Consider the following 51,081-nt stretch of genomic DNA (forward strand, 5'->3'; position numbering starts at 1 on the left):
TATACTATATACTGTAATTTTTAATTAAAAAAAAGAAAAAATAAAAGAGTACAACTTTTATACTCCATACGTACAAATCAATTCTCTTTCTAAAGATGGTTGAAAACTTGAAACAAATCACTCGTGCATAATAAAATTATTGCTTTGTTCTACTTTTCAATGATCAATATAGTAAATAAAAGAAATTACTTAGTGAAATGGCGCACTGACTCTACTAGCTCTCACTTACAAAGTTAAAAGAAGCATAATATATAGGTAATAAATTGTTTTTACCAATAGGAAGAATTACCCTATGCAGAAATTCTTGATGATGATCAGCATTCAGCACTCAACAACATAGTTGTTCAACCTTCATTATAATATAAGGTTTCTTTTATACTAGCACAAAGTATAATGTTTTTTTTTTTTAGTAATAAATTTAATTTTCTTTGATGCTGATATATCTTGTCTTGTTAAATGTACATTGTTCAAATATTTCAACATCAATTATCATACATCCAATACCACTTCATTATTATTTTTAATTAAGACTATCACACTCCATTACTTCTTTTTTTAAATATAATATAAGGTTTCTTTACCTTTTTGTGACCCAATCCAAACTTAGAAGATTTTTTACCCTTTAGTTCATTTTAACAGATTTAAATTTTTTTTTATTTTTTTTAAAAAAATTGAAATTAGATAACTATTTTATATTAAAAAAAAAAATGTATAGTCCCTATAATTCATCTATGGACAACATAATGATGAATTTCTTGCCGTCCTCCACAATTGTGTGGAAAAACATTTATCAATTCTCATTTATATGGATTTTATAAGCCAATAATTCAATACCCTATCCAAAAAAATTTAATATAAAAAAATACAAGCTTTTAGCAAAATAAAAAAAAAAAGAAAAAAAAAGGTTAAAAAAAAAATGGAAATCAATGCTGTAAATCAATGAATAGAATGAGTAAGCCCACTAGCATCCTGGCCCTATCCAGCTCAAAGGAGGAGCCTTTGGCCCTTAGGTAGTTAGGTCCTTAGCTATGATGTGGGCCGTTCAATTATCTCTTTTTTTGACAAATTAAATCACAAGGATTATCATACAAGTGTAAGCTTGATTTTTTATTTTTACTATTTTTTTAAAGTTTAAGTTTGATCTAATCTACTGTAATTTGAATATATTGTTGTATTAATCTCATTTTCATTTACTTGAACTTATTAAACGTTTTTAAAAGGCTAGCTTTTTTTTTTTAACAACCCTTAGAAAAACTTACTTATTTCTTAAGCTTATTTTACTTTGAACTTATTAAAAGGGTACTTTCCAACCCTGAGTTTGGAGTATTTTGGGGTTCAATCATAACTTTCCTTAGGACCTCTTCTTCTTCTTCTTCTTCTTCTTCTTCTTCTTTTTTTTTTTTTTTTTTTTTTTTTTTTTTTTTTTTTTTTTTTTTTTTTTTTTGTGCGTTTAGCCTACTAATCTGAGATGGGTTAAATTGTATGGTATTCTAGCCTGGTTAGGCAATTTCCATTATCTTACAAAAATCGAATATGTTGTAATTCATTTCATAAATATACAAATATAAGCTCATACTCAATTCATTTACAAAGTATGGAGTATTAACTTTGATATGTGCGCGAAACAAATACGAAGTACTCATTAATTTACATTTATTGAGTTAGTTAATATTGGCATGTTTTTGCTAAATACTTTTATTTCAGCCATATAACTAACATACCAAATCAAAATCATTTTCGTATATCATCCAAAGGGAAGTTTAGTGACAATGTAACAAACATATTAATCAAGATTTTTTTTTTTTTTTTTAAATTCTTGACAACATCTAAGTTGATCAACAATAACACCATACATTTTTGGCATAAGATCAGAGATCGATGCATAACACATAATTATATAGGAACTAAATATTCCTACAATACACTCTTATTTACTCTTTTCTTTTGTTTTTTTTTAAGAGATCAATAATAGGAGGCATAAAGACTAGTAATACATAATAAAATACATACAAGTAGCTAGTACATATACATGATTCCTAGCTAAATGAGATAATAAATAAAGTTGTTACAACATTATAACTACATGACGGTGCAAGCATTGACATTGTCGTCATTAAACATGTTACTAACTCTATCATCTCCACGGGAAGAAATTGGAAGAGATCCATGCTTATCACCAACATTGTAACCATGTCGATAATAATTGTAGGTCTCTTTGTAATCATGGGTCATGTCCTTAAAGTAGTTGGTGGCAGATGTGAAATAGAGAGGAGGGTTAGGGTAGGGCCAAAACTCGGCCCTCTTTCCCGCCCTTCTTATAGCTTTTAACACCTTGTTACGATCCACATATCCTATAACTGTCACCTTTTCCATTGGAAGCTCAACATCTATCGAATCCACTCCTGTTAATTGAACAATATACGAGTAAGTTTATAGTCATCATTTGTTACCTAATCACTATTTAAAAAAAAGTAGTTAAGTATACAAGCGAAAGGTATATAAAAAGTTAGGATAGTCTTATCTCACGACATACCCTAACTTATCAGAATAAATAAATAAAAATTTGCATAGTATATAAAAAAAACAGCTACTTGCTCCCTTATGTTTTATATGAGCCCACTAGCCGAAATGTGGAAGATTTAATTAGGAAGAAGTGGATATGATCATCATTCTTCAATCCACTTAGTTACTTTACACTTATATTAATTAGGAGCTTTTAGTCCTGACCCTATAATAAGGAGCTTTTAGTCTAGCCATTTAGTTAATTATAATAAACTATTAGGCTAACACTATTATCTAGGCATATAGTAGTCTAGCACTTATAATTATCTGCAAGTAATAGTCGTGATTTTACTTTGTCAAATCTATTATAAAGGAGAACTTTAATTAAAAAAGGAATAGTAATTTGAATACTATGGCACAATTGTTCTTTTTGGGTTCTTATATTTCTACTCCCTCTAAGTTTCTTTCCAAAAGTGAATAATCAATCACTTATTATTTTTTAATTGTCCATAATTTTGTAATGATGCCTTATATTCACTTGAATTTTATAAATCTAATTTATGTGACCTTATTATTGTAGTCGTATACTTGTATTAAAAAGAAGATAGTTCTTTTATGAGAATATATGTTTTATATTTTTATAATCATCCATTAAAATTAAAAAAATGGTTTATAACCAAACATAAGAATAATTTAAATGGTTTTAATCGAGATAAGAAGGAAGTCATATTGCACGCCTATTTCTTAATTTCTTCCTTTATCAAATATCTTATATTATCACAAAGAATAGCCCTCTATATTAAACTCTTTATGTGCAAAATTTAATATTAAAGGAATCTTTAAAATGGACTTTACACTAAAACACCTACACTAAGCAATTTCAAATTCAAAAAGACTAATTTTTGAAATATATAACAATGTTCCTAATCCAAAACAAAGTATATGCAGGAGAAAAATATGTGAAAGTTGCATGGAATCTATGCAAACTTTTTTTTTTTTTCAAAAAAATTAGAACACAAAACAAATGTTTTTCAGCTAAGAATATTTTTAAAAAGGACAGTTGTCTTGTTGTCGATCAACTTGAATGGTAGAAGATTCTAATTATATATACTAAAAGTGTAATTATAACATAGTCCATTGATATGTACTTTATATATATGTGAGATTATTTGTGGGGCTTGTCTTCTGTTACTTTCGGTAGATAATAATTATAATATAATTATTTAATTTAGTTTGTGCTTAATAATAATATTTTGTACTTGTATTGGTCTATTGGATATTTAATTTCTAAGGAGAACCTATACTTTGCTTTGCGACGGGTATATGGATTTGTATTCATGTTACGTGCTGGCTTATGAGTTACACATGCACGGGTGTATTATACATAGTGTAAGCAAACAATAATTTCAATAAGCATAAAAGACGTTATATGGTGCAAAGTAGAAATAAGGAGTACTAAACATTAACGTATTTGATGTTTATTACCTCTAAGTTTCAAAACGGCATCCTTGACAACCCTTTCACATCCCGTGCAGCACATACGGACCTTTAGTTCCACGGTCTGAGAAACAAAAAGTAGGATAACAAGTGTGAGTGTCATGTGACATACTCTAAAATGCTTTCACAAATCAAAGTTAAAATTCTTTTTATGGATTCTAATAGTAACTTTGTGCTATGTTAGCTCAAGTCCCTTTTGAGTTTGCATTTGGCAACTATTATTAACCCTTTACTTCTATGATTCTAGAACAATTCGGATAATATTTGATTCTTGTTTAACTTTATAAGCAATATGGTACATGACTAAAGGAATGAAGAATTTGAATATGATACTTCTACTACTTAATATGCTCTAAATCTAATTTTATTCATTAGGTTCATAATTAAATATTCTTTTTCTAATACTCTGTTGCACATGGACATTAATTCACATTAAGAAAATGATTAATTATTCTCTTTGTTACCATAAAAGGAAAAAAAACAATGCAACATACATAAAACTAGGTATTGTTCAATATTAAGTACCAAGCAATTGTCCACAAAAATACAAACTTAATGCTAAGATTTTGAATATGCAAATACTGTAACATTTATTCTATGAAGTATAAACTACTCCCTATCATATAGTGGAGGGTAGGAGGTATGTAGGAGCATATGACTAGTAGGCGCGCCTCTTGTACTTGTACATGTCTATTCGTCTTACTCAAACTTTTTGCAAATTTTTGTTAGTTAAGCGAAGATTTAAGTTTGCAAAATGCTAAAGGTTTTCACGGGAAATTAATTGTTCAATTGGTCACACCTACACTTTTGACGAACATTCTATATATACTATTGCGGTGATTTATCTTTTATGAGAATATGTTATTTTTATTTCGGGTAAAGTGACATTTTATTTATTGAGTGATAGGTGAATTCAATATAAAGGTAAAAAAAAAAATTATTGTCATCATGATTATAAATAAACAATACACATACTAGTTTAATTAGCTTTACTTTTAACTTGTAATTTAATTAAGTTATGCTGATGTTAGAAAAAAAAAATAATAATAATAATTTTATTTATTTTTATTTTTTTATTTTTGGTACAAACCTTTTTTTTTGGGTACAAACCTATTGTACTTCACTACTTCTCAAGCTCTATCTAATACTTTTATTAAATGGGATAAAAAAAAAAATTAAAGTACGCTAGGCACGGAGTACTAATTAGAATTATTATGGAATACTTTTTTGTAAGTTAACAAAATCCAAAATCAAAGTCACTAATAAATAATTGCATGAGAGCAAGAATTATAGCTTAGTATTTTGAGGAGATTAAGTACAAACCATAAAAATGAACAAATAAACAAGACAGATATAAATAACTCCGTACAACATAGTACAAATACGACCAACATGCACAATAGAGTAAAAACAGCTTAAAATTTTTTAGGATGTTTATGAAGAGGAAGGAGGATGAATGAAGGAGGCAAACCTGCAAAGACAACGGGCGCGACGACTTAGGCATGTCGTAGGAGAAGTACCTAAAGTTGCTTGTAACACGAACGCGACTATGAAGACTATGTGCACGATGATGAGTATGTTTATAACCAAAGAAACAACAAGTAATGGAAGAGAAGAACAAAGAAAGGGCTCTTTTATAGGTTTTTCCCATTTGTAAACGTGTAGGAGGTGTATGTATTTATACGTACGAATCGTATAAATCTAAGTTAAGTAAGCTTAACTTATATTATAAACAAAACATAAAATTATGGGCTCACGATATATTTGATGGTACAAGATAAAAGCTGTGTGATTAAGGAAAGATAGATAAAGGTTAGACGACAACGACGATGACGACGACGATAGATAAAGGTTAGGCTGAGGATGAAGATATTCGATCTTTTCTCCTGAACTTGCAGAGTATCGCTTCTTCTTCCACCCTCTTTAAATTTTTACCTGTAATTTATATTCCAAAATGCTCTTGTCAATTTGAATTTTGTAGCTATAATAAGTTTGAAGAATAATGCAGAGAATTGAAGGTGTTACTTGTGTTTAAATTTAGTGGTTTTTGGGCTATTTTAAAGTTGTATGAAATGGGGCTCCCACGTGGGCCGTGTTAGACAATTTTATTCATTGTGTTTGTGACATTGTCATGGCCTACCTCCATGGTATGGCATGATTCCTCCATTATTTATTATGTACTCTTTTGGCTATTCTGTTGGGGATTCGATTGTTGCTCTTGTTTAATACATTTTTGTTAACAGAGTCAATCGATAATTTGAAGGTGTATCTTTGTAGTCGAGGAATAGTGTTTAATTCTCATTTGTAAAAAGTTACAAACATATTCAAATATCGTTATTCATCTCTCGAAAATTTTAAGATTTATTTTTGTGAGTCAAACATTCCTCTCACAAAATAAATGGTTAAAGTTGATGTAGTTGGTCAACAAATACTATATTGACCTATTTTCAAGGGATGGAGAATTTATTTTTCCAAGGTACCAATTTTGTAACCTAAATTTCATTCCATGGACCATGGGTCATGCAAGTATGCAACCAAAATAGTGATCTAGCTTACACAATCCAAACTCGTGTTTAGTCATGTTGTGTTTCAGGTTGGACCAACCTCGTGCTAAATCTTCCTGATTAACAATAACTAATCGATCCGAATTGTACAATACGTGCACAACACTTGATAAATTGACCAACATGAAAATTTATCTATTTTCAAAATAACATAAAGTAAGGTCAACTAGAGCTAAATATGAACATTTTTTACTCAAATTAATTAACTAGATTAGAATGGTTCGTTAAAATATGACTTGATCCAAAAGACCTGCTTACCACCAATGCTCAAGAATCAAATACATAATGTATCATCTCTTATGATAACAAAAATTGAATATCAGCTCCCAAAAGTTTGATTATAGGCTAAGTAAACCAATGATAATATTGTTCCATCCAAATCATTATATAAAAAATATTGAAGAAGTTGATCAAAAAGTCCTAAAGAGACGGCAGAAAAGAGGGAACCAAAACCCCTTTAGGCAGGGAATAGTATCCCACAGTAACGTTATATGTATAAATTATACTTCGTATTTTTTTATAATTTAATTAAGAAATAAAACAAATTATAGTGGTGTGACAATGGAGATGGGAACAAAAGGGGTCGCAGAATATGAGGGTCATGAAAATATTTAAGATATGAATGAATAAAAATTAATTAGTAAATAAAAAGAATTTATGAAAGAATAATAAATATGAGATTCGGAAGTGTAACATATATTCTTTAATATCTCTTTTAGGCGACACCTATCAATAATATTTCAATCCATGAAACTCACTACTCTTAACAAGCACCATCTATATTTTATCTACTCACTCTTAAAAGGTAAATTCCAATTCTTTTTTAAAAATAATTTCACCTGTAAAAAAGGCTTTATTTTGTACTATTATCGTTTGTATTTCTACTAGAATTGATCACTCATGTTAGATTCTTATTCTTTTTCTTCTATATGACTATAACTTTGGTTTTCTTATATAAATATCCAACACGTTTGGTAGAAGTGTACTTTAACTATGAATCAAAGCATGTTAGAATGTACTAATTGGATGGTGGATAAGTTTATAACAACTCAATTAACGCTCTTTATTATCTATGTGATACTGTTATTGTAATAGAGTAAAATGTTTTTGAATTGATTTAAGAGAGAAATAGTGTGTGGTCTGGGCGATATCCCGAGTTATTACTTTAAATTAAACATTATATTTCAAATTTGTAATACTTAATGTTTCTTGATAAGTACATAATAAGTATTGTAAACAATGAAGGAACTAGTGAAAAAATATATAAAATAAGCACTCCCAATCAAAATTAGATATATTTAATCTGAGTTAAATATAAAGCATAACTAAAAGTTTGCTAAGATGGTAAAAATTATATTTTAATTATTTTTGATCATGAGTTCAAACCCTCATTTGAAACAAGAGTTAAGTGTTTTTGATCATGAGTTCAAACACTCATTATTTCACTGATAAAGATAGAGGAGAGAGAGTGGACAAAGGGCTTGATTTTATGAGAGGATATATGGTCATTTTAACTTATTTTGAGGGCATATTGGTCCACATAAATTTTCATTTAATGGACTAAACTCCTCCCCGAGAAACTGAACCAAGAAGCTACAAATTGTAGCTTCTACTTCTATAGTGTAAGCTTCTCAAGAAGCTGAAATTACTTTAATAAATCACACTGTTTGGCCAAGTTTCTCCTTTTACCACTTAGAAGCACTTTGAGAAGCCCGGCCAAACAGGCACTTAATAGTCTAGCTCTCAACCTTACTTCACTGATAATTAGTAAGTCGTCACTCATGAGCAGGATCGTAGGGGTGGATCGTGCATGGCCCTAGCTTAGAGTGTAAACTAGCATTTAAATAAAATAAAAATCTTTATTTTCATGTATTTTTAACAATAGAAATAAAAAAATTTGTGTTTTTAACAGTTTTTTTTTATTTTTATTATTTCACTTGGTCATGTCTCACTAGGTTTAAAGACAAATACTTTCATGAAAGCATATACTTTAAAAATTGTACAAATATAACACTGAGCAAATATTATCAACATCATCGACCACAAAAAATCATATGAAAACTTGAGGCATTATTGTTTTTCTATAACATTGACCGATGAGTGATAATTTTCATTGCTATATATGTCTATAATAATGTCCCACGCAAATGAAAAATTGATGTATGTTACATAGTCACTTGTAAGGAACATAGTACTCCTTTGTCCATATTACAATGTATAGGGTCCAAGTGCAATAATTTTCTTTAACCCAAAAAAAAAAAAAAAAAAAAAAAAAAAAAAAAAAAAATGGTGCAATAATTTGAGCTGAGAAGGTTATATAGATGGAAAAATTTCGAAAAGAATCACTTAAATTTTTAGAATGCAAGTATGGAAGAACCTAGGTTTGGTGCAACAATATGGGCTATTGAGAATTTTTAGGCGCGTAATTATAGTATTGAACTGGTCGTCATATATAGTTGTCAGAAATTTAGGATTACCATTTTTTTTTAATTTAATTATTATTTTTGACAAAAATTATACAATTTTAATTGCTTTTTAGATTAATTTTCCTTCCTAAAAATGGAAAATTGGATAAAAAGGAAGGAAAAAAAACTAGAGAAGGAGCGTTTTTTGTTGCGTACTTATAACTTGATTATATTACTGCCCTCTTATTCTTCTTCCTTTCTATTTTCCCATTATTATTTTTTCCACATTAATCCTCTCAATTTTATTGTATTTCTCTGGTAATTAATATCTTTTTATATTTTTCTTAAATTTTTAGAGAAATTTTTATTTTTTATGGAAAATTTATATATTGGGTATAAAATTATCAATTTCATTTTTTGTTCTAGCATGATCGGTCCTTGTACCAAAATCAATTTCAATGTACTAAATTGAAACAAAGTACTCATATATGTTATAGCAAAGGGAGGTGATTTCTTCGGACTTTTAAGGTATGTAAATATGTTGGTGTTTCAATTATTCATATTTCTCTGAATAATTAATCAAAAAAGTATTGTATAAGCTTAAGAAAAAAAATAATGAATATTTTGTTTAAGTTTTGTTTTGAATTTCTAAAATTTATGTCAGTTTGATGATAAGCTCATTAAGAATAAACCTTATGTATGACATTTACATGAAAATGTGTTGTACAAAAATACAAAATTTATATACTTGCTAGAACAATCTATATTATCTTTAAATTAAAAGCTATTGTAAGTAAAAACAAATTATGTATGTTTTTGTTCACAACGATGTTGGATAGTTTTGCAATGGCTACACTAAAATTGTGGCTATTATAATGAGTGAATCTCAACCCTTCAATTTATAAGACTCATCTTATCCATTCATTTAGTTGACTTTTAAGATATAAAATTAGTTTGTTTTTTTTTTTTAAATGAATGCAGTAAATTCTTTGTTTTAGTTCGAAAAAATATGTTTAAGGAATGAATCCCATTGGAAAATTCTGATAAAATATCACTAATCTGATTTGACGAGTTTTTAATTCACTTCTTCAATTTCTTCTATTCTTTTCTGTAGTTTAGTTTTTGCCGAGAAACCTAAACATATGGTGTTTAATTGTTTATTGCTATCCATACGTTAATATTTCGATTACACAAAAATAAATTGTCGATATTAAAGATCACATACTAATGCATGTTTGATGGAGATTTCATTGGTTTGATCTTATGAATTGCAGGTATATCATTTGTTCTCCAGATCAACAAGAATACGTGAAAAACCGTTTTGAATCAAATCATGAAAAATACAAACTTATATATATATATATATATATATATATATATATATATATATATATATATATATATATATATATATATATATATATATATATATATATATATATATATATATGTGTTTTCTTTAAAAAAAAAAAAAAACTAAGTCAATTAGATAATTAAATGGACAGGATTGATTCTTTAAAATAAATGGTCTAGATTAAAACTTATTACAATGACCACAATTTTATTGTAGCCGTTGAAAAGTCATCCCAACGATGTTAGCCACATTAAAAAGCGATCAATCTATTTTGGAGCAAGATCCTCCCAATTTTCTAGTTAAATAATTTTTTTACTTCCGTGTTTGGTTATTATAATTTAATACTCCGTAGTTTTAACTTAAAGATAAGAAGTAAGTGTAATAAAAAGATTGGACATAATCCTAACATATATCTTTTTATGTATACTTTGTATCAAACATTATTTTAATTCCATGCGAGCGTACAAAAAGAATAACTTCTTGCATAGTAATTTTGATATCTTTTTCAAATATTTATTGAATGATCCAAATCATTCGCATACAACTTAAAAATAAATTACCTAGACAAAGTTTATAGATAATAAATATAACAAGAAGATTGATATTTACAATACGTAAGGAGATGTTTTATAACAACAATTTAATGATTGTGAATGTATCTATAATTTTGTATGAAAAATCTCATGTTAATTATCCATAAGACTGTAAATAATATGATCAATTGATCATGCTACTCGATCTCATGTTGTGGCTTTATTATTTTGTCTGACATGGTCTCAAGCTAAAATGTATGACAATGAACAATAACTTGTGGCTTTCTTACCAAAAATTTTCATGTGATTTATAATAGCAACATTTTTCATTAACATTGTTTCAGGATTACCAATGCACAAGACTTGAAGATTTTGAACAATGTTTTGATCATTTCTTGTAAACAAACCAAAGTCAATAATATCTCTTCAAGCAAATCATAATATTTGGTATAGAAAATGGCAAGGGAGCATGGAGGAGGTTCTCCAAAACCCCACCATTACATAGAGGCTAAAAGAAAACGCCTTACCTACATTTTTATGGTCAGTAGCCTTTGTGTCCTGTTCTACATCCTCGGCGTTTGGCAAGGCAAAACTCCTTCTGTTGCTAACAAGTTTCAACGACTAAACAACAACAACGACAACGACAACAACAACAATAACAACAACGATGGGAAGATAAAATGCACAAACAACGCGTCCCCTGAAGTTTCAAAACTAGGAACCAATTCTCCTTCAACAGGAGTAGCAAATCTAGACTTCGAAAGCCATCATCAATTAGCAATGAATGATACTGATGATGCAGCAGTGAAAGAGTTTCCGCCGTGTGACATGTCTTTAAGTGAGTACACACCTTGCCAAGATCCTAGGAGGGGCAGGAAATTTGACCGTTACATGTTGAAGTATAGAGAGCGACATTGTCCTGGTAAAGACGAGTTGATACAATGTCTAATACCGCCTCCTCCAAAGTATAAGACTCCTTTTAAGTGGCCTCAAAGCAGAGATTATGCTTGGTATGATAATATTCCTCACAAAGAGCTTAGTATTGAGAAGGCTATCCAAAATTGGATCCAAGTTGAAGGTGACCGTTTTCGGTTTCCTGGAGGAGGCACTATGTTTCCTCGTGGTGCTGATGCTTACATTGATGATATTAATAATCTCATTCCCCTTACTACCGGAAAGATTCGAACTGCCATTGACACTGGCTGTGGGGTATGTTACACAACTTTTGTTTGTTGAGTAAATCATATAATTTTTTTTTTTTTTTTTTTTTTTTTTTTTCTCCTCATGATGCACCTGTGTTTTAGAAATTCTCTATTGTAATATGAAAGGATTAAGTACCACACCGCCTTTTTGTTACAATAAGTGAGACCGAGCTTAATTCTATAATTCAGCAAGAACTTAGAAACACTTGGAACTAATCAACAAATAACTGAAAATTATTGTGTAGTTTATCTAGCTTCTGTTAGTGATTGATTCTTCTGTTTTAATTGTCAGACATCAATTAGTGCCATAAACATTAAATAGAGCATATTCTATGATAGTGTTTAATTCATTTTTACTTCATTAAACAATTTTATAAATGCTACAGAAGAACATCCTGAATCATTTATTTATTGGATGATGAAGGTTGCAAGTTGGGGTGCTTACTTATTAAAGAGAGACATCATTTCAATGTCTTTTGCACCGCGAGACACACATGAAGCTCAGGTGCAGTTTGCCTTAGAGCGAGGAGTTCCTGCTATGATTGGCATCATGGCTTCCCAGAGGCTTCCTTACCCTGCAAGGGCTTTCGACATGGCTCATTGTTCGCGTTGCTTAATACCCTGGAACAAGTATGGTAAGTTTTCTGTTAAACACATCAACATTTGTAATAAAAATATATAAAAAAAAAAAAACTGTAAATCAGGCTACTGAGTATCAATGAACAACTTGAAAACAACCACTAAATCGGATGGTTTATATATTTGATCTGTGTACATGAACCAATGCAGATGGACTGTATTTGATGGAAGTGGATAGAGTGTTAAGGCCAGGAGGGTACTGGATTCTTTCAGGACCTCCGATTCGCTGGAAAAAGTACTGGAGAGGTTGGGAAAGGACTCAGGAAGATCTAAAGCAAGAACAGGATTCAATTGAGAGTGTAGCAAAGAAGTTGTGCTGGAACAAGGTCATTGAACAGGGTGATCTGTCCATTTGGCAAAAGCCAATAAATCACATTGAATGTATTAAGAGCAAGAAAACTTATCCCACCCCACATATTTGCAAATCAGACAATGCAGATGCTGCTTGGTATAAACATAAACATAAATTTTCGCTATCTTTTCCAAGTTTATCTCCCTAGTTAATTTAATCTTTGTTTTTTCACCCCTTGTTTATGAAATAGGTATAAAGATATGGAGTCTTGCATAGCCCCATTACCTGAAGTAAGTAGCTCAGACGAAGTAGCAGGTGGAGCTCTCGAAAAATGGCCTGAACGTGCACACGCTCTTCCTCCTAGAATAAGCAGCAATACTGTTCCAGGGATTTCTGCTGAGAAATACAGAGAAGACAATGATTTGTGGAAGGACAGAGTGGCATATTATAAGAAGATTGTCCCTCCTCTACCACAAGGGAGGTATCGAAATGTGATGGATATGAATGCATACTTGGGTGGTTTTGCTGCAACTATGGTTAAGTATCCTGTTTGGGTTATGAATGTGGTTCCTGCCAATTCAAATCCAGACACTCTAGGTGTAGTTTATGAGCGCGGTTTCATTGGTGTATACCATGACTGGTGTGAAGCATTCTCTTCATATCCAAGAACGTATGACCTTATCCATGCTGCTGGAGTCTTCAGCATCTATCAGGACAGGTAAATTCATTAGTTGCTTGTATTACGTACTAAATTCGTTACACAACTATATATGTATGCATGTAGCACTAAGTTGGCTAAGCAATTTTCTTTTTTCAGGTGTGACATTACCTACATATTGCTCGAGATGGACAGATTACTGAGACCGGAAGGGACAGTGATATTCCGAGACACAGTAGAAGTTCTAGTGAAGATTCAAGCAATCACAAAGAGAATGAAGTGGAAAAGCCATATTGCAGATCATGAAAGTGGTCCATTCAACCCAGAGAAAATTCTTGTTGCTGTTAAAGAATACTGGACAGGCGGAGATGCGCAGCAAAGCAGCTAAATATTTGTTCATAAACAAACTCTTTATGCTGTTGCTATTGATTTTCAATAGTTAAATTGACAGTATCAGATTCTTTTGTATCTCCTAATGGAAAATTTAGATGTTATTTCATATCAGTGATAACAGATTCGAGTAGAGTTAGCCTATTCCAATCTCCGTTAAAACTTAAAAGCACAAGTAAATCCTATTAGGAATTGATGCTTTTTTGTTACACAACCATTGTTTGCTCCATTATTTGTAACATTCGCGATGTCAAGTAAAGAGATTTTTTAGATCAACCCACTTCCTATAGAAATGTGTAACACATAATCCTTATTTCTTCAAAATATGCCGAATTGCCCATTTGCACCTGCTTACACCCTTATATAGTTATAAACTACCTAAAACTAAAAGTATCTCTAGAGAATAAAGATATGTGTATCAGTTCTCGTATAATCGTCTATCTATCACACATTCACACCATCTATAAACAAGTCTAAGCGTCTTAAATTTTTAAGCACTCTACTATAAAAAAAATTTCAACTTGATCGTGACGGTCGCCACGATGCCAAATCCATCAAATTCATTTCACAACTAAACTCAAATAAAAAGAACAAAGCCTAACCTTTTCTTTTGTTTGGCTGCTCCAAAATAAACCAGCAGCAATTCTTTTCTCAGGCAAGTAATGATAAAAACACTGTTCAGAGGAGTCAGGACACTTGACCATAATCACCTCCAAAATCACAACCTCTTTCTTCTTTCTCTATCCTCAATTTCTACAATTCATCTCAATTTGATCCGTAGAAATCATACTCATGATAATATTAGTTCATTTTCTGGGGAACCTGCAACAATTCGATGGGATACCAAACCAGATGGTCATACATTGGTGCAGATGATTCGAGGTTGTATTAATCATGGCTGTGTTTCTTATGGTAAACAGCTTCATTGCTACTGTTTACGATCTGGGTTCACTTCAGATGTCTATGTAAATACTGCTTTGGTAAGTTTTTATGCCAAAGTTGTGTGTTTAGAAGATGCCCACAAACTGTTTGATGAAATGCCTGAGCCAAATGTTGTCTCTTGGAATGCTATGATTTCTGGGTATGTACATTCTGGAAAGTTGTGGAAAGCTCTGACACTGTTTGTTCAGCTCAATCAGTCTGACTCTCGAGCTAATGCATACTCTTTTACTTCTGCATTGGCTGCCTGTGGTCAGTTGACATTGCCGTGGTTAGGCATGTCCATACACTCGAGGATTGTCGTGGATGGACTGGACTCAAGTGTTGTTGTTGCAAATTGTTTGATTGATATGTATGGGAAGTGCAGTTCTGAAGATTGCGCTATCAGTGTGTTTGACGAGTTGAAAGATAAGGATGTGATTTCATGGAATTCAGTTATTGCTGCGTGTGTCAGAAATCGAAGGCTTGAACTAGCTTCTGACTACTTTTATCAGATGCCTTGCCCTAATACTGTCACCTATAATGAAATGATTAATGGAATTTCGCAGTTTGGTGACATAGATGAGGCTATTAAGATATTAAGGAGCATGCCTAAACCAAATTCATCATCATGGAACGCTATTATATCAGGGTATGTGGTTAGGAGTAGAGTAGGGGAAGCTCTTGATTTCTTTGCTCAAATGCATGCAGAATCAGTCGTTACAGATGAATTCACATATTCGAGCATTTTGAGTGGGATTGCGTGTATTTCAGCTCTAAGATGGGGTACCATAATCCATTGTTGTGCTATCAAACATGGTTTGGTTACTTCAATGATCATCGGGAGTGCACTGGTTGACATGTACTCGAAATGTGGACAGGTAGAAGATGCAGAAATGTTATTTCAGTTCATGCCCAGAAAAAAACATTGTTACTTGGAATGCATTAATAGCTGGTCTTACACATAATGGGGAATCACATAGGGTGGTCCAATACTTCGAGGACTTAAAGGATGTGAAGGGATTGAAACCCCGATGATATCACCTTTGTTAATGTTTTGGCAGCATGTTCACATAGCCAAATGCCATTGGAGAAAGCTTATGAGTATTTAACATCTATGTACTATGATTATGGAATCAAACCAAATCCTGAGCATTTAGCTTCTGTTATCAGACTTATGGGATATCATGGGCAGCTATGCAAAGCCGAGAAGTTGATTTATGAGCTAGGGTTTGGGTCATGCCCATCCGTTTGGAGGGCTTTGCTTGGTGCCTGTGGAGCTAACGGGGATTTGGATGTTGCCAAGGTTGCAGCTGCAAAGTTGAAGAGATTAGAAGGCAATGAGGTAGGCTATGTAATTCTATCTAATATAAACAAAGACCGAGGCAATTGGGTGGATGCAACTGCAGTTTGGGATCAGATGAGAGGTCAAGGGGCGATGAAAGAAGCTGGGTTTAGTTGGGTTGAAGATTCACATGACGCAAAATGATATGAGAACTGGAACGATTGTCATGTGCACTTTAACAGATGAAGGCTGAGAAAGGTGGGATTCATCTGATTAAGTACCAATCTTAGATTCATCTGATTAAGTACCAATCTTAGATACATTCGGAGCATGTTTTGCTGTGACCGCATTCTAGTGTTCTACAGAAGTGAATCCTTGATACAATGGTGAAGCCATGAAGGCTTATAGGTCAAGCAAAGCGACTATTGAGTAAGAATCTAGAGGTTGATATGCATATAGTCAAACACAAATAGGGATTGAGTGAACCCTGAGCTTAAAGTACTAGCCAAAGTCGGTCAGAGGAGAATCCTGGGCTTGAAGTACCAGCCGAAGCCGGTCAGAGGAGAATCCTGGGCTTGAAGTACCAGCCGAAGACTGTCAGAGGAGAATGAGTCGAAGTTTGCAACTTGAAAGATAATTAATTAGAGTTACTTTTGAAAAAACAAGAAATTGCAATGTAAGGAACAACGAAAGTGACTGCATCAATGTTCTTACATTTTTTACTCTCTCAAAAGCTAACACTAACTTGGTATAAAGAGACTGAATTGATGAATTTTTGTGGTGATGTTGCCTACCATGTTCGACAAATAAAAAAATTTGTAGGACTGGAAAGTCAAAACAAACAAAGCATGTAATCGAGATTATTAGTACAGCATTTGCTGCAAATAGTGAGTGTAAGACAGTGTTACTACAGTTAAGCTCAGGGTAACAATACAAAAACCACATTATTCCATCAGTTAAACTTTCAAAAATAAATACCTTCACATCCAATATTTGACCAGCAAAGAAATTCAGTTGCTGAAAAGAGGATTTGTACAGTTTACAATTAAAAATTTTGGCAACAAAAAGTTGTGTTTCCAATCACATGAAGACGGCATCTTGAATTAGTGATGAACTGCTAAGTCACCTGGGTACGGACAGACCAAGCTCTAGAGCAAACAGAAAATAAATTTTGATCAGAAACTGCTAAGAGAAGTAGCACTTCAATATGCTAATTATGCTTGAATATATTGTTCGACTTAGATCCAGTATGCTGTAGTCACAAAGAAAACAAAAAGGGTTTCATCTGCATTGATACAGATTTGCTCCAAAAAATGTACATATATGACTTTGCATCAGACATACTATATCCGTGTTGTAAAATCATTATAGCTAAGGAACATGGAAGCACTGGTGAATTGAGCAACCTTCAAATCTCTCACGTACCATCAGTTTCATCTGGGGAAAATAAGCAGGTATGTCACTACAACATCCTCATGGACCTAAGATATGTTATTTTACAGTGAAAACAATATTTCAACTACAATTATTCTCTCTTAAAGTTGATACATTTGAATCAAGGTAAGAAGTGCAATAGTACTAGAGGATTGAAGAACGGATTGACTGCAAATAGGATGCAAACTTGCAAAGGTATGTGAAGTTGAAAGAAATTGTCAACCATTGCATCAATATTTTTACTGGGAATCATCCTCTGCTCCTTTTAAAGATAATGATAAATCATCAAATTATCTTCCTAAATGCCTTATCATTTGAATGACCTACCCTAGATTGCTAAAGAACCCAAAGCATATCTGTCACCATAGTAACAAGCTAGTGTGGCAACAACCTTTAAATTGTTCATACCTTCAACACATGTAAAATTCATTTAGTTCTCAGCCATTTATTACATTTCGAGCAAAATGATTAAATCATCAATCAATGAGACGAGTATAAAATGAAAAATGATTTAAGTTCACTAACCAGCAAAAGGACTATACTACCAATACTTTCAACTGCTCTAAAAATGAGCCATTCAATTACAAAATAGAAAGGGTGTATTCTTGTTTGACATATTTTGTCTCTATAAAAAAAGCATTTATAGTTTCATACTTGAGAACGATGCAGGGATTCATGATTGGCAAGCCCCAGGACCCATACTATTTCTTTCAAGCATATTGACATTATGTGCCTGCAGGAACCAAACACTCTAGTCAGCTTGACATTTGACACTTGACATATGACTTTTTGCCCTCCCATCACAATCAAATTTAATCCCTCTTCGCACAGAAGTAAACAATCACAGGCTAGCAGCCCTAAGCTCACGCTAAACCCAAAATGACCTCACTAAGGAGTATGGAATGTCAATCTTTACTTCACCAAAAAATCACAAGGCACAGCATTGCTTAAGTCAGAAACGATAAGTTACCAACACATTATGCTCTCAAGTTGCCATTTCCTCTCCCCAATAAACTTCACAAATCCGAAAATAAAATGCTATGCAAAGTTAGATTATACTCCATATTAAGTACCATCAATGAACAAAATTGCACACATCAAATACACTCATTCATTGGATAACCTATCAGATATTACACTTAACAGTGCATACTCCCAATAATGCAACTTCACATGATGCAATCAACTAAGCTAAGACCAGCTGAAAAAATTATCAAAAGGTAGTTTCTTTCGATGAATCGGGGGTTATAAGACAGTTGCAATGCTAATGTGATTCGGCTGATTAACGAGCAATGTCCCGGTACACATCACTACCTTATCTCAAACATCAACCATCATAAGGTAAACTAAGCTAAAGTCACCAAAACAATCCCAATGCTGATCTAGTTCATCCATAACTAAAATTAGCAATTATGATAATTTTTATTAGGGGAAGCAAGGAAAACCTAACAAAAATTGAATTTAATTATGTGAATTTACCATATAATCAATCAAATGCAAAATGCACAAACCTAAAAATAAGAATACTAGAGGTCGGGAGAGGTACGGCAGAGTGTACCCTGAGAGAGAGCTCTGGAACTCCTCGAAGTTGTGCTTAAGCATGACGTCAGCCTCGCAACTGCAACGGCGCTGTGCAGCGGCAACAGCGACTGCGCTCCTCCCAATTCCTTCGGCAATCTATCGATCGGAAAAGATAAATCGAAGATTAATACAATCATATGAGAGAAAATTATGATAAATTTGAAATTAGGAGAGAGAAATTGACCTTGAAAAATTGATTCGAGGAAGATTTGAGGAAGTGGATCTAGGAAGAGCAGATGCAGCAGACCTTGGAGCAGATTTAGTAGCAGAATTAATGGAGGATTTGAGAGAAGATAGAGATGCTCTGTTCAAGAATCTACCGCATTTCGACGCCATTGATGAATTTTTTATTGAGTTTGAGGGGAGAATTGAAGGATTTAATAATGGAGATTGAATTGATTTTGGAAGATGAGAGAGAAAAGAGGGGTTTAGGGTTTAGTGGTAGTTGATTTTGTGAATTTTGTTATGTGGGCTTAGTTTAGAAGAAGAGCCCATTCACTTGATGAATTTCTTATAATCTTATGTAACCATGGGGTTGAAGACTTGAAGAGATGATTTTCGGTCTAGTTTGGTGATTAGCATTTCTATAAGAGGTCGTTTAAACTGGTTTGGTTAAGTGATTATATTACTACTTTCATATCGTATTATATGCAAATTTGGGATATTATTTGTGAGATATAAAAAAATTCCAAAGTTGCATATAATACGATTCGGAGGTAGTAGTTACTTTTAAACGCAAACTTTCCCTCTATCTCACAAGTCACAACCAAATAGTTTTATAAGATAATTGGGTAGTTGTAATGGTGGTTCATCACAAAATGACAAAAGCAGATGATGAATAGTGGTCAGTGTTTGATGAGCAGGTGGTGGTTAAGGATCAATAAGTGGTGGTGGATCTAGTGGCGATGGCTAGTTGGAGAATGTTGTTGATGATGGTGGCTAGTTTGGGAATGGTGGTGGTGACGAGTTGGGAATTGGGATGATAGAGAGAAAAGTAAAAGGTAAAAAGAATTTATTTCCTTAAATGTAGTACCAACTTATGGTATCAATCTATCATGCTTATACAAATTCGGAAAAAAAAATAGTAATTTTAAAAATTTATAAAATTATGTCGACTTCTTAGTTTTTGCCAAGTACACATTATTGGTATCTTAGGTAATAAGCATTGCATGCAAAATTGTAAACAACTAGTTTGCATGAATTTAATATACTTCGTATTAAAAGAAAGAAAATGATGAAGATATGATCGTTACTTGCTTCTTCGATTTTTCCCGTCAATAATTATTAACATGGTTATTTACACCACATACTGAGCACAACCACTTATCATAAATATTCAATCAAGTCCGACAAACAAGAGCTTTTTAGATATATAAATTTTATATTTGCTTTTCAGTTTCCAATCATGTCTAGCCCGCATGTTGTGCTTCGAAAAGGCAAGCGACAAATACGGTTAAGCACGTGTTAAATGGTGATTCATGTACATTATTAAATGCGTTTTTATCATTTTATTAGTTGTTTCAGTATACAAATTAGGGTTTCTAGCTTTACTTTAGATTTCTTTATTACGAAGTATTTTTTCCTTTACTAATGTTCTGAACTTCTATCTGATATGTCAAAATTTTCCACAAACTTACAATTCATATTTCATACCATGCATAAAAGCACCAACAAAAACCACTTTATATTACTCATTGGCACAAATGTTGTCGTGTTAATATTTGCCATCAATTTCCCTCACTCGCTCCCTTGACTTCATATATTAACAATCTAGCTATTATAACTCGTAAAAGCTATCAATAAAGAGTCAATTAACATTCAAACTAATATGAGGACTCATTTAGGCCCCGTTCACTTCACCTTATTTTTGCTGAACTGAAATTATTTTTACTAAAACAAAATTATATTGTTGAACTTAAATTATTTTTAGTGAACTTAAATTAATTTTACTGAACTGAAATTATTTTTGCTGAACTGAAATTATTTTTACTGATTTTCTATTATAATTCTTCTTTAAGAAAACTAAAATTAATTTTACTGAACTGAACTTATTTTTACTTGATATTATTTTTTTTAAGGTGAAGTGAACAGGGCCTAAAAAAGAAATCTTAAACTTCTGTTATAGATTATTTCCATTTAAAAATATATTTTCTTTCCTTTTTTCATTATTAAAGGGCTTTTAATAAATAAGAACTCCCTTATAAGAAAACAAGCTAAGGTTATTGTAGGGAATATTTCAAGCATTAACCCTAAGCTTGAACTCCACTGTGATCATACACTTAAGCATGGTGACGTCCAAAGGGAAGGAAGCTAGAGCAAAAGAGTTGCCAACAAGTTTTAGGAACTTGTAAACCGTTCACAAGGTGAAGATTACACCCCTTAACGATCCATGAGATCGTCAACTCCAAAAGGTCTTGAACCAAATAGGGTTCGGGGATGAAGGTACAAATCCAACCTAAAAGAGATTGAACATGCCCTAATAATAGGCCTATACTTTATTCTTCTCGTATTCATGTGCGCTTTCTGACTAACATGCAATCAATAGGTTAACCCTAAACATGTTTATCTATGTTGGTTGAATTTAATGCACAAATAAAACTATTATCGGCGATCACTTGAATTATAATCATATTAGCCCTAAACAAGATTATTAATTATCTTATTAAGCGTGATTACAAGTACAAATTCCCTTTAAACATGCATAAAAGGCGTGATAAAGCAATAACAGTAAATAATCAATATCAAGCAACATAACAATCATCATAATAATCATAACAATAATTATAACAATAATAATCATGTTAATAATAAAGCTTAAATATAATAGCAAGATCCTGGCATGATATTAACAAGATTAATAACAAACCCTAGCATGTCACTAAACAATAAAAATCAAAACTTTAGCCCTAACATGATACTAACATGATATTAGAAAAGAGTAAAAGACACCCTAAACATGATACTAGAAAGCAATAATAACATCCTAACATGATACTAGGAAGCAATAATAACATCCTAACATGATACTAGGAATTAAACAAATTTAAACATGCTTTCTACAAGAATAGAGCAATAAGATTACATACTTTGATGCCTCGTGCCTCTTTCTAATAACAAAATACACGCGTTAGTAACTTCAAGGAAAATAATAAATCAAACAATTAAATCAAATAATTGAAATAGAGATTTGGGACCAAACCCTCAGAAATTATAACCTTTCACGTCTAGGGCGAAGGCAACTTCGAACTTGGCTAGGTGTTTCTAGATCTCGTGAATGCGGAATTTTGTTAAAGGGAAGGTTTAGAAAAAGAATAGAGAGAGAAAGCTTCTAGCTTTAGAGAGAGATGATGATTGTTGATTGTTGAAAACGGAGGTTCGGGACCCTATTTATAAGAAAACAGTCCGGAAATAGGTAGAATTTGATAAGGAATAAAACTCCACGCTATCGCCGCAAAACCGACCTTGTCGCCAGGCGACAGGGTCTGTCGCGTGGCGACAAGGCTTGTCGCGTGGCGACATGCCTGTCGTCTGGCGACAGCCTTGATTCCTACGCGCCTTCAAACACGGAGTCCACATATGAATCAAAATCGATTTATAAAGTCCGTATGAATATCGAAATCGTATTTTTTATAAAATAATATTTTATTCCAAATAAAACTTATCAAAATATAATTATTAATTCTAATTCTACTAGGATTAAAGAGAACCTTCTAAAGAATTCTAGAAGACTATAATTAATTCTAATAACTCTAGGAATAATAATTAACATTGGGCCCTCCCCTAGATCATTGGGCCACATGTAAAGATCAAACCGGACCCAGTTTAGTATTTTGGCCATAACTTCCTCATTACTCATCGGAATTGGGCTGATAATATATAATTGGAAAGCTCTTTGCAAGCCCCTTCCAACTACACTATTATTGGACCCTTGTCGTGGACCAAACAAAACTGGATTGGCTGTTTTCATAAAATAGAGTTGTTTTCGAAAACAGAAAGAAAGAATTTTTAATAAAAACCAACCGCAACACCTGACCTTTCACACTTTCACCACGTTCGATTATCATTCGATGCAAAAGGTATTCATCACTGGGTTTGGTTTTGGGGAGACACATTTGGGTATCTACAGTTATTTAGTTAAAACATGACAAACTCAAATGCGGAAATCCGTATGTATGACTCATCAACGATCGTATGAGACTAGTTGGCAATCCTACCCAAGTAAAATCCAGTCCATGTGTAAGTAGTTTTTTCTATCCTATGGTCACATTATGCACATTCACTTCATGCATTTTTAGTCCAAGCCAAATTAATGCATAAAATTGGGGGTGCTAAGAAAACTCAATTGCCTTGTGCATAAAACCAATTTTTGTTGCACAAATTCCATTGATATTGTCCTTTACTGTCTCCCACATTTTTTTTTCCTGGGTATATGCTTGTGATACTATAAATTCAACATTATTATTGATCTACTTTGTAATTCAATTTACTCTTGGCTTTTAAATATGCCTCCCATTTATTCTTTCTAGTAACATACAATTAAAAGAAATCTAGTTTTCATTTTATTTTAAATAAGGGGTGGTTTGATCTTAAAGAGGCCTTCTGTCTTACAAAAAGCTTTTGTTTCCAAAATAGCTAGGAAAACTCATGATAACACAAATCTTCTTGTTTCTCAATTCCTTTTGCTTTATAATGCATGCTTTCTTGGGGTTCCTAAGGGGACTTTATCTGATCTTCAGAATTTAAACGGGTTAAGAGTTTTATCACCGGTGAAAGAATCAAAGGCGGTCGGGGGATGGCCATGCAACACTAGAATGTGGGGAGATTGGTGGGTTCAGAGTGGGAGGTTTCCTCTATTCTCAAACCCAAATGTACTTGCCTCCAAGTTAAGGGTCTCCCTTAAAAATTACTGTACAATCCCAAACTATGTCCCCTCACAACAATTTGTGAGGGATTGGGTCTTTGGTCCTAGACCATGCAATAATTACTTGGTTGGTCATTATTTTAGAAGGTTTAATTCCATTACACCCAAGATTTTACTAATCGACGGCTCACTTAAAAAACATAAGAGATCCGGAAAAATGAAAGCAGGTGTTGGTTGGGCATGTTTGCCCAAGCATGGAACTGAGATTCTAGGAGGAGGATGTAAGCCTATCTACGCTTTCGACGTGCTTGAGGCTGAAGCATTGGCGTTGATGGCGAGTCTAAAATGGGCTACTAAGAAAGGGTTCAATGCATTAAAGATCAAGACTGATTCTAAGTAACTTCTTGCTGTTTTAGCAAATGATGTTGTTTGCCCACTTCATCTTAGGAAGTTGGTGTACAACTTAACACAACTAGAAATTAAGGTTTTTGCGACCGTCACAAACGGTCATTGAAAATAGTAAAAAAGTTCGCTAAAAATAATTGCGACCGTCAACGTTCGTAAAGAGGTGGTCGTTATTCCCATGGTCGCAAAAAAACAATATTACGACTGTTTGACGGTCGCAATAAATTTGCGACCGTTGTCTTTATTTTCAACGACCAGTACTAACGGTCGCAAATATAATTAATTGCGACCGACATTTTGACGGTCGCAAATATTGCCATTTGCTACGGCTATAGGCGGTTGCTAAAAATTTAAAAAAATTAAAAAAAAATAATAAAAAAAAACAGAAACAAACGAAAGCCAGCAGCACACCCTAACCACCTCTACCCACCACCACTACCAACCTCCCTCCTAAACCACGTCTACCCACCATCGCCGCCAACCTCCCACCCTAAACCACTTCTACCCACCACCACCACCATCCTTAACCCAAAAAAACCAGAAAATTAACAAAAAAAAACCCCCACAATATTAACAAAAAACCACAAAAATATTACCCAGAAATTAAACCACAAATATTAAACCACATAAAATATAACCCAGAAATTGAACACAAAAAATATAACCTAGAAATTAAACCAATAAATTAACAAAAACCAAAAATCCACAAAATTACCCACCAAAAAACAAACCACAAAAATTAAACCCAAAATCAAACCCAAAAATTAACAAAAAAATCAAAACGATTATCAAACCCAAAATGAACAAAAATCAAATAAAAAAAAAAAATCAACATCCGTACATGGAAATTTAAACAAAAAATCAAACCAAATTCTAATTAAAAATCAAACAAAATTCGAAGAAAAAATCATACAAAAAATGTATAAACACGATAACATACCTCAAACTCTGAATTGACTTCGAATTTCACCTTGAATTATTAAACCAAATTTGACTATGAAAAGTCTAGATCTAGACTTTTCATGGTCGAATTTGACCATAAAACCATTAAATTGTTTAACCATGAGCTTGTGACGGTGGAGATCGTGGTGGTGACGGTTAAAGGTTGGTGTCGGTGACCGATTTTCCGATTCTTCTCGTGTGATTTTCAAACAAGAACAAAGAAAGAATGATGGAGTAAAAGAGAACAAAGGGAGGAGGAGAGGCGGTGAAGATGGTGACGGAGGAAAGAGCTTCGGACGGTGGTAAAAGTGGAGGAGGAAAGAGAAAGGAAAAAGAAGAGAGGAGAAGGAAGAAAGAGAGAGCGGCGTGAGGCCGTGAGTGAATTAGGGTTAGGAACTGGGTGACTTTTATATTTAAAAAAAGGCTTTTGCGACCGCTTAAAACGATCGTAAATTTGCGACCGTTTCTTAAACGGTCGCAAAATATTTTTTAAATTTTGAATTATTTTAAAAATGTTGAAATAACCTTGCGACGGTTTAAAAGGGAAAAAACGGTCGTAAATCTGCGACCGTTTTAAAAAACGGTCGTAATTTTACGACTGCGTTCAAGACGGTCGCAAAAATCATATTTAGCGACTGTTTTCATGACGGTCGTAGAAAAACGGTCACAATTTGACCGAATTTTAGTAGTGTTAGGAAAAAGATATCTGGTTTAGACCTCTTTATACTTGTTCATGTTCATAGAGATGTTGTTTCTACTGCCCAGGAAATGGCCTACCTAGCTAGAAGTAGTGAGTTGTGTTGTTCTTTTTAGTTTTAATGTTGTTTTAATCTATATCATTACTAAGACATAGATCTTAAATCTAATCTCATGTAGTGGTTTTTATGTCAGATCATCAGAAAGGATGATTGAAGTAATCTGTCTAATGTTATTTTTTTATTGTGAAAAAAAAACCCCCGCACAGTTCTATAAATGTAGTGTGCTTTGATAATACCTCCTTTCCGGATCCCCATCCGCTATGCCCAAGCCATGAACATATAAAATTCACATGTGAGTGTAAGTATCGTCCCACATTAAACGATGAATACTGAGAAAGGAGAGTTGTTGGGATGTATATCCTACATTGAATAAAACAAAATGTTGCATTCACTTTATGATGGGTATAACTTAGGCCCAATTAACATCATCACTCTTATATTTTAATTTGGTCTTGTAAATTGACTTGTCTCTCTCTTTGGGTGACAAGTGCAACCCAGGCCCATATTAAATATGGTATTAGAGCCAAGATTGCAATTTGAAACCTTTAATGGTTGTAATGTACTTTTGGCCAAATTAGATAGGTCCATATGAGGGCAAGTGTTAAAATGCACTTTGGCCTCATGAAAAATCACATGTGACTGGATTGAAGAGGGACCTTACATGTGAAGGAGAAAGTTGAGGCATATTCTTCCCAAACAACACATTACACATGTAATAAGTGTCTCACATGTATAAAAACAAATTAGGTCAGTTAAACCTTTATAAGGCTAAATGGCTGCTCTTTTTATTATTATACATATAATTTTGGAAATAGGACCTTCTTGGACTTATGAACTAGATTCTCTCTATTAGTTGCGGGTTTGACCTAAAGTCGTATTTAACATAACAAAAATCAGGTGATGAAGAAAATAACGCCTATTATTCGGGTAAAAAACTCATTTGACTAGAAATAAACTACACTTATACCCCCCTTAAAAAAAAAAAAAAACTATAGTTATACAACAACGCAGAAAATTATTGTTACTTTTATGTTGGCCACAATATTACACCTTTTCTCGCACCCATTGTCCATTACTTCTTAATGAGGCAAACCCAATTAATATCCTATATTAACAAAATCACGTTTATATCACCCATTTTTTCTCTCCTCCCCCTCACATGACATTATTTCCTTCACTCTCCTCCATTCTCATGGCCACTAGTTCCTTCTCTCCTCTCCTCCCATGGCCATGCTCAAGATCGACCACCTTCACACCTCTAAATCGGCGGCCGGCCATACAAAAGACACCCTAGTAGCAAATTATTAAAATTGGGTCATACTAACTCCTTAGGGAAAGGGATTCCCTCGTGCTAGTGGTGTTCATCGCAGTGGTGCGGTGGTCAAATGGTGGTGCTAATGCTCAGTGGGGGTCGGCTGGTGGTGCTAGTGATTGTGTGGTGGTTGACTGGCGAAGCTAAGGGTCGTGCGGTGGTGCAGCAGGTGGTACCAGTGGTTGTGTGGTGGTGATAGAGGGGAGAGAAAGGGAGGTTGGCTGCTAAATTTACAAAATTACCCTTGCTATGACTGCAAAATTTACAAAAGTAGCCTTGATATTAACAAGTTTTGTTAATATAGGATATTAACTTGTATTTTCTCCTTCTTAATTACTATTCAATTTTATTTTTTTTTTATTTATTTTTTATTTTTTTATTTTTTCTAATATATACTCATCCGATCCATTTTTATACAATATGTCACTATCTCTTTTATAATAACCACCTTGTCTACCCTCTCACCAGTCACCACATAAGAAGTACGCTCTCGGTCTCCGGTGGTATTTTCTTAATATCTTTGCAAACATGAAATGTACGTTAAGATCAAATGTATGTGTGTGTATATATAGAGGTAGTATGATATTATGGGCTTTATAGTCGGGAAATATTTTATAGTTTTCGAATTGTCTCATCCAATAACTAGTTTATCATTGTGTGTAAATACTTTACTTGGTTGATGAATATATAAAAACAAGTTATTCATTGCATTTTTACCTTATACCCCTTTTTTTTTTTTAGTGTATTAAGAAAAAAGAAAACATTAGAATTTTTTTTACCTTACACTTATCAATAAAAAATATATCGTGCAGATATATATACATCTTCCAATATTGATCATATTTCATAAATCTAACAAATTATGTAACATTAATTTCAACCACAATATACAATCAAATTTGTCCAGTGTCATTTAGAGATGTCAATTCGGATGATCAGATTAGGTCTAATGAGGTTGAGTCGGGTCAATTTTTAAAGTTAAGTGATCATTCTAAATTATTATGTCATCCACGCGAATTCATATTTAAATCGGATATTTTTTGGGTTGGATCGGGTATGTTTTTGATACCTCTACTTACATATGCAATAAGTAATGAGTTTATTTGCGTCATAAACTCATAATAGACCATGTACGTCCACATATCACCGTCTTACATCCTTACCCCAGCCCGCCGTCTCAGCTCCTTGCATTATATTTGATCGAATACTTCTCTCATTAGAATGTTGACATGACTCATAACCCAAACCAATAGGTATTACTACTAAGAAACTTTAACTAAACTTATCTGATGTAACCTAATGTCGTTGCTAAATTTCTGATTGTAAATTTTCAATCACAATAATTCATTCATCTTTATATAAAATGAAAATGACATTTGTCAACTTGGTTAGAATTTTCAATATAAAAAAAATCCTGAAATCAACATGCATGAAATTAAACATAAGTTGAATTGTTATTTGACTCATTCCAAGTTACTAAATGGAGTAAATAACAAAGAACGCGAATTGAATGGATTATTAATCCTTGACATGAGTGCATGATAATTAGATCAATAATGAAGTATAGACAAGAAAATTACTATACAGTATAAATATATACTCGTAAATAATCAATTTCAAGAAAAAAAAAAACTCCTATCTCTCTTTCTTATGAACTCGTACTTTAATTTATACAAGTAAAATAAATAAGATTGAATAATTCTATAATCCAAAATCTGTTACAACTAATTGAGCAACCAACATCAACTAACCCACGTATAAAAATTAATTAAAAAATTAATATTCACATTCGACCCTCTAAAATACATATACCAACTACCAAGTATAGGTATGTTTTTTTTTTTTTTTTTTTTTTTTTTTTTTTTTTTTTTTTTTTTTTTGAAGGCCCTAAAAATAAATGAGTTGAGCTAAACTAACAACAATAGTCCATAGCCACCACGTCGAAAACCCGAAACCTTTCCTGTATCCACCACCGTCACCGGCACCGCTGTTAGAAGTTTCCCGATCGGATTCTAACAACGACCCGTAATTAAAATTCGGGTTAGACCCGTACAAAGCTTGAACCCCTTCAACATCATCAACACGTAGGTCCACTTTTCGACTCCTTGGTCTTAAACTCGGGTACATAATAGCATCACTAACAGAAGAATGGGCTAACCCAAGCACGTGACCAATCTCGTGCGTTGCCACTGATTCCAAATCAATGGCTACATTTGATCTTTGTCTTCCAAAATCAACGGCCCACGTTTCAGCTGCATCTAAATGAAGTCTTCCATTCTCAGGTGAAAAAGCATGTGCTAAAACTCCGAGTTCGCCATCGAACGGTTCTCCGTCACCGTGATCGCCACTGTGAAAACCGATACGAATATCGGCCGTTCGATAGCTTTGTGTCTCTGTAAAATTTACGGGGATAACCTCGGACCACCGCGTAAAGGCGCGTGAGAACACCGCCTTGATTTCTTCTGGTGAGATGTAGTCTATCATATGGTCCGGTGAAAAAGCGTATGTCAAAGTCATAGGAGGGTTGTGAGTCCACCGTGGTTGGCCGTTAAAGTAGGCGTAACGACGAGTTTCGTGTAGGTTGGTGATGGTGGTGGTGTTGTGGCGGAGGTGGGAGTCGTCGAGGCCGCAACGTGGGGCCATGATGAGGTCAATAGTGTCGGTGTCGAGTTTTCCGGTGGGAGGTAGACCGAGGTTTTTTTGATAAGTTAAGATTGCAGATTCGAGGTCGGAGTCAAAGTCGTCGGAAAAGTTTCCCGGCGCCGCCGCCGGGAGGTAGCCAAAGCGGTTGAGGTAGGTCTTGAGATCACATATCCCGGTTACGTGGCTGCCCTTCTCGAGGTTGGCGAACCTCCCAAAGTTCCCCCATGGGGTGGAGGAGGAGTTAAAGGCGGCCGCGACGGAGGTGGAGATGGTGTCATTGAGGTTTAGGATAGGTGATTGAGGGAAAGTTCTGGCGGGAAAGGCTGAAGGTAGTTGTAATAGAAAGAGCAAAAAGGGTAATAGAAAGTGCATGGCTAAAAAATGAACAAATAAAAATAGAAAAGTTAGTTATGTTGGGAGTTGAGCCTTCAAAATCTAAATAAATTGTTTAGGTTTATTTATAAAGATGTAAAAAAAAAAAAAATTGGACAATAAATAAAAAAAATAATGGGAGTAATATAAGAGAAGAATGTGGGGAGGGTGGAAGCAACCATTTGGAGTTTGAAGGAGAGAGAGTTTAGAAGATTCTGCCGTGCTTTGAATGACATTTCAAATATGGGGGATTAAGCAAAGTTTGATGATCTAATGAACATTGGGTGGGTGAACAAACTACTATTTGCAATTTTGTTTAATCCACTTCTTTTTACTTGCTTAATGTTGCTTTTGTGTAGTAGCTTTATGTCAACGTAACATCGGTCTTTACTTTAATCAATATTCAGTCATTAATATCGAGATGAAACAGATTGTCCAAAAAAAAAAATCGAGATCAAACCAATAAGCTAAACATGATAGATATTTAGGTTTATATTAATCAAAGCGGATCAGATAGCTATGTTTAATAAATTCAATTTAAATATATTAAAGTGAATAGATCACACCCTAACTGCATACGAATAATAGTAATATACAGTTATACAAATATATGTTAACAAGAAATCACAAATAAAGTTGGTGATATAATGAACGTTGAATAATAGAATGGGATGATGAAATCATGAAATTACTAATACACAGCGGCGTATATATGTTTTAAAGTTTTTAATGTTAGTTCTTCTAAGATTGTATGCTATAGAGTATGTGTCAAATTGGAATAAGTATAAGAATTAGTAAATAATTAAACAAATATTAGTTTAATATTGTTGCATCTGACTCTGTTTATTGTTGACCAAATTTTTTTTTATTTAATGACATTGACAAATTCTAAGACTTATTACAATTATTATTGGAACATATATACATTGGGGGTTTAAAGAAGACTTTTGTAAGAGGGTTGAAAATTTAGGTGTAGGGTTTAGTTTAGACTTGTCAAACACGAAAATTTGATTATTGGTCTAAGGAGGGGTAATACCTTTTTGAAGGCTAACGGAATGTCTGAATAAGTTTGGTATTTTCGGAGGAAGATGGGATCTCCGAGTCAATAGGCATGAATTTCATTGATTTTTTCTCAACGTACATGTAAATTTCTTACTCGCATGAATAGGAGAAACTTCCTAGGGATGTTCTAATTTTTTCATCTACTCTTAATTACTTGGCTCATATTAATAGCTAGAGATGAAAATTTAGAAAATTAGATCATCCTTAAATATACATTAGATCGGATCTTGTGTATTTTTTTTTATAGTTTGTATCGGATAGGTTAAGTTTAATTTATTTTTTCTAGTGTACATACTTTAAATTTAGTAATTGTATCGGATACGTTAAGTTTAGTTTTCTATTATACAGAGATATATACCTTTGAAAAATTAAATTAATACTTTATGTATGGGTTAATAAGTTCAAATAAAGATTAATAACTAATAAATGATATAGTCATATAAAAACTCAATTTACAACAAATATATGTAAGTTTTAATAATGTCTAATACGAGGTAAGTTGTGAAAAGTTTGTTTATCAGATAAGCGAAAAGCATATTCATATAACATATGCCCTTACTAGAATAATCTTTCATTTTTTTAAAAAAAGGATTGCATTTGACTTGTATGATCAAAGTGATTTGTCATCATACCATTGTTGTGATTGTAAATTGAATGACAAAAATGTCTTAAAAAGATCAATGATTCTTTTTATACGAAGTTCATGACTATTCAACAATTTCGTTCAACAAATTAATCTAATATCAGAGTTAATTTGTTTTGAGCTGCTTAGTTCTTACCATTAATTACATACTTACTACTACAACTTTTTATTACTTCAAATACAATACTAAAAGTAAGGAGTTAAAAACTCCAACAATTTTTTTTTAAAGGTAAGAAGAATGATCCTACTAAGCCGACACCTCTCACAGGTTTAGCCAACATAGCTCATTGCTTAAGAGTAAAGGGGGGGGGGGGGGGGGGGATAAGGGAATCCCTCTATTTCCAAGTATTTTGTAGTTGGTGGGATTCAAATTTGTCACAAGGTGAGTTTCCAACCAACTCCACGGCTCCACCAAACCTTGCTTTGACAATATTGAAGTAAATTGTTATATATCTCTCGGTACTTCGTATATACTACATACTCGTATATTATAGAGTGGATAGAAACAAAGAGTGTATTGTTAAGTCGTTAGTTGGCAATCTTGGCATATAGTGTTGTTAAATCAATTAATCATCATGCAAGTCGTCAAAGTCTAGCTCTTGCACTAGCACTTTTCAGCTACCAAAATCTACCAGTAACAAGTGTTTAATGTGCATTTAATCTAATCATATACTATTTGATTTAATTTGTGTGACATATTATCTAATTGGTGGATCACCTGTTTTTATTTCATGTAATTCAATTTATTATTGTTGCAAGTTGAAACCATAAAAAGACCTGAAAGAATAACAAATCAAATCAAAGAAAAAAAAATTGGCGGCTCTTGTCTTTGTGAATATTTTTTTTTCACTTTTATTCTACGGAACTAATCAATATATCTACATTAGTATGCGTCTCTTTCAGTCAACAATATTATATTAGATAGAAAAAGTCTAGCTATTTGGTTTTTATTGTTGATGTGTATGAAAATTGTAAAAAAAAAAATAATTAATATTGGTCAGAAAATTACCTAAATAACTTAACTACTCTTCTTCTTCTCAAATTTCAATTATATTATTCAAATTAGATATCTGTTTACATTATTAATTAATAGTCCGTGTACAATTATAAAAATTAATCTTTATTTATAGCTATATCAGATGTAAATTTATTTCTAGATGGCTTGACGCATATATTTTTTTTTTTTAACAGTGAGAACAATGAAAAGAAAGACAAACAAACTTAAAAAGACCAAAAAAGAAACTCTCAAACATGAGTCTTCCCAGCCAACCAATGCGCTGGAGAAACCCATTGCCTAGGAACTTTCCGAATACTGCAGGCCTCAAAAGTAGCCACAAGAGCCTGAATATCCTGAATTAACCAGCAGAGAGAAATGTCTTCACGCTGTTTCTAGGCCAACATCATACAAAGTGGTTCGCAATCAGAGAAAATAAGGATCCTACGAAAACCCCTTGCGTGGACATGTCGTAACCCCAGTTTCAAGCCTGTAACTCGGAATGGAGAGCTGAAGAGGAGAAAGAAGCACGGGCACCCCCTCCTCGCACTACAAGCGAATCACAATCTCAAAAAATCCAACCCGTACCAGCCGAATTGTCCAAGGACGACCAGGCCCCATCACAAATCAAACAAATATCAAAACCTGAAGCAATCTCCCCACAAAGAGTGGCCACCACACCTGAACTAGGCATCTTAGGCCGAAGATCCCCCGAGAAAGGACGGTTGTGGTAATCCTGATCTTGTTGACCCCGCATAAACCACTGAGAAGCAAGAAGTAGAACATCATCCGGCGAGACTGCCTGATGTCGAAACCTGATATTATTACGCAAAAGCCAAAAAGCCCATAAAAGAGCGAAAAAACGCACGAAGTTTTCCCAGTCCTTAGCCACCCTTAACAGTGAAATCATCGAGGAAAAACCATTGAGGAAAAGGCAGGCGAAGAAGACCCTGGCTATTAAACCGAAAAGAACTACCGACCCATAAAGAGACAACAAAGTCGCAATCCCTGAACAAATGGTCCACCGTCTCTAGCTCCCTATGGCAAAAGCAACAAACAAGATCAACAGACAGGCCAGGAACAACTAGATCTGCCGCCACCAGAAGACCAGATTGAATTATTTTCCAACCAAAGATATTCCATTTAGGAACGAGAGGAAGCCCCCAGAATTTCGCCCACTAGGAAGAGGGAATAGATCCCCCATAAGGACGCCTAGAAGTCTGCATGAGCAAGAGGGCATAAGCAGACTTCGTAGAAAAGGAGTCTTCTTTAGTAAATTTCCAATACACAAAGTCATCCATGAGCTTCAATGGACGATCTAGACTTAAAATCCAATTAGCCATTGGACTATCAAAAAACCGATGGACCTTCGAGGGGTCCTACGCATTAGAACGCGGATCAATGATATCGGACACATGATTCGGAAGTTCCGATTGGGATAAACCAGACTTAAACAAAACCAAACCACCAGGAGCCCAGTCGTCAGCTGTAATACGAACACTCCTACCACTACCTACCTTCCACCGGACACTCGGAGCTACCGCATACAACGCCATCTATAAACCCCGACACCCCCAAGAGGGCCGAGACACTCGAGCGCCCGATGCAAAGCAAGAAAAGGGTACTTAGAAAACATGAGGTGAGAAACCATCAATTGAGGATTATGTATCATCCGCCATCCAGTTCCAACAAGGAGGGATGAGTTAAAACGGGTAACATTGCGTAAACCTAGTCCGCCCAAGCCTTTTGGCAAATGCAAAAGAGAAGCCTAGCGCAAGGCCAAGCCCTTAGTAGAGCCAGAAGATCTCCACCAGAACCTGGCTAACATACCGTCGAGCTGGGAAGCAATAGAAGATGGAATCTTGAAGACCGACAAAATGTGATTAAAGGAAGCCACCAACACCGAATTTATAATTACCAGCTTTACAGCGGCCGACAAACGTAGGGAAGCAAAAGCGGATAGGCGGTTAGCAACCTTATCAATCAAGAACCTGAACTCCGAGACCTTACTTCGTCCCATATCAACAGGCAAGCCAAGATAAGTCCCAAGTGAACCCTTTGATTGAAGTCGGAGACTGCAGGACAAGAAATCCCGATAGTCAGGGGGAGTATTTGGGCTAAACTTGACAAAGGATTTCTGAAGATTGACCATCTGGCCTGAAGCAGAACAAAAATCAGAAAGGATAGCCAGTACATTATCACAAGCCTGCGGCGAAACCTGGAAAAACAACAGCGATCTGCAAAAAAGAGGTGGGAAACCGAAGGGCCACCTCTAGAGACACGGAGACTAGAAAACAATGACTATTGTTCTGCCCGATGAAGAGAGGCCAATAGCACTTCCATACACAGAAAAAACAGATAAGGCGACAGTGGATCTCCTTGCCGAAGACCACACTGTGGACGAAAGGAAGGCGTAAGACTCCCATTTACCAGAACCTGATAAGAAACGATTATAACACATTGCTCAATAATATGAACCCAATACGGGGGAAAACCAAAGGCCTGTAAAACCTGACTCAAGAAGTCCCACCGCACTCTGTCATATGCCTTATTCATGTTTAACCTCACTGCTGCATAAAAACGTTTCCAAGCCTTTGAATTATTCATAAAGGTGAGCAGCTCATGAGCTACCAGAGCGTTATCAGAGATCAGGTGACCTGGAACAAAAGCATTTTGAAATCCGGAAACAAGAGAAGGGAGGACCTCCCGCAGCCGTCCCGTGATACATTTGGCAATACATTTATACAAAACATTGCATAACCCAATCGGCCGAAATTGAGACACCAACTCCGGTTAAGAAATCTTAGGAAGAAGAACTAAGAAAGTTCTATTCCAATCCTTTAACATATAACCATGAGCAAAAAAGTACTGCACCGCCGAGATCACAGAATGTCCTGTATCCTCCCAGTGTGTCTTGAAAAAAGTCGAGGTAAAACCATCCAGCCCAGGGGATTTATCATTTGCAATGTGAAACAGTGCTGATTTAATTTCGAAAGCCGAGAAAGGAGCCATTAACATATCCTTTTGAGACAAAGATAACATCGGAAGGTCAAGAATTTCCCACTGTAAAGGAAGACCGTCCCAGATTGAGGCACAGGAGTATACAGATCTGCGTAAGCCTGAATAAGAGCACGAAGACCATCGGAGTCAGATACCCAATGTCCAACATCATCCTTCAGGCTGACTATCAAATTTCGACGACGCCTAGCCTGTATAGCCGAGAACAGTAGCCGGGAATGAGATTCCCCAACTGCATCCCATTCAACCTTAGCACGTTGTTTCCAGTATAGAAAAGCTGTTGTGGCTTCTGCAACCCGTTCTTCCCTTGTATTAAGGAAAAGGACCCGTACCACCTGAGATTGCAACTGAGTAGAGCAAGATGATAAGTCAGAGCTTAAGGCCTTCCAGTTGATACCCCAAGATTTCCTGTGTTCAAGGCACCAGTCTTTTAGTTTCCCGCGAATCACACCAAGTCTACGGGATAAGGCAAACAACGGAGAGCTTGCAAACTGTAGAAGACAACCTTCTTTAACAATCCCTAAGACATCCTGAGCAGCTAAACACCAATTCTCGATCCTATACGGTCTTCGAATTGTATCTCGACATACCAAGTCCGAGAAAATAATAGCAGCATGATCCGAAAATAATATGGGCTGATGATGCACTCGTGAATCCGGAAAATCAACAAACCAATCATGAGATGCATATGCCCTGTCCAAGCGTTCAAAAGTCGGGTCCATTTCTATCCTATTATTTGTCCAAGTGTAAGCAGGACCTAAAAAAGGAACATCCACTAATCCCAAACCCAAACGCCACTGAATAAAATCCAGTCTACCCGGTATAAACGAAGACCCTCCTAGTTTGTCAGAGAAATACTCAACTTGGTTAAAATCACCAATCAACAAAATATTCGGAAAGGTTTGGACAAATGTAGTTATAGACGCCCACACCCCCAATCTATCGACTACATGAGGCGCACCATACACAAAGATCACATATTTTACTGCATCACCAACTGATATCTTACAAACGACAAAGTTTGGGGATATAAACAATGGGACTACACTAAAAGGAGCTAGCCAAAAGATAAACAAACCACCACTTAAGCCCATAGCGTTCACACCACAACAACCCAAAAAAGGAATAGAAGCTGAACTATGAACAACATTATCTACAGAAACTATTGTTTCCATCAAAAACACAACATCCAAGTTCTAAGAGCGAACTAAAGAGCTAAGATACGGAACTTTAGGGGAGTCCGCTTGTCCGAGACCCCTACAGTTCCAAGCTGCAATCCTCATCTCGACCGTGGTGTCTCTAAGGGGGAAGCCACCGAACCCGCATTAGAAATAGTCAAAGTAGAGACCGAACCATCCTGACCCTTCATCTTCTTGAAGGGTAAAAGGGATTGCAGACAACCAGACGAACCAGAACTAATAATAGTAGAGAAAGTTTTACAAGTAACAACCACTCCACTCAATCCCTTCCTCTTCTTTAGAGCATGAATATTGGAGAGGATGGCTTTATCCTCTCATTCATTCTCTTTCCTTACCCTATTTTGACACCTCATACTCTCTTTCATCCACCTCATTTTCCACTATCTCTTTCCTCTCTTCCATCCTCTTCCATTTATTTTTCCCACATCAAAGGGTATCCTCTTGATATATTTTATACTATAAATATGGCCCCACCATATTATTATTGATTATTTATTATTGATTTCTTTAATGATAAGATCTAATAATAATAATAATAACAATAATATTAATAATAATAATAATAATAATAATAATAATTAGTATTCGATAATTAGCATAATAAAAATTACCATACTTTAGCAACATTTTGATACAATAACACATGGACTTAGGAATAAAAACACTAATTGATACACTAAAGTACAACAAATACAAGAAATTAAAGACAAATAACTAAATATCCTCCTTTTTCCTTACCGATTACTATTATGCCCAAATCTTACCTACAAATGTTCTACCAAATCTTGTTTAAGTGACATATGAGTTTGTTTATCGTGGAGATTTTCCAGTGTTGCCATTAATGTGGTTAGATTAGGATTTTGGTAGTGCGGGGGTTACGGTGAAAGTCGTTGCTCTTCGGTTTGAAGTTCCTGCTAAATACTCGGGTTGTTCAGTAGCAAACTCATTAGGATCCCAATAGTTAAGATAACTTTCGCGCTCATCTTCCACGATCATATTGTGCATGATAATACACGCCATAACAATTTTCCACAACATTTCGACACTCCATGCCAAAGAAGGACGTCTTATAATGGCAAATCGAGCTTGCAACACTCCAAATGCACGTTCTACATCTTTTCTAATACTCTCTTGTTTGGTAGTAAACAATTGTTGTTTAGGGGTTTGCAGTGCAGTTATTGCATCTATAAATGTTGCCCATTTTGGGTAGATCCCATCAGTGAGATAATACCCCTGATTGTAAGTATTCCATTCACGATGAACTGAATTTTTGGAGCACGACCATTTAAAATGTCGTCAAAGACGGGTGAACGTTGAAGGACATTTATATCGTTGCAGGATCCAGGTGTTCCAAAAAAGGCATGCCATATCCACAAATCACAAGATGCAACAGCTTCTAAGATAACCGTCGCCGTTTTCGATCGCCCTTGATACATCCCTTTCCACCCCGCTGGACAATTTTTCCACTCCCAATGCATGCAGTTGATACTTCCCAACATACCAGGAAAACCTCTTTCCTCTCCTTCTCTTAGAAGGCAATTCATATCTTCAGGGGTTGGTTTCCTCAAGTATTCTGCTGAGAATTCACGAATCACTCCGTCAACGAAGTGCGTGATACAATGTCTAGCCGTAGTTGCCCCAAGCTTGAGGTACTCGTCAACTTGATTAGCTGCGCAGCCATATGCTAACATCCTTATAGCCGCTGTGCACTTTTGTATTGGAGAAGCACCCAAACGCATACTAGCATCTGGATGTTGCTGGAAGAATCGATCAGTTTTACTTAGTTGGTTCACTATCTTCATAAATAGAGGTTTCCGCATGCGAAACCTACGTCGAAACTTATCATCACCATACAATGGTTGTTCGCTGAAATAGTCAGCAACCAACTGATCATGTGTTGCTTCGCAATTACGTGGTATAACTTCCCTTCGTTTTCTCTGACGTGGAACTTCTTCTTGTTGTTGTTGCATGGTGGTGTTAACCACATATCTCAATGCATCTTCAATGATTTGTTGTTGTCGATTTTCCTCAATAAAATCAAGCAACATGTAGTCATAGATTTCATCACTAGAAGTGGAAGAATTTGAATTACTACTCATTTTAAAATTAGTAATATGTAGTTGTAGTTGTGATAGTGAAAGTGTTGTAAGTGAAATAGGTCAATTTATAGACAATTGAGATAAAATTAAAGATACAAAAAATGATTTGCAATCTGGTAAGATAAGATTTTTTACCATAAGATAAGATTTTCTAACAGAAGATAAGATTTTGGTAACAGTGGATAAGATTTCGTTAGATAAGGTCAGATTTTATGGCAGATAAGATGAGATTTTTTAATAGAAGATAAGATTTTTACCAGAGGGATAAGATTTTTGGTAGATAAGGTAAGATTTTGTTATAGATAAGAGTAATTAACATAAAATATTTTTCATGTGACAAAACTTATATAAGCTCTATTTAATAGAAAATTACATTTTTTTAGTAGAAACATAATATTATTACTCCAACACATAAGATTACAACATCTAATATCATTTAAAAATACATACGATTTAAATTACTACTACATACTATGTACGATTACATCTTAAGTACTACAACAAGTCTTAAACATAATGTTAATACATAACAATAACAAGAACTTAACTTGATATAGAAATGAAAAGATGAAATAGTTAATACATAAAAAATAACAAGTACTTAACTTATATATTTAAAAAAAACCTGTTACTAAACTCCTCTCTAAGCTTCTTGTACATTTCGGCTTCAAATCCATCAAGGACGGGTTTTGCCATCAATGAACGTAACATGCTGAATTTCATCTCCTCCTCCTTTTGCTTTTTCCTATCTTCGCTCCTTTTACTTATCAAGTCGATCATTCGTTCTCCTTGATCAAGCCGCTTATCACTAGTTTCGTCAAGAGTTGTGTTGAAAGCTTCAAGGTTTATCGATGTAGAAGAATTACTACCTTCTCCAGCTAAACTCTTTGATTTTTTTATACCCGGAGGTCGCTTTCTTCCAGCACCCACACTTGGTGATTCTGGTTCAGATCATTTCCCACTTCCCTCGCTCTCCAAAGGAAGATCTTAGACCATATGTGGGTCCCATTTAGGAAAATTTTGCATTGTTTCAAAACAATGCATCAAAGTAAAGTGTTTTCCATGATTGAGTTTTTCATAATACTCATGGGAACGTTGAACAGCGTCCCCGCCTGAGTTTCCACTTTTCGGATGTCGTAGGATATAACCGTACGCCATAACCCATTTTGAAACCCATTTGTTGATAAAATCCCAACGTTGTTGCATGGACTTAATGGTCCGTTCTTTTATCTCTTCAAGGTTCTCTACCCGTGCCTCTTCGTATAACTTCCCAATTGCAGCCCATAAACTGGATTTAGTTCATTTTGTACTTATGGTAACATTCCTACCGACATTGATGTAGCCTGAAACAAGCGCCTTATCTTCAGCTATACTCCATGCACTAGCTTTTTTAATCATTGGGGTCTTCTCCAGTAATGTCAACAACATCATCATCGAGATCTTCTAGATGTTGAGCTTCCCTTACATCTTCTGTTGGAGAAGCAGTGCTACTAACATTTACTCCTGGAGATTGATCCATGGGTTGGGTAAAATGTTGGGACATGGGAAATAATGGGACATTTTGTGAAGATAAACTCCCATGACATTAGTGAGGTATTTGGGATGTATAATTCGGGTTTATAGGTCTTTGGTGGTTACCAAACCATTGCAAAGCAGCTTGAAATTGGGGATTATTGAATATATTTGGATCAAAAGGGGGAGTATTTGCATTGTATTCAGTTGGGAAATTCATATTTCTTCCATAATTAGGATTATTTGGATCCATTACAGAAGAAAATTTTAAAAATAGAGGAAAGAGAGGGAAAATATGAAAATTTGAAGTGCATAAAAAATGGCCAAAATTAGGTTCATTTTATAGAGGAAAAAAAATAAAGTTGTTGGTGAAATCAGTTTTTTAAAATAAGTTACCGTTTGTTATTAATTACCGTTATAAGATTTTTGTGCTAGTAAAATCATGTAACAAATTAAAAGATGCCACTTGTCAAGCAATGGAAGGTTGGTTTAAAAATATTACCGTTGCATGGTCTTTGTCATTTTGTAGTTCTGATGTTTGTATCAGATGATTTATTTTTTCCTTTTTTTTTATTTAACAAAACGTCGTCGTTTGTTTTGTTGTTTGCTTGAAACACTGCATTTACTCATCCTCTTAGTGCGGTAGAAGAGGTGCAATTTCCTTCAACAGAAGAGGATTCATGAGCATCCTCCTCCCCTTCAGGATCCTCAATAATTCCTAGCATAAGAGAGGATATGTCCACGTAAGCAAAAACCACCTTCAAGAGGATAGATATCCTCTCCAATATTCATGCTATTAAAGGAGTAAAGCAAGAGAAACACCTAGGTGAATTAATTGCAGGAGGTGTTGTCGGATTAGAAACTGATGCTCGATGTATTGAAAGGAATAATTCCTTAGCCCAATTCCAAACTGTTTCTTTGTTACAAGCCATCTTGGGAAAAGGAGGTTTTGGCCGCTTAAGAGGATGAAATCGTTTATGTAACCTCGAGGATCGAGGAGATGGAGTAAATGGACTAGACTTGGAGGGTGGTAGTGGAAAGGAGCTACGACAATGCTGGTTCTTTTTTGGAGCGTGTAGGGGTTTTTTGTGGATTGAGAAAATGGGTTGGGTTGGTGATTGGCTCGGATCATTTGGAGCAAGCAAGGTTAATGTGTGTTCTTGGTTCTGATTGGGATTTCCTCTTTTTCAAAGGTGAGAGGGATGGAGTAACGAACTCATGGGGTCTTTTGTTGGATTGAATGTTCTGGGGTTGGTATGGGTTGAGACCTCTGAAAAGAATCCTGAGATTTACTATAGTTGTTCTAAATTTTTCAGTTCACTTTAAACCAATATTCATATTTGAGAGATTATGGGCGGGCAAAGAAGCAGACATACACAACCCACTCTTATCAACAAGAAAAGGAGCAGCCATACAAGAATTCAAAGGGCAAGTATTCTGCTTATGGCCAATTTTATTGCACCTAGAGCACAAAATAAACAAATTCTCATATCTGAAATTAATCCACTTAAACTCCGAATGTCCAAGGTCTAAGAAAAAACCAGAAAATAGCGGCTCCAAAACATGAATTTGAATTTTTACTCTAACCAAACATCTTATTGAGCCTGGAAGGGGTTCATCAATACTCAAAATGTTTCCAACCAGATTAAGCATAGGATTAACGACGTTAATATCACATAAGTCCAGGGGTACCTCATCGAGATAAACACAAATAGCAGCCTTGTCAAATTTTATATCTCTTATTGACTCACCGTGATTCCAAGGTTTGAAGATTAGAAGAGCACCTTGGTATGCCGCAGAGCTCTATTGTAGCATAGCGTCTCTATCATGGACATCCTCACAAAGAAACAGGAAAAAGCAATTGAACTTCTTGACTGTAATTTCCCCAAATTTAATCCACTGGCGGGCCTCTGAGAAATTCCTATAGTTTATAAACTTACCAAGTACAAGATGATGGTGAAAACAGGGGTTATCGCTTGAGGTTGTGCGTCTCCGGCTCGGATGTGCGAAATAATTAATTCCAGCCATTGCAATTGAAACAAGGGAAATAAATTAGGGATTTTTTTTCTTTTAGGAGTAGGGTCACAAACTCACGAAGAGAACAAGAAATTTGAAGTTTAAAGTAATTTTATTGAACTATACTCTTTTCTTGGCTTTTTCCTGCAGAATTTGAGGTAGGTGGATGACGGGGGAGAAAGGTTGAAGAAGATGCTCTAGTTTTCCTAGAGAGATAAGCTCTCTTTTAAGAGAGAGAAAAAGTTTTTTAAGAGAGGATGAGCTTTTTGATGCATATTGGTTGTGTCTTCATCATGAAGTCATGCCACTTCTTTCAATTCATGAGATCAAGAGTTTGAATTACAGATAGATTAAATTAAAATCAACAAGTCAAAATAAATATTTTTATCTTTCAAATATACTCCAATACATAATAATTAATTTCTCCGTTTATTTATTTTAGGGAAATTCTCTTTGGTGAACTCCAAGTTTTAAATTTTCTAAGTGGTAAACGTTTTAAAAATTTATTATCAATGGTAAACCTTAATTAGCTTTACTAATGCATTGATAACATTAATGATGATTTTATGTAATTATTTGGCTAACCCTAGTTAACTACAACACTAATGACTAATCTAACCTTATAAAATTAAATTATTTTTAAAAAATTTAAAAAATAATTAAAAAAAACCAAATTCCTCCCCTACCCCCCTAGCCACCGACAATACCTTCCTCTGCCGGCGGCCAAGCTCCCCACCCATGGACGGAGATGCTCGGCTGGCGACACGAAGCCCTGCCGGCGACCATCCACCCCTCCCCCCACCTTCTCTCTTTCCCCTCAAATCGATCTCTCCACCACCTTCCGTTTCCCTCACCGCCCCACCGTCGACCTCTACCCCACCCACCCCAAACCACCTCGAAAACCAGCCATCCTCCCCGTCGATCCTCCTCCCCTGTTCGCCGACCCAAAAATCCTAAACCCCACCCAAAAACACATGAAAACCCAACCCATTTAGGTTTTAAAACCAAACCCAGAAAACGGGTTTGGGTTTTTTAGTGGTTTTAGGTAGGGGCGGGAAAGGCTACGTCGCCGGCCGGGGTGGGGAAGGCCGGGCGTTTTCGGCCGGGAGGTGGGCGTGTGGACGCCGACAAGGGGAAGGGGCTGCCGATGGCTAGGGGTCAAGGAGGAGTTTGGGGTTTTTTTTTTTTCAAAATATTTTTTTAATATAATTTTATTATTAGGGGCTTCTTAGTCATTTTGGATTTTTTGTTTTTTTAAATTTTAAAGGCTAACCATGGTTAAGGAATTAGTTAATTATATCATTAATATTACGAATGAATTGTTAAAGATACTATAGGTTTACCGTTGATAATAAATTTTTAAAACGTTTACCACTTAGAAAATTAAAAACTTGGATTTCACCAAAGAGTTTAACTTATACACTATTCAAAGAATTTGGTTATATATATTCACAAGTATTGTATTTTGACTAGCTTTATCTTTCAAAGTTAGTTTGGGAAGTATAGTCATGCATGTGAAATCTTGCATGTTAGATTTATCTAAATTTATACATACATTCATAATACATATATATCTATCTATATACTTATACTAAAGTAGAGTCTTTTTTGAAGGGAAGTTTTCCACCTTAAGCTTTTTATTTATTTTCTTTTGTTGCAGAATCATTACTTTGACTAGGAACTTCGATACTTCATTTTTTATTTATTTGTTATTACGACAATTGAGATAAGTTACATTTTTTATATTTCATTTACTATGAATTTTAAAAACCAAGCATGGCTCAAAAATATTTTAATTTTAATTCATAAATGATTTAATATATCAACAATTGAAATATATAATGCATATATTAACACGCGTATAATGAGAAGTATTACAATTAAAAAATAAAAAAATAAAAAAAGTACTCCCTCCGTCCCTTTATTAGATTCCTATTTCTAGCATTTATTCCTCACATAATATAGAGAAATAGGAATCTATCTATATATTTATATTTAAGAACAAAAGTTGACTCTCATTCATAGTCTCATGGAGTCATGGAAGCAAATTTTCACTAAAGCTAATAAATTACAGTGTTTAAAATAACATATTGCATATGTCCGAAAAATATAGAGCATAAGTTTTATTTTTGGATCAAATTAACTCATGAAATTCAATTTTTGTTCTCAAATAATATTCACCATGCAAATTAAACCTAGCTAATACTATGTAATATTCATAATATTTTACTTCATTCACCTTCTATTTAAGAATATAAACAATGCGGAAGCTTATAGATTATGAGAAACTGAATAGATAATGAAGTAATTACTTAATAAGTAATGGTGTACTAATGATACAAGTTAACCGAAAGAAGAAGGTTTGGAGCAAGATAAGTGTACGAGAATGAATCGGTTCTCTATACTCTAAGAATATCTTGGCAAGTATTACATCAAATTACTAATTTTAACAATTAGTAGCTTAGATTGGCAAGTAAGAGATATGAGCTTCAAGTTAAGCATTTCCTTTCCCACATTAAAAAAAAAATAAAATAAAAAAATCCTTACCCTATAAAAGCACCAACACTCAAAAAAATGGGTTTCCTTATGAACAGTGTACTGACCAATTTGCCCCTATATTCGTTCTACCATTTCCTTATCTACAGTGCTGTGACTGATTTGCCCTCCAAAAATTCCATGTGCTTCTCTCACCTCAATCTTGTGGTGTATCTTTGCCCGTGGTCTGAGACTCTGCTTTCCCTTCTTACCTCTCTCTCTCTCTTATTTCATTTTCTCTCACTTCAATGCCTCCAGATGAACAAAAGGTACAAAGCTGTAAATTATTAATTTATGTTTAATTCACTTTGAAAATCGAATATTTTGTTGATTAATTTTTTTCATTTTTTGCTTTAATGTTACAGATCGTTTGTGATGATGATCATAATGATATTAGGATCATTTCTGATGATTCTGACCTAAATTCAGTTGAGGAAAAGGTTCGTTTGATTTCAATTGGAGAAGATGTTGCAGCCGAATCGTCGGCTACTGTTGATTCTCATGTTAATGAGGAATTGCTCAAGTCTGATGAAGAATTTGCTCGATTGCTTCAGGTAATTGCACCGCCGCTATTAACATTTTTAATTGTTCTTAATCAAACAAACAAAAGACAAATTAAATTTCTTCACTTTCTCTCCCTTATTAATCATGCCATCTAATCTGATCTGTAATCGTATTCGTGAGGAGGCAATCTTCAGTCCCAGATTTGTTTTTTCATAAATTTTGATTGAGCTTTCAATTAATAAATTTTGTCTTTTTATTTCATATAGGATGATTAATTTTGTGATGTTGGGGTCGGTAGTTTTTATGTTGGATCTAAATTGTTGTTTGAATCTTTGGATTGGTTGATTATTCACTGATTATTTGGTTAATTCTTGGTGTTTTTTTTTTTTACTGCAAAATCGTTTCTATATTGTAAATTAAATTTGGATGATTGTTGGGGTCGGTAGTTTTTATGTTTGCTCAAGTGTTGGGAAGTACGGTTAAGGTTTTAATTTTAAAAAGATTAATCTGCTGTTTGGTTTCAAATCAAAACAAAATCAATTTAATCTCTTCTTGCAGCTTCTGCTCAAGTTTTGGGAAGTGGGATTAAGGTATAACAAAAAGATAACTTTGTTGTTTGGTTAGTTTAATCAAATAAGGCTTCTGAAATTATCTAATTGAGGATATGCAATTGTGGGGGGAGAAGGTAAAAGTATGGAAGTAAAGATGAAAGAGGGAGAATGAGAGAGGGTAGTGAAGCATGTAAAACTAAAGTAATAAGAAAAGAATAAGGTAATGCAGATATGCAGTGGAAGGGGGGAAGGAGAGGGAATTTGGAAGTGAAGATGAGAGAGAGGGAGAGGGGGGGTCTGGTTGGGTCAGGTGAGTTAATGTCAGGTTTATTTGTTTGTTTTATGGAGGACTATGAACTATATGAAGCTTGAGTTCCTTCTTATGTGGGCTGGTCTATTCCTTTGAGGCTTTGAGTAGTAGACTTGTAGATACTTCCACTCTCTTATTACATAGTGCAGCAAAATGCCTGACTTTTCATGCTTTGCCAGTGATATGTAATGTTCTTGCCATGCTAAACAGTTTTACAAACTGCCATATGCGTGTTGAGCTATGTGACCAAGAACTAGAGCTGAAGGTACAAATATCTGCACTCATAAGCTAATATGGACTATACTGGAGCTGTTGTGACAGATGCAGAGATTAGAGAAATAGTTCTCTTGGACAGGTATACAAAAATCAGAAAGTTTCATCTGACAAATTATTCTCCATGGTCGTGTAATAGGTAATAGGATAAAGACTTTAGTATTCGAGTAGCTTTTTGTTTTTGTTTTTTTAAGAAACAAGTATTCGAGTAGCTTACGGAAAGACACATTAAGAACTTATAGAATTTGATGATGAATTTCCAATCTAGCGATGACGAAATTGTAATTGTAGCTAATGTACTCCACGAAGAAAGATTTGTTTGACACTTTCATTATATGCTACGTAGTATTGAAGGAGATCTATTTAAAAATGTCACAATATGTTCCATTTAGTTGCACTCCAATGATATCTTTATTTTATTTTATTTTATTTTTTTTTTTTTTGGTGTGTTACAAAAACAATTTTGGGTTTATAAGTGTGCTGACCAAATTGCTCTGCTGTTTGGTTTCAAATCAAAACAAGCACATTGCCTTGGAATGTACCACAAAGTCTCTTTGTTGGAACTGTCAAGAACCTGGCCACACAGCCAACAGCAGCCCTAATGAGGGCATTTGCCACAGGTGTGGCAAGGGTGGTCACCAGGCCAGGGACTGTCATGTCCCACCACCACCACCCGGTGATGTGAGGTTGTGCAACAACTGTTACAAACAAGGCCACCTTGCACCAGATTGTACCAACGAGAAGGCCTGCAACAACTGTAGGAGGACAGGTCACCTTGCTCGAGACTGTACTAATGAACCTGTCTGCAACCTGTGCAACTTGTCAGGACACGTAGCAAGAGGTTGCCCTAAGGCAGATGATCTTGCTGGGAGAGGAAGTGTGGTTCGAGGTGGTGGTGGTGGTGGTTACAGGGATGTTGTATGCAGGAACTGCCAGCAGCTAGGGCACATGAGTAGGGACTGTGTTACACCAGTGATCTGCAATATGTGTGGAGGGCGTGGTCATCTGGCATATGAATGTCCTTCAGGGAGGTACTTGGATCGCTACCCCAGGAGGTACTAATTGTTGTAGCTTACCGTGTGATGGCTATCCATGAGAATTAGGTGTATCGGCATATTTTTTGCCAGTTAGTTATGTTACTAGAATCTTGAAGTAGACTTTATATAGTTTTAGCTGAAGTTTTAAGTTGACAAGTTTCAAATTGTTCTTTGAGTGCTGTACTATTGAATGGAATGGAACTTTTAGCATTATTTGAAGTTTGTTGAAGTTGAGATTTGAAGAATTTGGATATTTCAATCTATTTTCATTTTATTTATTGCACAAAATTTATCAAGATTAATAAAAGTTAATAAAGGGCATTTCTTATAGAATGAGATTTGTACTTTTGTGATAGGCTATATTTAGAGACTGATTTTAAGCACTGTATTTGATTAAAGCCTTATATACTCAATATAAGTGTGAGTAGAAGATGAAGAGTTATGAATTTTGATTGACAAATTGATAAGGTATATCTTCATTCTCTTCATTCTCATGGTTTCCTTTGTTCAGTTCAACTTTAAATTGAGAAATTTTCAAGTCAAATTTGATTAAAAAAAAAAATTGGGGGTTATCGATTTAGTTCAGTTCGAGTAAAATTTAGGGGTTTTCTCGATTCAGTTCTATTCGTTTTTAGATTAGAGTTTCTCTGATTTAATTCAGTTAGGTCATAGATGTTCACACTATTAATAATCTTCACATTAAGTACATTGATTTAGCAATTATAGGTGCTATGTATTTTAAGATCTAAAATTGCGGTTTTTTGTAGGAGGTGAAGAACAACTGGTGGGTCTTTTCATCAACTACGGGCAAGCATCTGATTTCATTGACTTTCTTGGTATGATTCTAAATATTGCTAAGGATGAAATTTTTGGGAAGATAACACCTAATTTCTTGATGATTTCTTTTATGAATTGAAAGTAGCTTCTCAAAATTCCAAAAATTAAATTAATTTCGAAATTTATAAAATTCGGAAATTTGTCTCTATTATTAAATGTTAATTCAAATTTTGGACTCTACTGTTGTAAAATGTAAATAGACAGGTTTATTAATTCATTGTTGAAGTTTTAAATAGAGAATTTCTTCAAGAGAGCAAAAAAATGGAAGGTATGCATATTAATGTGAGATTTCCTTGGCTGCCTTTTCCTCAGTGACCTTTGTAAACAAAAATTACAAAAGATGCAATTTATATATAATATAAGTATATATAAGTGCCTTATTATATTTTTAACATAACTTTGTTGGAATTTTTTGACCTAATTAAAACTAAAATATCTATATTACACAGACAGGGGAGCAAGTGAAGAGCCTTGCAACAGGAGCAGCTGAAACAGTAAAGAGCCCTTTTGGGATTAAACAAAACGAGTAATGCAGCAGGCAGCAACCCTACTGCTGGCACCACGAATGTCACCACCACCACCCCTAGAAGTACACCCAGCATCACCCCAGACAATGCACCCAGCAACTTGCCCCGCCTGCCAATCTAAAGAATTAAATTTCTAATATGGGTAATTAAGATATAAAGTAAAAGTTGGTGACTTCCTCTCCAACTGTCCTCTAATTGCAAAGAGCTACTCCTACTTACCCTGCCCTTTAGTTTTGAGTAATTTATCTTGGCTAATTTATCTTCTTTTGTAATGTTTGTGTTGTTATTTGCTTCAGATTTATTGTTTTTTGATATTTTTTTCTTCGTATAATTCTAACTGTCTATATTGATTCAAGGGTAAGGGTCAAGGGCTCAGGCTATATTGATTTTTTTTTTTTTTTTTTTAAAAGTCACATATAGTTATCATATTTTTCATTTCAATGAAGATTAAAGACTTAATTACAATTGTACATACAAGATTTCATTAAAAAAAGGGAAAAAAAAACAGTTGAAGAGAAAACAAGTGTAGGTAGCTTTGTGAGGCTATAGAAAGAGATAGATTAGGGACTACGAAAAAAAACCCAAAAAAAAAAAAACTGAACTGGCTGTTTTGTTTGGGTAAAACATCAATTTTGTTCTTCCATTAGTAATGATAGTCATAAGCCCAGTAGTAATGGAAGATTACATGTGCATGTGTGCATTACAGTGTTAAGACCATCTAGAATGTATTAGAGTGTTGAGACAAGCTTGCTGCTGAAGCGCAGGGCACACTTGATTTCTTCAATTCAGTCAACAGAGTTTACTTCTCTTGAATTATAATTAATAAAGATTTGCAGATTTGTGTGGCTGTCTATGACCCATATCATCACCTTACTTCTCCTGGATTATAATTAGTAAAGATCTACAACATTACATGAGTGATATTTAATATGGGAGAAAAATAGGCCAATAATACGGTGATTGAATTAATTTCCATGTAGTGTAACGTTTCAATCATTTTAGATTATATATTTCTGAAATCTTCTTTTTGTGCTAACCTTTTGATGATATACATAATAAATGTTAGTATCATAGATTTAGGCATTTATAGAATTAAGCTACGAGCTTCTGAATGTTGCTTTGCTGAATATTTGTTAATGGAACTTGGCATAATTGGATTCAATCCGAGTATGGAAGCCATTGATTTACATCATCCCAGCATAACTTCATTTGAAGGAGTTCTTGATGGTAAAGGGATCAGCAGATTGACAGTTATTAATTGGGGGGGGGGGGGGGGGTTTAAGTGATCCCATTCATTTCTTATTTTGTTTAGATCTTCAACTAATTCCTATGACTAATAGGTTAAGTAGCATATATTGCAGCAGCTATCCATTGTTGCTATAAGTATGATTAGTATAGCAATTTGATGTCTTTTTTT

At 34.4% G+C, this 51,081-nt stretch overlaps 6 protein-coding genes and 2 pseudogenes across 9 annotated transcripts in view; 3 read left to right on the forward strand and 5 right to left on the reverse strand.

Annotated features, from left to right (window-relative positions):
• Window positions 1-1,883: 1,883 nt before the first annotated feature.
• On the reverse strand, window positions 1,884-5,964 carry LOC145569284 (heavy metal-associated isoprenylated plant protein 30-like). Its single transcript, XM_081628646.1, has 3 exons — window positions 5,471-5,964; window positions 3,988-4,063; window positions 1,884-2,402 (listed from the first exon to the last, which is right to left on the reverse strand). Exons 1-3 carry the CDS (start codon window positions 5,648-5,650, stop codon window positions 2,080-2,082), a joined length of 579 nt encoding a protein of 192 aa, XP_081484772.1. The 5' UTR covers window positions 5,651-5,964; the 3' UTR covers window positions 1,884-2,079.
• A 5,347-nt stretch (window positions 5,965-11,311) lies between these two features.
• On the forward strand, window positions 11,312-14,034 carry LOC145566902 (putative methyltransferase PMT17). The gene is made up of 5 exons (XM_081626173.1): window positions 11,312-12,064; window positions 12,482-12,692; window positions 12,847-13,144; window positions 13,239-13,706; window positions 13,806-14,034. The coding sequence occupies exons 1-5, from the start codon at window positions 11,312-11,314 to the stop codon at window positions 14,032-14,034; spliced, it is 1,959 nt and encodes a 652-aa protein (XP_081482299.1).
• Window positions 14,035-14,698: 664 nt separating this feature from the next.
• LOC145566903 (putative pentatricopeptide repeat-containing protein At5g47460 pseudogene) lies at window positions 14,699-16,443 on the forward strand (annotated as a pseudogene).
• Window positions 16,444-17,071: 628 nt separating this feature from the next.
• On the reverse strand, window positions 17,072-19,734 carry LOC145569285 (uncharacterized). Of its 3 annotated transcripts, XR_014096079.1 has the most exons (4): window positions 19,439-19,734; window positions 19,232-19,350; window positions 17,584-17,676; window positions 17,072-17,387 (listed from the first exon to the last, which is right to left on the reverse strand). XR_014096079.1 is itself a non-coding variant. In XM_081628647.1 (3 exons), the coding sequence occupies exons 1-3, from the start codon at window positions 19,588-19,590 to the stop codon at window positions 17,362-17,364; spliced, it is 297 nt and encodes a 98-aa protein (XP_081484773.1). In that variant the 5' UTR covers window positions 19,591-19,734; the 3' UTR covers window positions 17,072-17,361. The 3 variants fall into 3 exon arrangements, 2 of the variants coding, with proteins under 2 accessions (XP_081484773.1, XP_081484774.1); XM_081628647.1 differs by lacking the exon at window positions 17,584-17,676; XM_081628648.1 differs by lacking the exon at window positions 17,072-17,387 and having other exon boundaries at window positions 17,409-17,676.
• A 9,180-nt stretch (window positions 19,735-28,914) lies between these two features.
• Window positions 28,915-30,723, reverse strand: LOC145569286 (metalloendoproteinase 1-MMP pseudogene; annotated as a pseudogene).
• Window positions 30,724-35,014: 4,291 nt separating this feature from the next.
• On the reverse strand, window positions 35,015-36,258 carry LOC145566904 (uncharacterized). The gene is made up of 4 exons (XM_081626174.1): window positions 36,099-36,258; window positions 35,742-35,903; window positions 35,549-35,682; window positions 35,015-35,464 (listed from the first exon to the last, which is right to left on the reverse strand). Exons 1-4 carry the CDS (start codon window positions 36,256-36,258, stop codon window positions 35,015-35,017), a joined length of 906 nt encoding a protein of 301 aa, XP_081482300.1.
• Window positions 36,258-37,439, reverse strand: LOC145566905 (uncharacterized). Its single transcript, XM_081626175.1, has one exon. The coding sequence runs from the start codon at window positions 37,437-37,439 to the stop codon at window positions 36,258-36,260; it is 1,182 nt and encodes a 393-aa protein (XP_081482301.1).
• An 8,335-nt stretch (window positions 37,440-45,774) lies between these two features.
• Window positions 45,775-51,081, forward strand: part of LOC145567819 (uncharacterized) — a 6,816-nt gene continuing 1,509 nt past the window's right edge. Inside the window, exons 1-5 of one of the 2 annotated variants that reach the window (XM_081627210.1) lie at window positions 45,775-45,894; window positions 45,991-46,179; window positions 47,786-48,318; window positions 49,068-49,136; window positions 49,587-49,806. In XM_081627210.1, coding sequence (XP_081483336.1) covers window positions 45,874-45,894; window positions 45,991-46,179; window positions 47,786-48,318; window positions 49,068-49,074 — 750 coding nt within the window. In that variant the 5' untranslated portion in view covers window positions 45,775-45,873 and the 3' untranslated portion in view covers window positions 49,075-49,136; window positions 49,587-49,806. Of the gene's footprint in view, window positions 45,895-45,990; window positions 46,180-47,200; window positions 48,575-49,067; window positions 49,137-49,586; window positions 49,807-51,081 lie in introns of those variants that run through there. The other variant, XM_081627209.1, reaches the window with a different exon arrangement.

This window comes from Chenopodium album, chromosome 11, assembly GCF_948465745.1.
Source record: "Chenopodium album chromosome 11, dcCheAlbu1.1, whole genome shotgun sequence".
Lineage (NCBI taxonomy): Eukaryota > Viridiplantae > Streptophyta > Magnoliopsida > Caryophyllales > Amaranthaceae > Chenopodium > Chenopodium album.

Coding starts and splice junctions, on each gene's coding strand:
- LOC145569284 (XM_081628646.1), bottom strand. CDS start 5,650: ATGGGAAAAACCTATAAAAGAGCCCTTTCTTTGTTCTTCTCTTCCATT. Junction 4,064..5,470: donor CGCGCCCGTTGTCTTTGCAG/GTTTGCCTCCTT, acceptor TTTGTTTCTCAG/ACCGTGGAACTAAAGGTCCG. Junction 2,403..3,987: donor TGCCGTTTTGAAACTTAGAG/GTAATAAACATC, acceptor TTCAATTAACAG/GAGTGGATTCGATAGATGTT.
- LOC145566902 (XM_081626173.1), top strand. CDS start 11,312: ATGGCAAGGGAGCATGGAGGAGGTTCTCCAAAACCCCACCATTACATA. Junction 12,065..12,481: donor CCATTGACACTGGCTGTGGG/GTATGTTACACA, acceptor TGGATGATGAAG/GTTGCAAGTTGGGGTGCTTA. Junction 12,693..12,846: donor AATACCCTGGAACAAGTATG/GTAAGTTTTCTG, acceptor GAACCAATGCAG/ATGGACTGTATTTGATGGAA.
- LOC145569285 (XM_081628647.1), bottom strand. CDS start 19,590: ATGGCGTCGAAATGCGGTAGATTCTTGAACAGAGCATCTCTATCTTCT. Junction 19,351..19,438: donor CCTCGAATCAATTTTTCAAG/GTCAATTTCTCT, acceptor TCCGATCGATAG/ATTGCCGAAGGAATTGGGAG. Junction 17,388..19,231: donor TTCCAGAGCTCTCTCTCAGG/GTACACTCTGCC, acceptor TGTTTGCTCTAG/AGCTTGGTCTGTCCGTACCC.
- LOC145566904 (XM_081626174.1), bottom strand. CDS start 36,258: ATGGCTCCTTTCTCGGCTTTCGAAATTAAATCAGCACTGTTTCACATT. Junction 35,683..35,741: donor TCAGGTTTTACAGGCCTTTG/GTTTTCCCCCGT, acceptor GTTTCTTATCAG/GTTCTGGTAAATGGGAGTCT. Junction 35,465..35,548: donor CTTCATCGGGCAGAACAATA/GTCATTGTTTTC, acceptor TTGTTTTTCCAG/GTTTCGCCGCAGGCTTGTGA.
- LOC145566905 (XM_081626175.1), bottom strand. CDS start 37,439: ATGGAAACAATAGTTTCTGTAGATAATGTTGTTCATAGTTCAGCTTCT.